The sequence below is a fragment of the Podarcis liolepis genome (assembly GCF_965112155.1).
Source record: "Podarcis liolepis genome assembly, chromosome: 7".
NCBI classification, from domain to species: domain Eukaryota; kingdom Metazoa; phylum Chordata; class Lepidosauria; order Squamata; family Lacertidae; genus Podarcis; species Podarcis liolepis.
Window position 1 is genome coordinate 18,076,781 of NC_139561.1, and position 72,089 is coordinate 18,148,869.

At 44.9% G+C, this 72,089-nt stretch overlaps 3 long non-coding RNA genes across 5 annotated transcripts in view; 2 read left to right on the plus strand and 1 right to left on the minus strand.

Annotated features, from left to right (window-relative positions):
• LOC310710546 overlaps window positions 1-7,771 on the plus strand; it is a 12,832-nt gene extending 5,061 nt beyond the window's left edge. The window contains exons 2-4 of the long non-coding RNA XR_014528122.1: window positions 6,435-6,563; window positions 6,695-6,761; window positions 7,584-7,771. This is a non-coding gene — a long non-coding RNA (uncharacterized lncRNA). The remainder of the gene's footprint in view (window positions 1-6,434; window positions 6,564-6,694; window positions 6,762-7,583) is intronic.
• A 15,921-nt stretch (window positions 7,772-23,692) lies between these two features.
• On the minus strand, window positions 23,693-59,619 carry LOC310711456. Of its 3 annotated transcripts, XR_014528452.1 has the most exons (5): window positions 59,528-59,619; window positions 58,567-58,837; window positions 26,122-26,245; window positions 25,122-25,192; window positions 23,693-23,952 (listed from the first exon to the last, which is right to left on the minus strand). It is a non-coding gene; the product is annotated as an uncharacterized lncRNA (long non-coding RNA). The 3 variants fall into 3 exon arrangements; XR_014528453.1 differs by lacking the exons at window positions 58,567-58,837; window positions 59,528-59,619 and adding an exon at window positions 28,573-28,757 and having other exon boundaries at window positions 23,701-23,952; XR_014528454.1 differs by lacking the exons at window positions 58,567-58,837; window positions 59,528-59,619 and adding an exon at window positions 27,429-27,537 and having other exon boundaries at window positions 23,701-23,952.
• Window positions 59,620-70,423: 10,804 nt separating this feature from the next.
• LOC310711472 overlaps window positions 70,424-72,089 on the plus strand; it is a 3,134-nt gene continuing 1,468 nt past the window's right edge. Inside the window, exon 1 of the long non-coding RNA XR_014528475.1 lies at window positions 70,424-71,458. This is a non-coding gene — a long non-coding RNA (uncharacterized lncRNA). The remainder of the gene's footprint in view (window positions 71,459-72,089) is intronic.

Sequence of the window (72,089 nt, forward strand, 5' to 3'; positions counted from 1 at the left end):
GATTCAAGACGAGAGGGGGTGTTATTGGTTTCAGAACTCACAGGGTTAAAGAGTTCTGTGTGACGTCTCTTTCCTGAGGCGTGGTTAGAAACACTTACGGGAGTGGCTTGACGCTAAGTGTTTCAGTCTGTCTGTGTACGGAGGAGAGAATGGGCGAGGTTTCGCCAGGTCTGAATTTATGGTGTTATTCTACATGATTAAAGGCTAAGAAGATAAGAAGGCCTTTGTGTCTGCTCTGAATTTATTACCCCACTGTTTGCAATTGCTTCTCACCGCTGTGTTCGCTGTGCTACCGGCAAGAGAAAGAGGCAGAGGAGGACTTTTAGATCGGACACGGACAGGCAGCGGAGCTGCGCAAGGGAAGTGTGCCAGGCTCCATGTTTGTTTTACTTGGCACTCATGGCACTTTTGGCCTCTCGGCTGCCATACCAACAACCAATGAATGTGCCCAAACCAGATTCTCCAAGAGCCGCAATTGCCATTGAGGTGGTGCTTGAACTCCCAAATGGGCACCCAGTGAAGGTTCAGGGTATGCTGGACTCAGGAAGCTCATGCAACTTTTTTAGCAGGGACTTTGCCTTAGAGCATCAGCTTCACCTGCTACCTTTGGATGCACCTCTGCAAGTCACCACCATTGTTGGGAGGGAACTGATTGGGGGGGGGAGTTACACACCAGACCCCACCAATGAGAATGAGAGTGTCTAGGCACTCAGAGACAATTGCCTTCCACGTTGCCTCATTAGCGGGCCCCCCAATAATATTAGGGATGAGCTGGCTAGCGCAACATGATCCGGTGGTGGCATGGCATCAGAGGACCATCAGCTTTGGGTCTGACTACTGCCTGCAGCACTGCTTAGGCGGGGAAATGCCAAGGATGAGCGTAGCCAGAGTGGCTAGCACTGCAGTGGAGGGTAAAGGGAAGGTGCCACCACAATATGCTGATCTGAAGGAGGTTTTTAGTGAAAAGGAGGCCGATAGACTGCCACCCCACAGGCCGTTTGATTGCCAGATCAATTTGCTCCCTGGGGCGCAGCTGCCTGTGGGTAAGCTGTATGCCATGTCAGACAGGGAGATGAAGGAGTTACGGGACTTCATCGACAAGAACCTAAAGAGAGGGTTTATAAGAGAGTCAAGGCAGTGGGGGGTAGTCCAGTATTTTTTGTGGACAAAAAGGGCACGGATAAACCGAGGCTTGTAGTGGACTTCAGGGGGGTAAATTTGGTGTCAGAACCTGTGACTTTCCCTATGCCCAGAATTAACGACATTCTGACGAGAGTGAGGAAGGGAAAGATTTTCACCAAGCTAGACCTTAGGGGGGCTTACAACTTAATCCGAATGAGAGAGGGAGATGAATGGAAGACCACCATGTTCACACCCCTGGGGGCCTTTGAATATCTCGTTATGCCTTTCGGATTACAGTCAGGCTCCACCTGTTTTCAAGCGTTCATGCACCACGTGTTGGGGTTTCTGCTTTACAAGAACTGTGTAGCATTTCTGAACGATGTCTTGATATATTCAGAAAATGAGGAGCAACATGTGAGAGATGTCAGGGAAGTGCTACAACGATTGCAGAAACACCAGTTGTGGGTCAAGCTAGAGAAATGTCAGTTTCATGCCCGAGAGGTGGAGTTCCTGGGGTACAAGTTATCTGACAAAGGCTTAGCAATGGACCCAAGCAAGGTGCAAGCAGTATTGGAGTGGAAAACCTCTAAGACACGAAAGGATGTGCAGAGGTTCCTAGGTTTTGGCAATTTCTACAGGAAGTTCATCAAGAACTTTGCTCACTTGACAGCCCCAATCACGGACTGTCTCAGTAGTAAAAAAAGGTTTGTGTGGACGGAGGAAGCCCAGCGATCCTTTGAAAGATTGAAGAAGGCGTTCGCGTCGGAAGAACAATTACTACATGTGGATTTGGAGAAACCACTGCGGTTGGAGACAGACGCGTCAGACAGAGCTATTGGGGCGGTTCTGTTGCAGCCAGGACTGAACAAGCAAGAATGGAAACCGTGTGCCTTTTTCTCGAGGAAGCTGAGCAAGTCGGAACAAAACTACACCGTGTACAACCGAGAACTGCTAGCAATTTACGCCGCCTTTCGTCGGTGGCGCCATTTTTTGATAGGGGCGCAGCGCAAGATCCAGGTCTGTACAAATCATAAGAACTTGGAATATTGGCAGACAGCACGGGTGCTCAACCAGAGACAGATTTGCTGGGCGCAGGAGTTTTCCAAGTTTTCTTTCGAAATCCAGTATGTGCCAGGCGAGCAAAACGTGAGAGCAGACGCTCTCTCGCGGAAACCAGAGTACTTCGAAGGAGAGGGGCCGCCGGAGACCCGACATGTCATACCTGAGGACCGATGGGTGTGTGGGGGAACTCTAGTGGGCACGAGAGAACTGGCAGGACTCACAAGGGACTATGAATTCGCACAAACAAAAATCAGGGAACTCCAAGTGGGGAGGGGAGCACCAGAGGGGTTCGAAGAGATGGAAGGGGTGTTGTACTAGAGGGGGGCGATGTACGTACCAGGGGAGGCTCTAAGAAGAAGGGTACTCAAACAACTACATGACACCCCCACAGCGGGGCACTTTGGGCAACACAAAACCATGATGCTGGTGACCCGGCAATTTTGGTGGCCACGGGTGAGGGAGGATATATGCGAATATGTAAGAGGGTGTGACTGCTGCCAGAGGGCCAAAGGGGAACGCACGGTACCAGCGGGTTTTCTGGAACCCTTACCCACACCAAACAAACCCTGGGAGGTGGTGTCAATTGATTTCATGACTGATTTGCCCAAATCGAGGGGGAAAACAGCAGTGATGGTAGTAGTCGACTTGCTAACCAAAATATGCCATTTTATCGCCTGCTCACATGCGGTGACGGCGGAAGAAACGGCACAGTTGTTTGTAGAACACATTTTCAGGCTGCATGGCGCCCCCTTGAGGGTTCTCTCAGACCGCGGAAAACAATTTACTTCCCGGTTCTGGAGGAAGCTCATGAGCCTACTGCAAGTCGAGGTCAGCTTCTCGACAGCGAGACACCCAGAAACCAATGGGCAAGCGGAAAGGGCAAACAGCGTACTCCAGCAATACTTACGCTGCTACGTAAGCGAGAGGCAGAATGATTGGGTAGAGAAACTAGCGTTAGCAGAATTTGTGTACAATAACGCTGAACATGTGTCCACAGGAATGAGTCCATTTTTGGCCAATTATGGGTGTCATCCCAGGGCATTCCCGGGTAATGAGGAACAGAGCTGGAGTGTGCCCGCAGCTGAACAGTTTGTGGAAGAAATGGAAGCGTTACATCAACAGCTCAAGATGAACCTAGAAAGGGCCAAGGCCAATTACAAGAAGCAAGCAGATAAACACCACAGGGAAAGGGAAACCATAAGGGTGGGGGATCGCGTGTGGCTGTCCACTCAAGGGTTACCCTTTAAGGGAGGGTGCAAGAAGCTGCAGCCCAGACGACTGGGGCCATTTGAAGTTATACAACAGATAAACCCCGTGGCGTTCAAGCTCAGGTTGCCCAACAACATGAAAATACATCCCGTGTTCCACAGGTCCTTACTCTCACCACACAGAGAGGGGCGGGAATTCGAGGGGCGGAAGGTAGAAGTCATGCCACAACCACAGGTAGAAGAAAGGGAACACCAGAGTTCGGCCGCAGAGATAGTTGATTCAAGGTGGCGAGGTCAGCAAGTGGAGTACTTGGTGGCGTGGGAAGGAGAGCCCTGGTCGGAAAACACGTGGGTGCCAGCAGAGGCAGTTGGCGACGAGCATATGGTGGAAGTGTTCCACCGACGGTTCCCAGATAAACCCCAGCCCTTAGAGCGATTCTGGGAGGAACAATTTGGTACCACAGAGGAGGAAGAGAGTTTCGAAGGGTTTTCAGAATCCGAAGAAGAATTGGATTGGGAGGGTCATTCCTTGGGTGGGAACCTTAGCAGGTGGGAAGAGGTTTTCGCACCCACAGATGAGGAGGACAGCTCATTCCGGGGTTTCCTTGGCTCACCGACCAGAGAAGAGGCTACAATAGAGCCCCCAGGTCGGAGGGGGAGTGAAGGGGGCCCTGGGAGGGAGGTGGATGTCAGGGAACTGACATCAGAGGCACAGGAGAAGGAGAGGGTCTCTGATTCTGCAGGAGAAGGTCCCAGCGCTAGGGGGAGACTCAGCTGGGAAGAAGGGGAAGAGAATGAGTGTAACACCAGGGATCCAGGAGAGCAACGGGACAGGGAGGTGCAGGGGCTCCAGGACTCTTTGTTGCAAGTTAGTGAGGAGAGACCAAGCACCCCACTGCCCACGCCCACCCTGCGCAGGAGACTCCCGCGCAGTGAGAGGCGGAGACGATTAGGCGTCAAACAACTCTTATGTTGGCAACGCTTTAAGAAACGCCCACAGACAGATTCTACGAGTGACTAAGGGCAGCAACGCTGAGATGGGCTGTGCAGTCCGGATGGTTTAACCAGGCAATCTAATGCTCAAACGGAGCAGGATTACGCACGAGTAACTCCCAACCACTACAATAATTTTAAGATCTTTATAATTTAAGATCTTTAAATGAGATCTTTAAATGTTATATTTCTATTTAAATATATGCAAGTATCTTTTTAAAGTTTGCTTTTCTTGATCCTTTTTAACGAATGGTTTTAGATGGTCCATTATTAACAGCTTCCATGTGTTCTGTGGAGTCAATGGTATCTAAATCAAAGTGGTGGTCTGCACTCTGCAGCCTTTTCGTTTTCCTTTACTTCCTCCAATCTCCTGCCTTACATTCCCCTTGTAAGCAGGACAAGGTGGGGGTGGGCAGTCACTTGGGGACTGTTCATCACTTAATTCTTTCAGTGAAGAAACTATGTTCCTGAGAACAAGGCAGAAACAAAGAGAACCCTCTTTCTCAGGGAGGTGGGGAGATGTTCCTATTTGGGTTTGGAGGGACAGCTTAGAGACAGCATCAAGGACACTTGCCAGCACACCAGGAAGAGGGGTCAAGACAACTACAGGTGAATAAATTGGTAATATTTAATAAACGTAACTTGAGGATCTGCAAAACAAACTAGTTAGTCAGATTCAACCAATGTAAACAAATCTAATAAAGTCCGGGCAGATGTCCATTAATAGATGGGGGTCACACAGCACATACTGCCTCTCCCACGGAGGACCTTAAGGTCCATAAATAGCAACACCCTAGAGGTCCCAAGGAAGTTAAATTAGCCTCAACCAGAGCCAGGGCCTTCCCAACACTGGCTCCAGCCTGGTGAAACGCTCTGTCTCATGAGACCAGGGCCCTGCAGGATCTGATTTCTTTCCGCAGGGCCTGTAAGGCAGAGTTGTTCCACCTAGCCTTTGGATTGGAGTCAATTTGATTCCCTTCCCCTCTTTCTTTTTTCCTTTCTCCTCCTTTGATGAGACTGCATTTTAATGTTTCAATGTTGTATTTTAATCTTGTTTTTAAGTTGTATTCATTCAACTTGTTTTTATTATTGCTTATTAGCCGCCCTGAACCCGGCCTTGGCTGGGGAAGGCGGGGGTATAAATAAAAATTATTATTATTATTATTATTATTATTATTATTATTATTATTATTATTATTATATTGTGCATGCAGTGAGGTTTCCTGTGATTCCTTCCTTCGTGCTACAAGGACCTTTGGTTTAAAAACCAAAGAGTCATACCATGGCCCCATTGGGCAACTTACAACCCAATGTGTCCATCAAGCCAAAGGGCACCGGCAGCACCCACAGACCATGTCTGACAACAGTGCCTAAAGGATGCCCACAACCCAACACTGTCTCAAGTAAGTGTTTCTTTCTTTCTGAAATCTTCTCACCTGCCCAGACTTCATGCCAATTAGCCCACATTCTGCCCATATATAAGGAATAATAATAATAATAATAATAATAATAATAATAATAATAATAATAATAATAATTTCCCCAGCCACTCTGTGCAGCTCCTAACAGAATATTAAAAACATGATAAAACATCAGACATTAAAAACTTCCTTAAACAGGGCTGCTTTCAGATGCCTTCTAAAAGTCAGATAGTTGTTCATTTCCTTGACAACTGATGGGAGGGCATTCCACAGGGCGGGCGCCACTATCAAGAAGGCCCTCTGCCTGGTTCCCTGGTACTTTGCTTCTCACAGTGAGGGAACCACCAGAAATCCCTTGGAGCTGGACCTCAGAGTCTGGGCTGAATGATGGGGGTGGAGATGCTCCTTCAGGTATATGGGGTTGAGGCCTTTTAGGGCATATGCTCTAAGTTTTATTCTAAATCACTTCCTCATATGTTCTGTGACATTAACCTTTTGTGATATGACTCTAAATGTTGTTGTAGATATTGCTCTCATTGCCTCTGTTCTCCCGTGCTTATTGCATGTTTTCTAAAGGTCAGAAAAAATATAATCATGGTCCCCCCTTTTCCTTTCTGTCTATCCAAAGCGAGCACCAGTTCCAGCTCCATCCATCATGAAGCATCTTCTGATCTTGCTGTCTCTTCTGGCTCTCATGAGCTGCACAAGGGCCCATAGCGTGGAGTGCACGGGCCCAACTACCTGTTCTGAGAGTTTTGTAAGTATCCTGCTGTTCAAACAACCATTCCCAGGATTCAGAGGCAATAGGAGTGGAGAGAGTGGAATAGCTGTTCAATTGTTTTTAAAAATGTACTGGAGAGGTTAAACTGCATCCCTTTTTACTTCTAGGGCAGAAAAATATTTCGTTGTCCGAGCTCGGTTGGCTTCATAGATACCGTCAGCAAGGGTAAAAGAGGTTGGTATGGACTTTTCTGTTCATCCCAAGTGCTCCTGTTCTTTTAACTGTGGTGCAGTGGACAAGAATTGAGCAGCTGTAGCTTCCCTAGCAAGGAAGTATCCATGATGGGACGTTAATGACCTGCTAGCTGTCTTTTGCTCAGATATTAGAGAGTTGTTGTTCTAGGAAGATGAGAAGGCAATCAGTAGAGAACCCGGAAGGGTTTTGGAGGAGGGCAATGAGGATGAGCAGAGACCTCAGAAACACGCCCTAGGAGGAAGGAAAGGTTATAGCAATGAAAGGTTATGTTCAAGGAAGTTCTACTCTGAGCCATTGGAATTAATGGACCTAACTTAGGCATGTTCTTTAATTTCAATGGGCCGACTTGAAATAAGTCTAACATTGGATACACCACAGAGTTGGTTTAGGCTGGAGAAGGGACGACTGAAGGGAGAGAGGAGAGCACTCTTTACATCCATGGAGGGCTGTCAATTGGAAGATGGCAAAGAATCATCCTTTGCTGCCCCAGAAGGGAGGAGTGGGTCTTGAAGCTTAAGTTGCACTAGGGTAGATTTGGATAGAACACTGGGAGGCAATTCCTGATGGCAAAAACAGGGGGAGAATGGACCCAATCCCAACAGAGTGGTATTTTGGAGTGAGAGAAAGTCTGCCCCTTTAGATAGCCACATGCTGGGGACACTTTAGTTTCAAGTTGCTGGACTAAATGACTTCCAGTCTCTCTCAGCTCTCAAATTCTGTGATTCCTGCCTTCTTCATAAAGAAGATCATAGCTGGCCTCTCAGAGGAATGAATCCCCTGCCCTTTTCTTTCTCCTCACAGATGTAGAGGCAGCTACTATGGCCGATGAAAACTGAGATGCAGATTGGGATCAACCCAGATGCTCGGCAAGGTCACCAAATGATCTCAGTGGCATATCTTCACTGCTTGATACCTCCACTCTGCTTCTGTAGTCCTTAAGCCCTGAATCCAGATTTCATGGGCAGCCCAGAATTCAGGAAGAATTCAGCAACTGCAAATAAATCTTATCATTCTAGCCTCTTGTTTGGTCTCTTGAATGTGAACCTACAAGATATCTGTCCAGGAGTGTAACAGAACATTCTGGGTCCAGTTTGTGGGTGGGGTCCTCCAGTACACTCTCAGAAGAGGACACAGATCTGCAGAGAATTTGCATTTGCTTCCTGTGATATTCAAAGTTGTATCCTATTTTTCAGGTGAAGTAGCAGATCCTGAACTAAATCCACGACTGTCCATACTGATAGTATAATACTTGGCGAAAAAATATTTTCACATTCCCCCCCCCAAAAAAAAACCCAAACCAAAACTCAAGCCTTTTTACTGGCTATAGTATGGGATTAGATACCAAAGATGGCATATAATGTATTTCCCTATTCATTCACCTTTTACCTTTACCTGGAATGTCATGGAGTGATAGGTTGGGAAGTTTTCATAGAAATAATGTATGATGAAAAATGTATGATGTGTAAATAGAATTTGGAAAATGCATAAATAAAAAACAAAATAAAAGTATAATACTTGGCAGACAGATTGAGAACAGGTGAAGCTTTCCCCCAGAATTGTATTTCCAGAGAAGGAAAAGCCTAACCTGTTGAATTTCTGCCAGACACACGCAACTCTTAAAGCCACAAGAAACCTCTATTTCCCCAGTTCCAGTGCAAGCCTATATCCCCAGACCTGGGAGGAAGCCCCATTATCCACAAAGAGACCTACTTTCTAACTATACTGTGAGTTCTCATTGAGTGCCCAGTCCTTAGCTCCTGTATAGCAGGAGGCTTGTCTAAGCCTCATTGCAAAGTTATTACATTTTGCATTTGTTATTTGGGCGCAGGGATCCTCTTACACCCACCCACACTTATTGGAAAAGATCACTTCTAGGGAGTACCTGATTGCAGACAAACCCATCCCTGGAAAGATGTGTACTTCTTGCTGGTAAAAAACAGAAGGCCAACGTGAAGCGATTCAAAGAGCTACACTGTGAGGAAGTGTAAGAAAAGGTGTATTAATGGAGAGGGGTTTTGCTTCATAACTTTGTTTCCAGTGAGGACACAGATAGGCTTTTTAAAGAAAGAACTTGGAAGCTCAAAATCTGAGTACCCTGTTGGCTTGGGCCCAGGACATCAGAACCCACCCACCCACCCTTTCTGCCTCTTGGAGGCGCTGTGTCTTTTTCAACAACACAAGCATTAAAAGAGCCCTTCTGAGCTCACACAGAGTACATTTCCCTCACCACTGCACTGGGTGAGATCTTATGGTCAGAAATACTGAAAGAGAAGGGAGTCCAAGATGGATGTTACTGTAAGTGCCACACTTTTAACATTTGAAAACAAAAGGTATTGTGTTCCCATGACTACCCACAGATGCAAAGCACTGCTTCTGGCCCTTTTCTGAAGCAACACCTTCCATGTCTCAGCTAGCAGGGCCCACTGGGAGATATCCAGCACCCATGCTTTCCCTAGCCTTACCAACCTCTCGCAATTGCTCCCACCTCTTGGCTGAGTGCCAAGCCACAACAGAGTGGTGATTCAAAGAGCTACTCTGTGAGGTGGTGTAAGAAAAGGTTTATGAATTGATAGGGGTTTTCGCTTCATAACTTTGTTTCCAGTGTAAGGACAGATGGGCTTTTAAAAGTAATACTGTATTTTACGCTCTATAAGACGCACCAGACCATAAGAAGCACCTAGTTTTTGGAGGAGGAAAACAAGAAAAAAAAATATTCTGAATCCCTCTTGCTGTTCTGGCTTCTGGGATAGCTGCGCAGCCTGCATTCTCTCCATAAGACGCCCACACATTTCCCCTTACTTTTTAGGAGCGAAAATGTGAGTCTTATAGAGCAAAAAATACGATAACATAAAAGCTCAAATCTGGGTACTCTGTTGGCTGTGGGTCCAGGACATTAGTATCGCCCATATCTGTCTCTTGGAGGCACCGTGTCTTTTGCAGGAACATAGACATTAAAAGTGCCCTTCTGAGCTCACACAGGGTGCATTTCCCTCACCACTGCACTGGGTGAGATATTATGGTCAGAAATATTCAAAGAGAAGGGAGTCCAAGACGGATGGTAGTTTCTTAAAGGTAAACTATTGAAGGCACAGATGCGGTTTCACAGGGTGGTGAATGCTTCTCTCTGTGAGGGAGCCTTCCCAGACCTGCTGAAAGAGGCAGTTATCAAACCGCTTCTTTAAAAACCATCTTTAGATGCGGCCAATATGGGCAACTATAGCCCAGTCTCAGATCTTCCATAATTGGGCAAGGTGACTGAGCAAGTGGTTGCTGAACAACTCCAGGCATGCCTGGAAGAAGCGGACCATTTGGATCCCTTCCAATCTGGATTCAGGCCTCATCATGGGACTGAAACTCCCTTGGTCGCACTGGTCGATAATCTCCAGCAGGCTAGGGACAAAGGTGAGAGCTGTTTCCTAGTTCTGCTGGATCTCTCAGTGGCTTTTGACACCTTCGACCATAACATCCTTCTGGACGGTCTAGAGAGGCTGGGAGCTGGGGGCACTGTTATACAGTGTTTCTGCTCCTTCCTCCTGGGCCATGTCCAGAAAGTGGGGGGGGGGGGGAATGAGTGTTCAGACCCCTGGGCTCTCACTTGTGTGGTACCTCAGGGTTCCATCCTCTCCCACATGCTTTTCAACATCTACATGCAGCTGCTGGGAGAGATCGTCAAGGGGTTTGGGGTGGGTGCTCATCAATATGTGGATGATACCCAGCTCTACCTCTCTTTCAAATCAGAACCAATGAAGGTGATGAAGGTCCTGTGTGAGTGTGTGGAGGCGGTTGGAGGATGGATGGCAGCTAACAGATTGAGGTTGAATCCTGACAAGACAGAAGTACTGTTTTGGGGGAACAGGAGACAGGCAGGTGTGGAGGATTCCTTGGTCCAGATTGAGGTAACTGTGCCCCTGAAGAACATTTTGGACTCACAGCTGCCCATGGAGGCGCAGGTCAATTCTGTGTCCAGGGCAGCTGTTTATCAGCTTCATCTGGTATGCAGGCTGAAACCCTACCTGCCTATGCACTGTCTTGCCAGAGAGATTCATGCTCTAGTTATCTCTCGCTTGGACTACTGCAATGCGCTCTGTGTGGGGCTACCTTTGAAGGTGACCTGGAAACTACAACTATTGCGGCAGCTAGACTGGTGACTGGGAGTGGCCCATGAGACCACATAACACTGGTCTTGAAAGACCTACATTGGCTCCCAGTACGTTTCTGAGCAGAATTCAAAGAGTTGCTGCTGACATTTAAAGCCCTAAACAGCCTTGGTCCAGTATACCTGGAGCGTCTCCACCCCCATTGTTCTACTCGGACACTGAAGTCCAGCACGGAGGGCCTTCTGGCAGCTCCCTCACTGTGAGAAATCAAGTTACAGGGAACAAGGCAGAGGGCCTTCTAGGTAGTGGCAGCCACCCTGTGGAACGCCCGCCCACCAGATGTCAAAGAAAAAAACAACTACCGTATCAGACTCTTAGAAGACATCTGAAGGCAGCCCTGTTTAGGGAAGCTTTTAATGTTTAATAGACTACTGTATTTTAATATTTTGTTGGAAGCCTCCCAGAGTGGCTGGGGAAACCCAGCAAGATGGGCGGTGTATAGATAATAAATTATTATTATTATTATTATTATTATTATTATTATTATTATTATTATTATTATTATTTGGTCATTCTTAAGCCATGAGTTGCATTGGGCAGGGAGACACGCAACCAAACATACAATACAGTGGAAAACCTCCCTTAGAGGTAAGCAGCCAAGCAGACGAGGTGCTACCTCCCTGAAGATCATCCCTGGTTTGTTTCCTTTTTTTATTCAACAAAATTTATATACCTCTTGATTGTAGTAAAACCTCTAAGGGCTCTCTCTCTCTCTCTCTCTCTCTCTCTCTCTCTCTCTCTCTGTGTGTGTGTGTGTGTGTGTGTGTGTGTGTGTATTCGTTAGAAACCAGTTGAAAATAAGTTAATTTTTTTAAAAGAATAATAAGGTTAACAGGAAAAGACATTCAGACACATCAGTAGCTACATGTATGGCTAGGCTGGCCTAAGGAATGCAATGCCTCCACCATCACCATCTCAGTTTGCTGACTTTACTCATAACAGAGTTAACCCTTAAATTACACACTGAATGAACTCTGCTGCAAACCTCTGACATTTTCCGCAATCACACATCTCTCTGCCAGGCGAGCAGGAGGCATGTTCACAATTCAAGGACAGAAATGACACATTTAAGAAAAAATACACAAAGGAGCAAAGTGCCGTGCAATGCCCTCTTTATTAATTATGTGAAAACAAAACATCAATTGAAGTTTTTTAAAAGCTTTTCTCCTCTTGCCACAATTGATTGCTTATACTTTAGAAATTAAAACGAAGAATGTTTCGTTATTTGAAGTTATATTAAGGATAATTTCCTAAATAGGATTGTACAGTAAAAAGTGTGTAGATTGTGTGATGTCACACAGATTCTGTTAAGCTCCTCTTTCCACCACTATTGTAATGTGTAGGTTCATGTTATGTGGTTATGGCTATGCATGTTCTTTCCCTGAAATGGGCTCCAATTCCACCCCTTCCAGAGCCTTTTGGGATGGGGGGCAGAGTGGACTTGTACATGAAATCAGGACTTCCTGCCCAACCCCCAACCCCCCTCCCTAAAAACCTGGAGCTGAACCGAATCCATAAGCATCAAGGTCCTCAGATATGTGGGTGGGTGGGGTCCAAAGGAACTGATCTTCAGATCAATCTGGGATCCTACATTCTGGGTTGTGGTGCCAAGGAGGAAGATCCGCAATGAGGACTACTCTGTTGCACTGGCTCCTTGTCTTATGTGGCTTCACTGAACGATGACACGTTTTCCTTAATACCCGTCTGAAGCAGCAGACCCTATTTCTAGAAAGAAGAGAGGTTAAGGCCTCACTGCTGCAGAAGTGGCTTTCTACCCTCCCTACATTGATTTGCTTATCAGTAACTTTCCTCCCCTGAACATCTTTTCGATTTGCATCAGGAAGGTCAGTGTAGTAGATGGGGGGGGGGGACTGCTCATCGTTCTCTTTGGGCTGTATCCAATGCCATGGGCAGGAATGGGCTAAAGCCTCAGGACAAATGAGGCACAGGGCCCCATAACTTCAATCAACCTTCCCCTGACCTGGCAGCTTTTTAATTACAACAGACCCAAGGGGTAGCACTGCCAGTCAGCTCCCTTCCTCTGATCTTTTGCCCTTGCAGAACTCATCTGTGTAGAGGAAGGTTGATTAGCTCTGGAGTTACTTATCCATGGCCAGGGGTCCAACAAATGAAATGGGCACCACCCACCCACCCACACCCCACACATCATATGCTGTTAAAATGTTCATGGAATCATAGAACTATACAGTTGGGACCCAGATCCCTCCCCACTGAAACAGGTCACAATGCCACCCTTAAGAAGCCAAAAGTTTTTGCATGACACCAAAAAACAGGTAACGACAGCCAGACATGCCTCCTGGGGAGAGCATTCCACACATGGGGGTGGGGGAGAGACACTCCTGAGAAAACCCAAGCAAGATATCTCAAATTTTTTTAAGAAAAAGACAAACTGATTTTCACCAGGACCCTGGATAATTTATTGGGTGTTCCAAAAAATAATACATGTGGAGCCATACATGACTCCTGTTATTCCAACTTAGAACATGTCCATTGGGTTGCATCCAATGATAGTCAAAACCACAGCTAACCCTGTGCAGGTGTGGCCTTAGAGCATTGAGCATGCTCAGAAGAGCTGCCTGGCCAATCTGGAAGTAAACCCGTTTAACCCAAATAGTTGGTTGAATAATGGCCATTTGCCCTGATAAAATAAAAATAAGATTACACACACACACACACACACACACACACACAGAGAGAGAGAGAGAGAGAGAGAGAGAGAGAGAGACAGACAGACAGACAGACAGACAGACACACAACATTTAGTGTTACACCTACTAATTTCTACAAGAGGGCTGTCTACTTCCTCAAGCATGTTGGGCTCATCTGCACCCATGCTGTCTGCACTGTTGGCTCCAGAGCCTCTCGATCCGCCCTTGTTGCTGCTGCCCTTGTACCTACCGGAGGACGTATGGCGCTTGAAGATGTGCTGGACATTGGCCTGGTAAAATTTAAAAATAGTTTACTTGTTTTCCCGTCTAGAGATTCTTCATCCCCTCCTCCATGTCCTTTGTTTTCTGCCCCTCGAATACCTTTTGAGGGGGGTCAGAGTCTGAATGCAGTTAAAAATAAATAAATGCTGGGCATTTCTCTTGGTAGGGCTAAGCCCTGGCTGCCCTCTTGGACCAGCCTCCACAGAAAGCACCATTACTCAAGACATGGTGGTAGCTTCCAAGTGTCAAGACCTTCTCCCACCCACTGCTTTCAGTGTTAATTCTACTCACATCATCTAGGACGCCAGCCTGGTCCTCAATGTGGCTCTCCTCGTTAGCCAAAATTCTTGTAGCACAAACCAGGATCATTACAGCTAGCAGGATAGACCATTTCATGATGGCTCAGAATCAGGGTTTTCTCCCTTTTGTCAGCAGAAAGGAATAGAGGTGAGGAAGAGTTGCCCCTTGTCTTGGCTCTGCCCGAGATGGTGCTCTCCGCTTTCTTTATATAACCCTTTTTAGGCTCTGTTGGGTGATAAGATCTATCTCTGGACTAATAAAAAGAAGAGCAATTAGCCATTTCCTGATGGCATGGAGGACACTAAGCTCCTTGCCAGGGCTGTGTGGACTTCCTTCATTCTCCTTCCTTGACTGTTCTGCTGGTTCATTCCGCTCTGGTCTCACCCTTCCCGAATTTGACCATTCCTGATCCCACTGCTGAAATGGAATCATGCACCATTAAGAACATAAGACGAACTCTGCAGCAGCAGGCCAGAATCCCACCTAGTCCAACATCCTGTTATCAAAACCAAAGAGCAGGATTTGAGCACAAGAGCCCCCTGTCCTCCTGTGCTTTCCAGTAACCAGTATTGCTGCCTCCAACTGAGGTGGCAGAGCATAGCCACAATGGCTGATAGCCATCTCCTCCATGAATTTGTCTAAGCCTCTTTTATATCAATCTAGGTTGGTGGGCGTCATTGTCTCTTACTGGAGCAAGTCCCATAGTTTCACTATGTGCTGCATGGTGAAATACTTTCTTTTATTGGTCCCAAATCTTTCAACTTGCCCAAGTTTGTGTTCCTTACTGCTCTCTACCTTTGGACCCTGGTTTGCTGTATAAACACAAGTTGAGCATCTAATATTGTATCTTTAAACAACTCCCAAGCATTTTGGAGTTATTTGACCCTCTTGAATTTGCCTTTCTGCCCTTTTCCCCAACCTCCTCATTTTAAGGAACTTTCCCCTTTTTAAATCAGATGAAATCTGGTGATGGTGGTGGTGACCTGGCTTGCCAGTGCAACATGTGAAAAGGATCTAGGGGTCTTGGTAGACAATAAGCTAAACATGAGCCAAGAGTGTGACAAAACAGCAAAAAAGAAGCTAATGCTATCATAGGCTGCATCAACAGAAGTATAGTGTGCAGTTGAAGGGAAGTAATAGTACCATTTTATTCTGCCTTGGTCAGACCACACTTGAAGTATTGTGTCTTATTAAGGGTACCACAGTTTAAGAAGAATATTGATGAGCTGGAATGTGTGCAGAGGAGGGTGACCAAGATAATCAAAGGTCTGGAAACCAAGCCTTATGAGGAACTGTTGGGGGAGTTGGTATGTTTAGCCTGGATAAGAGAATGACAGGAGATATGCTAGCCATCTTTAAATATCTAAATGGCGGTCACATGAAGGATGGTGTAAGCTTGTTTTCACCAGCTCTGGCGGGTAAGTCCAGAAGCGATTGGGATTGTGCTCTCTGTGCAGTGATCAGGGAGATGAACATGGAGGTGAGTGGGAGGAGTGCCCAGTGCAGACAAGGGACACATGAGTCACCTGTACAAGGTGTGTCAGGTAGTGCTGAGCCTCTGCGTGCAATGATGGGATCTTGGAAAGGGACTGGAAAAGAGCCCCAATGCAGGGCTTTGACACTCCAACCATCAGTTTATGACCTTCTGATATGCAGTAGTACCTTGCATTACATATGCTTCCGGTTACATATGCTTCAGGTTACAGACTCCGCTAACCCAGAAATAGTACCTCGGGTACTTAACTTTGCTTCAGGATGAGAACAGAAATTGTGTGGTGGCACGGCAGCAGCGGGAGGCCCCATTAGCCAAAGTAGTATCTCAGGTTAAGAACAGTTTCAGGTTAAGAACGGACCTCCAGAACAAATTAAGTTCTTAACCCGAGGTAACACTGTAAGTTGATTGACAGGTGGGCAGACACACCACTTATTACATTTGGCCCACTGAGGAATGTGGAGAAAAATATCTGACCTTCTTTCCCCACCCATTTCATGAGGGAAACAGACCCCTTTAATCCACATTGATTGCAGAAAACCTAAATTTCCTAGGATGTGCTGGAATCCATCCCACAAAACACTCTTCAACTCAGTCCGGAGAAGTACTGCCTCTGAATGGAGGGATGGAATTGGATGGGGATGTGGGAGACTCTGTCCCTGCCCGTGTTTGCAAGTGTGGGACAGCAGGTTGTAGGGGGTATAGGGGTGTTTTTAGTGGGTGAGGCAATTCGGTGGTTATTGAGCGAGAAGAATCTTGTTCTATGGTTGTTGATGTTTCATGTCTTCTATATACTGTAGTATTTGATTTATTTATTTGCCAGTCTTTGTAAACCGCATCAGAATCCTTCCTGATACAAAAAGTGGTATAAAAGTTCGGGGGGGGGGGGGAATCATACCCACAAATCCTCACTGATCTGGCAGTTCAGATTGCAGGGGCAGGGAGCACTCTTGCTGCATTTCAAATATAACAAGTCAGGGGGGAAATGAATTAGCAACCCTCACCCTGCACTTAAGGATACAGTTGCATGACCAACGTCTCATGCTGTTGGAGAACCAATGAGGTGGGAAACGTTAGGTACCATGGGGAAGTAACCCCCTGTGCCCGGAAGTCTTAGGAATGAAGTTGAATTGTTTGTACCTACGAATGAGGCATGGAATCTGCTGAGGTGGTCCTGTTCTAAAAAGCATTGCAATTTAACAGATGAACCATAACGCAGGTAAAATTAATGGTCAGGGTGAGCTTGGCCAGATGGGGATGATCTGGAGCATTGATTACGAAAGTCATCGCCGCCTCATTAGGCCAAGAATGGTGCATGTTCCTTGTCATGTGGTGCTTAAATGAACTGGAAAGCGTGTCTGCTTTGTAGCAAAGAGAGGACATTCAGCAGAGCTCAGAACATATTTTTTTCTTCCTTATCATGAGACAGAGGAGCAGAGGCCATATTGAATGTGAGCATGTAGACAGTGGATGGGTAAGGACCCTGGAGTGAAGGAGGGCTCCTGCCCTTGACCCTCCCCTTTGCTCCTCTGCCTCTTTTGGGACATATGAAGAAGCCTGCTCAGTCAAAGACTCCACGTGGTGTAATATCAGACAGAGCAGCCTTTATCAGCCTTTATCAGAGGGAGAAGGGAATAACCTTCCTTTCTTTCACACCCCCAGCAGAGAGAACAGTAAATGCAGAAGACTCTCAGTAGGAGGAGGAAATAGAAAGGTCCGAGATAGTTGATAGGGCATTAAACAGAGCTCAGAACACATTTTCTTCTTTCTTATCATGAGACAGAGGAGCAGAGGCTATACTGAATGTTCTCTCTGCTGGGGGTTGCTCTTCTTTTGCTCTTCTTTTTTTTAGTCCAGAGATAGATCTTATCACCCAACAGAGCCTAAAAAGGGTTATATAAAGAAAGCGGAGAGCATCATCTCGGGCAGAGCCAAGACAAGGGGCAACTCTTCCTCACCTCTATTCCTTTCTGCCGACCAAAGGGAGACACCCTGATTCTGAGCCATCATGAAATGGTCTATCCTGCTAGCTGTAATGATCCTGGTTTGTGCTACAAGAATTTTGGCTAACGAGGAGAGCCACATTGAGGACCAGGCTGGCGTCCTAGATGATGTGAGTAGAATTAACACTGAAAGCAGTGGGTGGGAGAAGGTCTTGACACTTGGAAGCTACCACCATGTCTTGAGTAATGGTGCTTTCTGTGGAGGCTGGTCCAAGAGGGCAGCCAGGGCTTAGCCCTACCAAGAGAAATGCCCAGCATTTATTTATTTTTAACTGCATTCAGACTCTGACCCCCCTCAAAAGGTATTCGAGGGGCAGAAAACAAAGGACATGGAGGAAGGGATGAAGAATCTCTAGACGGGAAAACAAGTAAACTATTTTTAAATTTTACCAGGCTAATGTCCAGCACATCTTCAAGCGCCATACGTCCTCCAGTAGGTACAAGGGCAGCAGCAACAGGGGCGGATCGAGAGGCTCTGGAGCCAACAGTGCAGACAGCACTGGTGCAGATGAGCCCAACACAGGTGAGGACGTAGACAGCCCTCTTGTAGAAATTAGTAGGTGTAACACTAAATGTTGTGTGTCTGTCTGTCTCTGTGTGTGTGTGTGTGTGTGTGTGTGTAATCTTATTTTTATTTTATCAGGGCAAATGGCCATTATTCAACCAACTATTTGGGTTAAACGGGTTTACTTCCAGATTGGCCAGGCAGCTCTTCTGAGCATGCTCAATGCTCTAAGGACGCACCTGCACAGGGTTAGCTGTGGTTTTGACTATGATTGGAAACAACCCAACGGACATGCTCTAAGTAGGAATAGCAGGAGTCACATATGGCTCCACATGTTGAACCCCTGTGTATTATTTTTTGGAACTCCCAATAAATAATCCGTAGTCCTGGTGAAAATCAGTTTGGCTTCTTCAATAAATTCTGAGATCTTTGAGCTTTTTCAGGAGTGACTCTCCCCCACCACCGTGTGGAATGCTCTCCCCAGGGAGGCATGTCTGGCATAATCTTTATCTGTTTTTTGGTGCCAGGCAGAAACATTTGGCTTCTTAAGGGTGGCACTGTGACCTGTTTCAGTGGGGAGGGATCTGGGAAGCTGTATTTTTAGTTTACATTGGATCTTCCAGGTTCCTTTTAATGTACTCCACTTTGGGTCACCCTATGAGAAAAGCACACATGATGGTGATAGTTTAATTAATTTTATTCATTGCTTGTTAGGAAAAAAAGAAATCTCCAAGTGACTTGCTACATGCCTGCATTGTAGGAGTTTAGACGAGATGACCCATTGTGTCCCAACTGTACGGTTCTATGATTTCATGATCATTTGAACAGCATATGATTAAGGGGTGGGGGTGGGGGAGCCTATTTCATTTGTTGGACCCATGGCCATGGGTAAGTAGTTCCAGAGCCAATTACAGGCAGAACCCTTCCTCTACACAGATGAGTTCTGTAAGGGCAAAAGATCAGAGGAAGGGAGCTGACTGGCAGTGCCACCCCTTGGGTCTGTTGTAATTAAGAAGCTGGCAGGTGAGGTGAAGGTTGATTGAGGTTATGGAGTCCTGTGCCTCATTCGTCCTGAGACATTAGCCCATTCCCGCCCATAGCATTGGATACAGCCCAAGGAAAACGATGAGCAGTCCCCCTCCTCCCCATCTACTACACTGACCTTCCTGAAGCACATTGAAAAGATGTTCAGGGGAGGAAAGTTACTGATAAGCAAATCAATGTAGGGAGGGTAGAAAGCCACTTCTGCAGCAGTGAGGCCTTAACCTCTCTTCTTTCTATAAATAGGGTCTGCTACTTCAGACGGGTATTAAGGAAACCGTGTCATCGTTCAGTGAAGCCACATAAGACAAGGAGCCAGTGCAACAGAGTAGTCCTCATTGCGGATCTTCCTTCTTGGCACCTCAACCCAGAATGCAGAATCCCAGATTGATCTAAAAATCAGTTCCTTTGGACCCCACCCACCAACATATCTGAGGACCTTGATGCTTATGGATTCGGTTCAGCTCCAGGTTTTTAGGGAGGGGGGTTGGGGGTTGGGCAGGAAGTCCTGATTTCATGCACAAGTCCACTCTGCCCCCCATCCCAAAAGGCTCTGGAAGGGGTGGAATTGGAGCCCATTTCAGGGAAAGAACATGCATAGCCATAACCACATAACATGAACCTACACATTACAATAGTGGTGGAAAGAGGAGCTCAACAGAATCTGTATGGCATCAAGCAATCTACACACTCCTTACTGTACAATCCTACATAGGAAACTATCCTTAATATAACTGCAAATAATGAAACATTCTTTGTTTTAATTTCTCTTGTGTAACCAATGATCAAAGTATTGATTGATTGATTGATTGATTGATTGATTGATTGATTGATTACCAGAATGATGGAAAAGGCTATTAATAACTTTGATGTTTTCATTTCTTTTCGGCTTTGGCACTCTTTGCTATAATCACATATAACACAAATGTAATGCAATTTCTAAAGTATAAGCAATCTATTGTGGCAAGAGGAGAAAATCTGTAAAAAAACTTCAATTGATGTTTTGTTTTCACATAATTAATAAAGAGGGCATTGCACGGCACTTTGCTCCTTTGTATATTTTTTCTTAAATGTGTCATTTCTGTCCTTGAATTGTGATCATGCCTCCTGCTTGCCTGGCAGAGAGATGTGTGATTGCAGACAATGTCAGAGGTTTGCAGCAGAGTTCATTCAGTGTGTAATTTAAGGGTTAACTCTGTTATGAGTAAAGTCAGCAAACCGAGATGGTGGTGGTGGAGGCATTGCATTCCTTAGGCCAGCCTATCCAGACATTTTAAATGCTTTTAAAAAATTCTTTTCAACTGGTTTCTAATGAATACAAACACACACACACACACCCTTAGAGGTTTTACTGCAATCAAGAGCTATTGAAATTTTGTTGAATAAAAAAGGAAACAGACCAGGTATGTTCTTCATGGAGGTAGCACATGGTCTGCTTGGCTGCTTAGTACAAAGGAAATTTTTCCACTGTATGTTTGCTTGCGTGTCTCCCTCCCCAGTGCAAGTGCTGGCTTAAGAATGACCACAACCTCTATGTCTCTGTCTCCTCAAATTAAACACGGCTTTTGTTCTGTTTGCTCAGTAAATTAGGAAATGTTATTTTCCATTGGCAGAGTTTTAATTAATGGTGTGCCAAAACCCACCATCTGATTTCTAGAACCTGTTTCTTCCCCTGAGAAAGAGGCATCAATTCTCCTGCACACGAGAAATTCTTTAGAATTAATTCATAAGGACTTCATTTTTATGAACAACAGCACACCAGCAGATAAGCAATTTTTTATTACATAGTAGGCAGGTACTGCCTTTCCCTGTACTGACAAGGGAAAAACTTAGCTGAGGGTGTGATGAGGGGTTTTGAGGATGAGCAGGAAGTTGGAGAGGCATTAGTTGGCAACACCTCTCTCTCCAGGCGAAAGGATTCCTCTCAGATGACCCGTGAACACCTTTTGCCATGTTAACAGATTTGCTCGTATGGAAGTGAGAGCTGGACCATAAAGAAGGCTGATCGCCGAAGAATTGATGCTTTTGAATTATGGTGCTGGAGGAGACTCTTGAGAGTCCCATGGACTGCAAGAAGATCAAACCGATCCATTCTGAAGGAAATCAGCCCTGAGTGCTCACTGGAAGGACAGATACTGAAGCTGAGGCTCCAATACTTTGGCCACCTCATGAGAAGAGAAGACTCCCTGGAAAAGACCCTGATGTTGGGAAAGATGGAGGGCACAAGGAGAAGGGGATGACAGAGAATGAGATGGCTGGATGGTGTTCTTGAAGCTACCAGCATGAGTTTGATCAAACTGCGGGAGGCAGTGGAGGACAGAAGTGCCTGGCAGTTTGTACTTTCATCCATATCCCAGTTCATCAAAATCCTACCATTCATCAGTTTCTAGGGTTTAGGGGGTTCCCCCCCAAATCTATAGAAATATGTTCCTAAATATGCAGCATCCCCTGAATTGACCTGATGCTTTGCAAGGGTCACCAACCGACCTGAAAATACCTGGCCCAGAAGTATCCTGAGCAGTAAAGTCTAGCTGCTCATTCACCAAGGAATTGGTCCATTCTAGGGAGTCCTCAATCCTGAGGCCCCCTTTCTCCCTGACAGCAAGGGAGCTATCCTTGTGGGAGTGGGACAAAGCTAGAACACTCCCGGAGGCCTCATCCACCAACCTCTCTGCCTCCCATTAGTCACCTTGGCCTCAAGGGAAATGATGCAGAATGATAGCTAAAGGAGCTGAAAGCCAAGACCAAAAAACCAAATGAAGGGATATATGAACCTTTTCCTCAATTTTGCCTTTTAGTCTGCTCTCATTTTAACTCGCTCCTCCCGTTATTTCTCTCCTTCGAATCCTTTCTTTCCCTTTGTCAAATAAAGCATTTTTCTTTCTTCCCTGCACTGCCCATTACTCTATTTCCTGAATTGTCTGCATAGGTGCCAACTATGCAAGGTCCTGGGTGCCTGGGCACCCACAAATTTTAAATAAAGGGGACACCCCCAACGTTCTATTGCATGGTGTGTACATGGTCCACAGGGTGCGCAATTGATGTGAGCACGCTGCGGGACGTGCCGACATCACTCACGCACGGACGCATGCCACAGTAACGTCACCTTGCCCCAGGCACCCACTGTTGTGGGGGCAAGGCGACGCGCCTGATTGTCTCCATTTGTGCCTTTAATACTTCACCTTTAATAAACTCCCTTCTCTTTTAGTATTTCTGACTATCTGATCTCGTCCAGAGCACATTTGAGACAAGCCTAGTTAGCTCAGTTGGCTAGAGCGTGGTGCTGGTAATGCCAAGGTTGCAGGTTCGATCCCCGTATATGAGACAGCTGCATATTCCTGCTTTGCAGTGGGTTGGACAGGATGATCCTCAGGGTTCCTTCCAACTCAACAATTCTGTGATTCTACTCAAGAATACATGGATAGAAATGCTCCCTGCGTGTGCTCAGAAGGGCTCTTTTAAAGCCTGCAAAAGACATGGTGCCTCCAAGAGGCAGGTACAGGGGGTACTGATGTCTGGGGACCACAGCCAGCAAGGAACCCAGACTTGGAGCTTTCATGTTCTTTCTTTCAGAAGCCCATCTGTGTTCCCGCTGGAAATGAAGTTATGAAGCAGAACCCCCACCCCTCTAGTGCATTGTTCTCGTCCTCAAGTTGTAACCCTTTGAATAACCACAATCTGCCTTTTGTTTTTTACTAGCAAGAAGTACAGATCTTTCCTGGGGTGGGTTTGTCTGCAATCAGGGGCTCCCTAGAAATGATCTTCTGCAATAAGTGTGGGTGGGTCTAAGAGGATTCCCTGACCCCAAATAACAAATGCAAAATGTAACAACTGTTCAGTGAGGCTTAGGCAAGAAGAAGAAGAGTTTGAACTTGATATCCCGCCTTTCACTCCCCTTAAGGAGTCTCAAAGCGGCTAACAATGTCCGTTCGCTTCCTCTCCCACAACAAACACTCTGTGAGGTGAGTGAGGCTGAGAGACTTCATAGAAGTGTGACTAGCCCAAGGTCACCCAGCGGCTGCATGTGGAGGAGCGGGGAAGCGAACCCGGTTCACCAGATTACGAGTCCACCACTTTTAACCACTATACCAGAAGCTAAAGACTGGGCACTCCGTGAGAACTCACAGTATATTTAGATTAATGTAAAACTGTATACATGTCTAGTTTGAACTCTCTTTGTGGCTTTAACAGATGTGTGTGTCTGGGAGAAATTCAACAGGTTAGGCTTTTCTTCTAGGAGATTCCATTCTGGAGAAAAGCTTCACTACCAGGTATCAAACTATCAGTGTGTACATAAAAGGGTATATCTTGGGGCCTGACAATGCACCTAAAAAGGGGACACAACTTTGAATATGACATGAGGTATATGCGTTTTTATTTTTTATTTTTTTGCAGAGCTTTTTCCTCTTTTCAGAGTATGTTGGAAGGTGCAGTATGTGGGTGCACCTCTGGATAAACATCTTGTAGGTTCACATCCAAGACACCAAATGACAGGCTTGAAGACCACAATTTATTTGCAATTGCTGAATTTTGACAGGTTCCTTGAGGCAACTGGGGTGCCTGCCCATGAAATCAGGGTTCAGGGCTAATGGAAGACAGGGGTGGAGTGGAGGTATCAAGCAGTGGAGGTGTGCCTTTGAGATCTTTTGGTGAACCTGCTGAGCATCTGGGTTGATTGCAATCTGCTTCTCAGTTTTCTTCAGCCATAGCCGCCTCTGCATCTGTGAGGAGAAAGTAGAGGGCATGTGATTCATTACTCTGAAAGATCAGCCCTCAGGAAGGCAGGAACCACACAATTAGAGAACTGAGAGGGACTTTGGAAGTCATTGAGTCCAGTCCCTTTCATTACAAGCATCCCCAACTTGTGGCTTTCTAAAAAAAGTAGGGGCATTCTTGCTCTCTCAATCCCAAACACAAATCTGTTGGGATTGGGTCCATTGTCCCCCTTTTTTTACCATCAGGAATTGCCTCCTAACGTTCTACCAAAATCTACTTTCCTGCAACTTAAGCCACAAGACCCACTCCTCTCCCCTGGGGCAGCAAAGGATGATTCTTTGCCATCTTCCAATTGAGAGCCTTCCATGGATGTAAAGAGTGTTCTCCTCTCCTCTCCCCCTTCACTCTTCTATTCTCTAGGCTGAACCAACTATGTGTTGTATCCAGTGTTAGTGCCAGTCCAAGTAGGCCCATTGAAATTAAAGAGCATGCCTAACATAGGTCCATTAATTCCAATGGCTCTAATCGGAATATAAATCAGTTGGATATGACTATAACCTTTCCTCTGAGGGCATGCTTCTTGGGTCTCTGCTCATCCTTATTGCCCTCCCCCCAACTCATCCTGAATCCTCTATTGATTGCCTTCTCATCTTCCTAGAGCAGCATTCACCTTGTTTAATACTTGAGCAAATGGTAGACATTCAGCAAGTCAGTAACTTCCCATCATGGATACTTCTTTGTTAGCAAAGTTACACCTGCTGAATTCTTGTCTGCTAGAATTAAAGGAACAGGAGCATCTGGCATGAACAGAACAGCCAAAACAGAAAGCCATCTTAACCAGGAAGTTGCCAGCCTAGGTGTTCTCTCTCACTGCCCAAATCACGTTTGAAAGGACAATTCTGCTGAAGCCCATAGAAAGGGTTGAAGCGTGCAGTTGGCCTTAGTTTATGTTTAATGCCTGAAAAACTTTCCCCTGTACTCCAATGTGCCCTCAAGACAAGATGTTAGCGAACCATGATCAAGACCATAAATGGTGCGGATCTCATTTCTCAGAGAGGAAGGACTTTTAAATAATTCATTGGAGGAAAAGGGAAAGCTGCCAAAGCATAGAGACTATCCAAAAGGTTCATCATCCTTTTTCCCCATCCCCCAGAATCTTCCGGTCCATACCAACCTCTTTTGCTTACATAACTTCCTATGGGTTTCCAATTTTCGTCATAGCAAATACATTCCATTTTCCCCGCACTAGAAATAGAAAGAGATGCAGCTTAAGATCTGACTATGCATCTCCAATACATATTAAAAATGACTGAACAGCTTCCTCCACCGCAACAACCATGCCTCTGAATCCTGGAATGATTGTTTGGATATCAGCTGAAATAGCTATCCTTAAAAGTTATTTAGGGGAATTCAAGGCACTCAGAAAACAATAATGCACTGTATCCCATCTTAGTCCTCCTCAGAGTAGACTGAATTTGAATCAATGGATATGACTAAATAGATTCCATGAATCTAAGCCCACTATTTATAGTGTGTGTCCTTTGAGGTAGACATAAGCTTACAGTGAAGACGTCGTAGACCATTGATGAGCAGAAAATTGACATCCATCAATTTAGTTGGTTTGCAGGTGCTTTAGCCACAATCTTACATGGATGCAGAGTGACTGTGCAATGGCACCAGCCTTCCTGAATGCACCAAGTGCCCTCCAGGTGTTTCACACTACAGCTCCAGCCAACTTGGCCAACAGTCAGATGTGTTGTAGCATCCAAAGAATCTGAAGGGTACCAGGTTAGGGAGCATGGAGCACACTAATAACATTGATCATAATGATAATAATAGAGAATGGAGAATAGCTTCCTGCTTTCAGTACACCTATGTGATGAACACAGAGTGTTCCTGGAGCTTCACAAATCCCCACTATCTACCTTTCCTTAGCTTTTAAACCAGGAGAGCCTCTGTACCCTTTCCCTGCTGAGAAATTTCCAGAAGGCCAACTGGGTGCCCATTCTTGTGTCCCTGAACCTCCACCCTCTTTGAACTGCTCCTTGTGGGACTCTGACCTTCCTTTGTTTAGGATTTTATGATCTGCTACACACCAGTCTGCCATGCCTCTCCAGGTACAAGGATGTCCTCACCAAGCATCTGAAAGGATTTCCTTTCCCTTTCATACTTACGCATTTGTTGAACACCTCTGACGACCGCAGCCTCCGGCCATTGCACAGCTCATGAGTGCCAGAACAGACACCAAGATCACAAGACTCTTCATGATGGATGGCGAGGGAATTGGCTTTGGATCAACTGAAAGGAGAAGCGGGAGGAACTTGCAATTATATTTTTACTGAACTCCAGAAAACATACAATAAGCACAAAGCAATAGAGTCCATGAGAGCAATATCTGCAACAACATTTAGAGTCATATTGCAAAGGATAATATCACAAAACATCTGAGGAAGTGAATCAGAATCATAGAAATGTAGAGCTAGAAGGGACCCCGAGGATCATCCAATCCTCTGCAATGCAGGAATCTCAAAATTATTATTATTATTATTATTATTATTATTATTATTATTATTATTATTATTATTATTTATTTGTACCCTGCCCATTTGTTTCCCCAGCCACTCTGGGCGTTTTCCAACAAAGATGAAAGATACACTAAAATGTCACATATTAAAAACTTCCCTGAACAAGGCTGCCTTCAGATGTCTTCTGAATGTCAGGTAGATATTTATCGCTTTGACATCTGATGGGAGGGCGTTCCACAGGGCGGGTGCCACTACCAAGAAGGCCCTCTGCCTTGTTTCCTGTAATGTGGCCTCTCGCAGTGAGGGAACCGCCAGAAGGCCCTCGGAGCTGGACCTCAGTGTCCGGGCAGAACGATGGGGGAGGCACACTTGACAGAAGATTTAGAGTAAGACTTAGAGCACATCTCTGACATGAGCAAATGTTCTTGAGCAGCATGTAGGCTACTTAGGAATTCCCTCCACTGTGCAGCTGGACCCATTGGAAGTTGTAGACAATGTCCATTCTTGTTCACGTAAGATGACCAACATGCTGTGTCAGATTTGTCTTTAGAAACTTACTGCTCAATCCACCCAATTCGGATAAATTAATCTTTCTGAGAATGCCACGTCCCATGTTTTGTCCGGCCAGCCAACCTTTCATTGAAAATCCAGTTGACTTGCATTGGCTGTCTATCTCTAGTAGCGTCATTGCCCCCCCCCCCAAAAAAAAGCTTTCAGGCCAGAGGGGAAACATTAGGGAACCCACCCACCCCTTCTTATTCTTTTATACTTAGAGAGTTTCTCAGTATACTCCTAAACAGGCAGCATCCCCTGAACAGGCCTGATGCTGTGCAACAGTCACCAACTGACCTTAAAATACCTGGGCTGGATTGCCCCTCTTCATACCTGAGCTCCAGGGAGAGTCAAAGCAACGTCTTATCTGCCAAAGACCTGGCCTGGGTTGCCCGTCTGCTTACCTAAACTCCAGGGAGAGCCAAAGCAACGTCTTATCTGCCAAAGTAACACACTAAGGGGTTGGCAAAAAGGACATCCCTTGTTTCTGGAGAGAATCCCGATCCTAATTGCTGCTGAAAACAGGAAACATTAGGGAACCCACCCCCCTTTTGAATGTTTCTATTAAAGATTGCCTTGGGTTAGTACATACATTGTTTCATAAAGTTTTCTTTAGAGATCAGTGATATTCATTCTGAGACTTTAATGTATAAAGTGTAAGTTTGGAGGAGAAGAGCAGGGGGAGAGATGGGGGGTTAGTGAACTTTCATTCTTTTACATAGTGTATGCACAAGGTTTTGGATCAGCGCCACGTGGGTAGGTTCTCTTCCTTTTCATTTGTTAGTTTTTGTTGGCACTGAGAGGCATTGGGGGCCCTAGGGCTTGGTTGATGGCCCCCTTCTTTAAAGAAGATACAATGGTACCTTGGTTTAAGAACAGCTTAGTTTATGAATAACTTGGATTAAGAACGCTGCAAACCCGGAAGTAGGTGTTTTGGTTTGTGAACTTTCCCTTGGTTTAAGAACATGTTCCACATCCTGTTGAGTGTGTTCCATTTGTAAATTGAGTCCCCCGCTGCTATGGGAAAGCATGCCTTGGTTTAAGAACGCTTTGGTTTAAGAACAGACTTCTGGAAAGGATTAAGTTCATAAACCAAGGTACCACTGTACTCACCCTCTTCTGGTGAATTCTCAGACAGGCATGCAGACAGAAATTGACTTGGCGCTTCCCAAAGCAAAAGGAACCATCTAAAATTATTAACTCAAGGGTATCAATAAAGGCAAACTTTAAAAAAGCATACATAACATATTTAAATAGAAAGATGTTTAAATATACTGTTAACAACTCCTTTAAACACTATTATTTATACATAAAGTTACATGATAAAAACATTTTCAGTATAGAAGAAAGGGCACTAATAAACACACTGAGCATTTGAAAAGTGCCATAAAACCCAGCACTCCACTCAGGAGATTCTGGCCCAAATTTCCTCGTCCCTCAGAGCATTTTTGTCTGCAGTTTCTTTTGTCCAGGTATTTCTGGGGAACAGCCAGGACAGCACTGGGTTGAATCTAACTGCTGCAGGTCAAAAGAAAATGGGATTCTTACCAAGCTAGTGGTCTTTCACTCTTTCTCCAGGGATGGAAAGAAATTCGCTTTCAGAGAAGTCAAGAGATGTGTAGAGCAGAGGAACCCACCTTTGACTGGTTTAAATAGCCAAATGATCAGTATCTTAATCTTAATCTTAATCAAGATTAAGATGCTCATTGACATTTGGAACTCACACACTCGTTCCACCAGGGACAAGCCGTTACAGGGCACAGTGAGTTACTTCCTGAAAGCACTTCACAGTTCTCATCACCTCATTTGTTCTCCAATGAGAAGAAACGTTAAGTCATGTAACTCTGTCCTTAAGTACAAGGTGGGGGTTAATATTCCCCCACCAATTTATGATAGTTCAAATGCGGCATGAGGCACCCTGATCTGAAGTGTGAGATTAGTGGGGAAGTGTGAGGATGTGGGAGCCATGAAGTCATGGCAAAGGCTTGTAGCGCCACCTGGTGCCTTGCTGACCTCGGTGACCAGCACTCTGAGCTTACAATGTATTAGAATGTATTGACCTTAAAGGGAGTTGCAATTCCTCTGAGCTGTGATTGACCAATGGGGCGAGGGGGGGGGGGAGCCATGACCGGGTGAGGTAACGTGAGACATCTCCCGTGCAAGAGATCAACTTCATCTCCCTCCTCTGCACACATTCCAGCTTATCAATATTTTTCCTGAACTTCTTGAACTAAACACAGTAATCTAAGTGTGGTATGAACAAGGAAAAATAGAGCTGTAGCACAAGATACTCTAGGATCAATCATGCATGTGTGTGTGTGTGTGTGTGTGTGTGTGTGTCCCCAAATAGAAGCAAATAGATAATATCAACATAAAACATCTCCTCTCATAACAGAACAGGAGAGCAGGAGCATTAGCACCATATATACGGAAATCATACATGAATGAAAGGCAAAAATAAATGCACAAAGGAATAAATGTCTGATTCAGATATCTGAAGATGCACATCAATGAGCAGCTGTTCAGAACCTTTGATTCTCCAGCTGATCAAAAACTCTGGGAGTATAGCCAGAGATAAGAGTGAGTGAATCCGAGAGACAGGGAGTCTGACATGTGGGAGTTAACTTTTCTTGGTGAGGAATGCATTGAGGTTTTCTCCATACGAAATAATGGAAATCACTGGGCAGCTTGTTTTATAAACTGTTTCTCAGGAGCAGATTACATTCACATAGTAGGACTTGCATGTACAAGTACAGAAATAGGAGCTGGACCTCAGCCGAAGACCAGGAGAGGATGATGGAAGCCAAATTGTCTTGGTGGTTTCCAATGGAGATTCTTAGCTATGTGATTCAGAAGTTTCTAAAGTAAAGTCCCACTATATAGCGTTAAAGGATAATGACCTTTCTTCACCCCACAGCAAATAACAGTCTGTGGGTAATCTTTTCTAAGACTGCAATGTTCCTAATGTTCTTATACCATGTTTGCAAGGATAGATTGTCCAAAAGTTCCTATTGTTGTACTACTGTTTGCCTGACAGCAGCCAGTAAGGATGCTAGTTCCTTCGAATGGAAGCCATTGTCTGAGTCCAGAAATAAAGGTAGTATTGATTGATCTAACAGATACCTGGTTATCATGTTACACTGTTATATCAAAGCATCACTGTAAGCCAAAGACAGATTAGTAAATAAGGAGCTGTCCTCTTAAATTAAGATATATAATACATAATTCCCTCCATTGTTTCAAATCCAGGATTGTGATGCAGCACTACAAATCTTCCAATGGCAATGGCTGTCTTAAATTTTTAATATCTATGAGAAGACATAATTCCCTCCATTGTTTCAGCACGTCCAGGAAATGAATATTCCTCTTAAATCCTATGTCAGACAGTGTATCCATGCCAGAGGCATGATTTTTAGTCTTAGCCACATACCCATTGATGAGGCTGTGGATTTTGTGTAGATAAGGACAGGACTGCAGGATGTGTTTCAGGGGCTCTGTGTCTATGCATTCAGGCTATGTGTCAAGGAACTGCCATCGGAGCCAGGGGGAGAGGGAGGGCTCCAGAGGGATTCCGGAGAGCGTCCCGGGAGGGAGAGAAGCAGCACATCTTCTGGGGAAGGAAATCAGCGTAGCACCAGTGGAGAAGGGGGGCAGGTGGGGGAATCGGCGAGGTGGCTCCATGACTCCTCGCTGGGGACCAGCGGGGAGAGCACGGGTCCTCCACTGCCCACACCCTCCCTGCGCAGAAGGCTTCCGCGCAGGGAGAGTAGGCTTCCGCGCAGGGAGAGTAGGCAGAGACTAGGCGTCAAAGAACTTCTTTGCTGGAAGAAGTTCAAGAAACTCCCACTGACGGATTCTGCCAGCGATTGAGACAGCCACGGGCGAGTGGCTGTCTGGACAGAAAGGGTTCACTCAGGCAACCCAGCCAGGTGTGGCGCCGATTTACACACGAGCAACCCCTAGAACCATTACAGCAATCCGTCAGTCCCTGACGCTGCTTGTGCGCAGCCCAGGAGAGGCAGCACGATGAGCCAAACAGGAACAGCCGGAGGGACGGAGCAACCAGCTGCGGTGCGGAGTCTGGTCGAGAGGAACCGAGACTTGGAGACGCATGTAGCTATCCTGACGGTGCGGCTGGAGGAAAGACGGGCTCAGGATGCACAGGTCAGAACCACCCCCATCGCAAGGAAGGTACCGGGGCTGGTACACAAGTTTGGTGGAAAGCCCCAAGACTACAATGCTTTCCGAACGGAAGTGCAGTACGCTTTGGAGCTGCAGAAAGATGACTTTGCTGATGACGGGGAGAGGGTGGCTTACATTGTGGGGCATCTGCAGGATGGGGCGCGCGAATGGATCAGGCCCCTAATGGCGACACCAAATGATGCCTTGAAGGACCTTAAGAAATTCTTTCAGGGAATGGAAGCGAGGTGGAGCAAAGCGTGACACGGCGGGAACTGATGGGGTGCAAGCAGGGGAGCCATTCCGTCAGAAACTACTGGTCGCGTTTTGCGATGTTAGTCCACCGGCTCGGGTGGGATCTGGACTCTGAACCGATACAAATGTTGTTTGAGGCGGGTCTGTCCCCCGAAGTGAAAGATGAGTTGTCCCAAGCGCCCCGCCCACGGTCGATGGACGAGCTCACAAAGCCTGTGCTCGCGATAGGCGTACGCCAAGAAGCGCGGGCGCAGGAGAAGTGGGAAATGAGAGAGGAACGTTTCCATGACTACCGCATTCCAGAGATACCGAGGGAGCCTTCCCAGGCGGCGGAGCCAATGGAAATTGATGGCGCGCGCGCGCACGAGGTTTCAAACTCCGGTGAAGGTCGTAAAAGGGAGGGAAAGGACTGGAAAACTACCAAGAAGTGTTTCCTCTGTCAACGACCAGGACATTTTGCTAAGGTCTGCCCTCAACGAAAGGCCTGGCAAGGGATGGTGGGGGCTGCAGGCCACAAAGAGAAGGGGGAGGAAGGGCAGGCGCAGGGAAATGCCAACACCTTGCTGCCAACCAGCAGGGGCAGCAGCCAGGCCAGCAACCAATAGAAGTGCCCCAGCCTGACCCCCCCAAGGCAGCTATAGCCATAGAAGTGGTGCTAGAACCCCCGAATGGGTACCCTGTCACAGTTAAGGGACTGCTGGATTCGGGCAGCTCATGTAATTTCTTCAGCAGAGACTTCGCTCTGGAGCACCAACCCCACCTGTTGCCTCTAGATTTTCCCTTGCAGGTGACAACCATCGATGGCAGGGAACTTCTGGGAGGGGAAGTGACACACCAGACCCTGCCAATGCGAATGAGGGTTTCCAAGCACACAGAGACCATTGCCTTTCACGTGGCCACACTGGCAGGACCCCCAATAATACTGGGAATGAGCTGGTTGGCACTGCATGATCCCGTAGTGTCATGGCATCAGCGGTCAGTCACCTTTGGGTCAGCTTACTGCTTAGGACACTGTCTGGGAGGGGAGAACCCAAGAATGACGGTGGCCAGAGTGGCTGGGCTGGCCGTGGAACAAAAGGGGGAGGTGCCACCACAATATGCTGACCTGAAGGAGGTCTTCAGAGAGAGGGAGGCAGATAGACTACCCCCCCCACAGGCCCTTTGACTGCCAAATCAACCTACTCCCAGGGGCTCAGTTGCCGGTGGGTAAGCTGTATGCCATGTCCAACCGGGAGATGCAGGAGTTGCAGCAGTTTATTGACAAGAACCTGAAGAGGGGGTTCATAAGGGAATCAAAGGCGGTGGGGGCAGTGTTCTTTGTGGACAAAAAAAGAGACTAATCAGCCTAGATTGGTCATGGATTATAGGGCCCTAAATCTGGTGTCAGAACCCGTGACCTTCCCAATGCCAAGGATTGACGACATTTTAACACGGGTGAGGCAGGGGAAGATTTTTACCAAGCTGGACCTCAGGGGGGCATACAATTTAATCAGGATAAGGGAGGGGGACGAATGGAAAACTACCATGTTCACCCCTCTGGGGGCCTTTGAGTACTTAGTTATGCCATTTGGATTACAATCGGGCTCCGCCTGCTTTCAAGCATTCATGCACCACGTGTTGGGGCCCCTGCTGTACAAGAATTGCGTAGCCTTTTTGGATGACGTCTTAATCTATTCGGACAATGAGAAGCAACACGTCAGAGATGTCAGGGAAGTGCTACAGAGACTGCAGAAGCATCAGTTGTGGGTCAAGCTGGAAAAATGCCAATTTCATGCCAGGGTTGTTGAGTTTCTGGGGTACAAGTTGTCAGACAAGGGCCTAGCTATGGACCCAGGCAAGGTGAAGGCAGTGCTGGAATGGAAAGCCCCCAAAACCCGGAAGGATGTGCAGAGGTTCTTAGGGTTCAGCAACTTCTACAGGAAGTTCATAAAGAACTTCGCTCACTTGAAAGCACCCATAACAGATTGTCTCAGTAGCAAAAAGAAGTTCACGTGGACAGAAAGTGCCCAGCAATCCTTTGAAAGGCTGAAGAAGGTGTTCGCTTTGGAAGAGCAGGTCCTGCACGTTGATCTGGAGAAGCCCATGAGACTGGAGACGGACGCGTCCGACCGAGCTGTTGGAGCGGTCCTTTTGCAGCCCGGGGCCAAGCAGGACTGGAGGCCGGCCGTGTGCCTTTTTCTCAAGGAAGCTGAGCAAGTCAGAGCAAAACTACACAGTGTATGACCGAGAACTGCTTGCGATCTATGTGGCATTTCGGCAATGGAGACATCTGTTGATAGGGGCGCAGCACAAGATCCAGGTTTGTACTGACCACAAGAACTTGGAATACTGGCGGACCGTGCGGGTGCTCAACCAGAGACAGATTCGATGGGCCCAGGAGTTTGCCAAGTTTTCCTTCGAGATCAGATACGTGCCAGGAGAGGAAAAAGTAAGAGCAGATGCTCTCTCCCGGAAACCAGAGTACCTGGAGGGAGAGGGACCACCAGAGATCTGACACGTGTTTCCCGAGGACCGGTGGGTGTGTGGGGGAACGCTGGTTGGGAAACAAGAACTGGCAGGGCTTACTAGAGCCGACACATTCGCTCAAGCAAAAATCAGGGAACTCCGGGACGGAAGGGAAGACCATGGAGGGTTTGAGGAAAAGGAAGGGCTACTGTACTATAAGGGGGCACTGTATGTACCGGGGGAGACCTTGAGGGGGAAGGTACTTAAACAACTCCATGACAACACAACAGCTGGGCACTTTGGACGGCACAAGACCACGCTGCTCGTCCACAGGCAGTTCTAGTGGCCAAAGGTGAGGGAAGACGTACGGGAATATGTACGGGGGTGCGACCGATGCCAGAGGGCAAAGGGAGAGAGGGCTGCCCCCGCAGGGCTACTGGAACCCTTACCTACACCGGGAAGGCCCTGGGAAGTGGTGTCCATTGATTTTATGACAAATTTGCCCAAGTCAAGGGGGAAGACAGCAGTCATGGTAGTAGTCGATCTACTGACAAAAATGTGCCATTTCTGTCTGGACAGAAAGGGTTCACTCAGGCAACCCAGCCAGGTGTGGCGCCGATTTACGCACAAGCAACCCCTAGAACCATTACACTATGCTATCAGATCCTTCAAGGGTCCCAATTTAATCAGGACATCCTGAATTGACAGAAGCTGCTCTGGCTTCTGATCCCAATCCGGGATGCCCTGATTTTCCCAAAGACCGTTCTAAGCTGCGCTGCATCTCAAAATGCAGCATGGGCTGGAGCGATCTTCCTGGAGGCTGCTCTATGCTATGGGAAAGGAAGAGGTCAGCAGCAGGGAGGCGGCGAGCGACGGAGATGGGTGGTGGTGGGGTGCCCGGAATTTTTCTCACAAAATGTTGAAGGGTGTATGCTAACAACAACCAAGAAATACATCAATGGGTCCAATATACATTCCTTTGGGGGGCTTTCTCCAATGTGCACATTCATATTTGTGAGATGGGTGATGGAGAAGAAAATGATTGGGGAGCAGGACTTCCGGTCAGCGCCAGCGTTTAATGGCGGACATCCCTCCGAGCTCCGGAGGGAGTCTGCTCTGCGGGTTCGGGTCCTGCCACCACGGCGAGGCGGGGACCCTAAAAAATCACAGGTGGTGAAGCCTGTGAGCGAAGAGACTTGGCGGGTACCCTTGCGCCCCCCCCCGAAACCGGGAACAAGCCTTTTTAAAGGCTCCGGAACGGCAGCGGGTGAGTGGCGCGGTACTGAGAGTCGTCACCCGGTCCGTGGAGCGAAGCCACATCGCCATTGACGGAGAGTGCTGATTCCTTCCTGAAAATCGGACTCAAAAGCAACTACCCGTGAGTAGGCTTAAAGATTCAATTGGACCTGGAAATAAATTTAAAGAAATTTGGCACCAAAACGGGAAAAGGCATAAAAAGGAAGTCTGCCTTTCCGATCTGCAGACAGACTAAAGCAAAGAGACTGCAAAGCTGTAACTTTGTAACTTTGAAGGGTTGCATTCCGAAAGTGAGCAAATCCAACGTCAAGAGAGTAACCCCCCTCTTGCCTGCAGGAGCAGAGGGGAGTAAAATTTACCTTTTAGACCTGCTTGAGAAGTGGGAGAGAAAATTGATCCGTTGCCTTAATTCCCTGGGGACGGACTGCCTTGACAGGGAAGCCGACAAGGGGACTGCCAATGTGTTAAAGGGATTTGAAGGGACATTTGAAGTAACTTTGCAAAAAGTAAAAATATTGTTGGACTGCTCTGTATCTAGAAAGTAATTGAAACTGTGACTGTTTCCTGGGACATTGGAGATTTTTAAAAGAAACATTTTGTTGCACAAAGTGAGCTGGAATTTATCTCCCCCTAGAGGAGACTGTCATTTGCAGTTAAGCCACTGGAAATTTCCTCTTCAAAACAACTCTACAGGCGTGAGAGTGACCTTGGCTTGCATGAGAGTGTTATGGCAAATGAAAGAACAACTAGATCTGGCAAACAATACAACATAGACACTCCACATCAGCGAAGGGCCTCAGTATCCGGAGGCACAGGAGCAGCTGCAGCCATGCAAACAAAATCAAAAGTCATATCATCTGATGCAGTGACACAAGCACTTTGTAAAATTAATGAATCTTTGGAATTTCTGATGAAACAGGGAGCAGAGACAAAGTTAAAGATAAACAAGTTGCAGAAACCAATAAACAAGTAGCTGAGATCTCAGCAAAAATTGATCTGAACACTAAAAGTATTAATGAGTTGGGAACGAAGGTGAACTCTAATACACAGTCCATCGAAAAATTATTAGGAGAGTCGGCTACAACTCGAAAGATTGCAGAAGAGGCTAAAGATATTGCAATTGCTACCCAGGAAAAGGTATCACCAGTTTATAAGAAACTAGAGGACCATGACTTGACCTTATCTGTGATTGAAATGCAAAGAAAAGAGAGAAATTTAAGAATCAGAGCAGTACCTGAAAGTGAGAAGGATAATTTGGTGGACTTTCTTACTAAAGAATTTCTGGATTTCTGGCAACAGGACTTGGAGAAGGAAGATTTTAAGATAGTGAGTGCATTTAGAACTCGGTATAAGACAAAGCAAGAAGAAGCCAAGAGATTGTCTGATAACTTTAAGATCAAAAGAAGAGAGAGATAAAATTCTGAACTTGCATTATCAAAGAACACTGGAAATTGAAGACTCCTACATGGAGATTTTTAAGGATATACCTAAGTATATCTTGGAAGTAAGAACTTACTAAAAAGACTTGGTTGTTCTACTGAGAAGAAATAGAATACTTTTCAGGTGGGAATTTCCCCAAGGCCTATCCTTTAAATATAAAGGAAGGAAAATAAGAATAAAGACAGTGAGCGATAAAGAGAAGTTTTTGAGAGAACACGAAGAAGATCTTTTGAAAGAAGCAGAATCTGGTGAGGAGCCAAATCCATCAGGAAAAGAAATACTAGACATAGGCAACTTATCATTTGGACTGAAACTACCGACAGGAAAAGAATCACTGACAGAAGAAGAACAACTACTTGGAGCAGTAGGAGGGAAAAACAAATAGCACCACCATGGCTCTGCAACTTCTAAGCTGGAATTGTAACGGTTTGAACCTTCCTCGAAAGAGGAAAAATGTCTTTCACATATTGAAAAAAGAACAATTGGACTTGATTTGTTTACAAGAAACACATGTAATGAGGACTCATAGAAAACTACTTATTAACAAAAGATTAGAACAAGAATTTATTTCATCTGATAAAGTAAAAAAAAAAGAGGAGTGGTGATTTATGCAAAGGAGAAATTGCTACCAAAATTGATTTTTAAAGATGAACAAGGAAGATTCCTGGCAATTGAAATCCAAGTTCAAGGAGAGAAACTTTTGATTGTAGGAATTTATGCACCGAATGAGGGGAAATCCGAATTTTTTAAGAAGTTGCATGAGATTCTAATGGACTATCTGGATTACAACTTAATCTTAATGGGAGACATGAATGGAGTTGTATCTACAAATATGGACAAAGCACAAAGACAGGTAGTCTCTAAAGATGGAAGATTACCAAAGACTTTTTTTGAAATGACCGATAATATGGACTTGATTGATATTTGGAGAACAAGGAACCCTCTCGAGAGAGAGGGAACCTTCTTCTCCGAAGCTAAAATGACATGGACTAGAATTCACCAAATATGGGTTACTAGAGGGATGGCTCCAAAGATAAAGAAAGTGGAAATCTGCCCAAAAACGTGCTCCGACCATAACGCTGTAAAGATGGAGATGAAGCAAACTACAGCTGGTTCCTTCAGATGGAGGATGAATGACACCTTATTTAGAGATGAAGAAGTATACAAAAAGGCCCAAAAAACTTTGAGAGACTATTTTGAAATAAACTTAAAAACCAACGTGGAAAAAAGAGTAATCTGGGACGCAAGTAAAGCTGTTATGCGAGGATTCCTGATACAACAAAATGCAATAAAGAAGAGAAGTCAAAATGAGAAAAAGGATAAGATCTTGGAAAAGATAAAAGAAGGGGAAAGAAAACTAAGATCTAAACCAAAGTCCCAAGAGATTCTGAAAGAAATTAAGATATATGAGACACAATATATGGAGCTAATGAATCAAGAGATAGAATGGAAAATCAAACAAATGAGACAAAAGACATTTGAATCAGCAGATAAATGTGGTAAATTACTGGCTTGGCAAATAAAGAAAAGACAAAAATTGAATACAGTTACAAATTTAGAAGTGGAAGGAAAGAACATCTATAACCCAAATGAGATTAGAAATTGCTTCCAGAGATACTTTAAACAATTGTATTCACAAGGGCTGCAAAAAGAAATGGATATAGATGAATTTCTCAAGAAAAATGGACTACAAAAAATTTCGCAACAAAGTAAAATAGTTCTGAATCAGAAAATAACTGAACAGGAGATAGAAGGTGTCATTCAAAACATGCAACTAGACAAATCTCCGGGACCGGATGGACTGACTTCCAGATATTACAAAGCTTTGAAAGAATGGTTATTACAACCCTTGAAAGAAGTCTGCAATGAAATTCTGGAGGGGAAAGGGGCACCAGAATCGTGGAAAGAAGCTTATATTACACTTATACCGAAAACAGAGACTGGAAAGACTCAGCTTAAGAACTACCGCCCTATATCGTTACTCAATGTGGATTACAAAATCTTTGCTGACATTTTGGCTGAGAGATTGAAAAAAGTGCTGATAGATGAGATTAACAAGGACCAAGCAGGCTTTCTCCCAGGAAGACATTTGTCAGACAATGTGAGGAACATAATAGACATTGTGGAACTGCTGGAAGTGAACATAAACACTAAAGCAGTGTTGATATTTGTGGATGCGGAGAAAGCTTTTGACAATATTTCTTGGAGTTTTATGAAGAAGAATCTACATGGGATGGGGGTAGGCCAAGGCTTTGAGAATGGTATAGGTGCAATATATTCTGAGCAAAAGGCCAAACTAATTGTAAATAATGTGGTCACGGAAGACTTTAAAATAGAAAAAGGGACACGACAGGGGTGCCCAATTTCCCCACTACTTTTTATATCGGTCCTGGAGGTTTTGCTGAATATGATTAGAAAGCACCAGCTGGTTAAAGGGGTACAGGTCGGAGCTAAACAGTACAAACTGAGAGCATTTGCACATGATTTGGTACTTACACTACAAGAGCCAGACTCTAGTACTAAAAGGGTTTTGGAATTAATTCAGGAGTTTGGTCAAGTCGCAGGATTTAAATTGAATAAATCAAAAACTAAGGTCTTAGAGAAAAACTTAACAGCTACTGAAAGGGAGAAGTTCCAGAATGAAACAGGTTTAACTGTGGTCAAGAAAGTGAAATACTTGGGGATAAATATGACAGCTAAAAATGTGAATTTATTTAAAGATAATTATGAGAAATGCTGGGCAGAAGTTAAAAAAGACTTAGAAATTTGGTCAAATTTGAAGCTTTCATTGCTAGGCCGTATTGCTGTGATCAAAATGAATGTATTGCCTAGAATGTTGTTCTTATTTCAAGCACTGCAGATTGTGGACAGGATGGACTGTTTCAAGAAGTGGCAGAGAGACATTTCCAGATTTGTCTGGCAGGGCAAGAAGCCTAGAATTAAATTTAAAATATTAACTGATGCAAAGGAAAGAGGTGGGTTTGCCCTGCCAGACTTTAAACTTTACTATGAATCAGCAGCTTTTTGCTGGTTGAAAGAATGGCTACTTCTTGAAAACACAGACATTTTGGATTTAGAAGGTTTCAACAATGTATTTGGATGGCATGCATATTTATGGTATGATAAGGCCAAAGCACACAAGGTATTTAAAAATCAAATTGTAAGAAAAGCATTGTTTAATGTTTGGATAAGATATAAGGACTTACTGGAAAACAAAACCCCAAGGTGGTTATCACCGATGGAAGCGAAAGCTTTGAAAAGGCTTAATATGGAGGCCAAATGGCCGAGATATTGGGAAATTCTGGAACAAGAAGGAGATAAATTGAAATTGCAGAGTTTCGAAGGATAAAGTGAGAGATTGGCTTCATTATTATCAGATAATGGAGGTTTATAAATTGGACAGGAAAATTGGCTTCCAGGTGGAAAAGTCAAAATTAGAAACAGAGCTGTTGGAATCCAAAACTAAAAATTTATCAAAGATGTATAACTTGCTGTTGAAATGGAATACGCAGGATGAAACAGTTAAATCAGCTATGATTAAATGGGCACAAGATATTGGACATAACATTATGTTTGCTGACTGGGAACAGTTGTGGACCACCGGTATGAAATTCACGGCATGTAATGCCTTAAAAGAAAATATTATGAAAATGATTTATAGGTGGTACATGACCCCAGTCAAGCTTGCAAAGATTTATCATTTGCCTGACAACAAATGTTGGAAATGTAAAGAAACTGAAGGTACTTTTTTTTCACCTTTGGTGGACATGCCCAAAGATTAAAACTTTCTGGGAAATGATTTATAATGAATTGAAAAAGGTATTTAAATATACCTTCTTGAAGAAACCAGAGGCCTTTCTCCTGGGCATCGTCGGCCAATTGGTGTCAAAGAAAGACAGAACATTTTTTATGTATGCCACAACAGCAGCAAGAATTCTCATCACAAAGTATTGGAAGACAGAAGATCTACCCACCCTGGAAGAATGGCAGGTGAAAGTGATAGACTATATGGGACTGGCAGAAATGACTGGCAGAATCCGAGACCAGGGAAAAGAGGCGGCAGAAGAAGATTGGAAGAAATTCAAGAACTATCTTAAGAAACATTGCAAAATTAATTAATGTTAGAATGACGCTGGCTTTAAAAAATTAAGTGGTTTACAGCTGTAAGGGTTAAGTTTAAAGAAAAAAGGAGGTTATAAATTAGATAAAACTAAGAGTAAGGATTTGTTGAAACAAAATTTGAAAATGGAATGCAGAAAGGGGAGGTATGGGGAAGTCGGAGAAATAAGTCATAAGAAAATAAGGATTTGAAATTATACTTGTTATTTGTTTTTGTGTTTGTTTGTGTTGTTGTGTCTGTTTAAAAATTTGTGAAAATTGAATAAAAAAAATTATTAAAAAAAAAGAAGAAAATGATTGGGGAGCTGTGCATTATGCAATTCTGACATGGATATAGGAAACAGTCAGGATATAGGAAACAAAGGAACAGTCAAGAAAGAGAACAGAAGACCACACAGCCTTGGCAAGGTGCGCCCTGTTCTCCACGTCAGCACAAGATGCCTAATTGCCTTCCCTAATGGCACTTTGTCTTAGTCCAGAAAGAGATTGCATCTCCCAACAGAGCTGAAGAAGGGCTATATAAAGAAAGCAGAGAGCACCATCCTGGGCACAGCAGGGACCAAAGGCAACTCTTCCTTGCCTCTATTCTTTTGTGGAGGACACTCCAGTTCTGTCTCATCATGAAGTCGTGTCTCATTCTGCTAGCTGCAATGCTGCTGGTTTCAACGCTGAGCGGTTCAGATGGTGAAGATAAACTGGGCCGCGTAGTAAGTAATGTTAAATGTTTGTGGGTGTCTGTATGTGGGATGGTATGTGGGTGTGAATTGGCTCCTTGCTGTATAGGGCATACAGTAGATGTGTTCAGTTGCTCCTTCTAAAACGAAACTAATAGGGTGTGAGTAGAAGACAAGAGCCTGGGTTGTTTCCTACTCAGAGCAGACCCATTGAAATTAATGGGTGTGACTAACAGGCCCCGGGGGGGGGGGGGAACAACTCAAATTGAGCATGAGTTGAACTTTGTACAAAGTTCTGAAGTAAAAAAGGGGAGGGAGGGGGGGAGAAAATGCATTGTGTCTGATGTTGGTCCTACACATAAGAACATATGAAGAACCAATGACTCATCTAATCTAGCATCCTGTTCTTCCCATAAAGCAGGAGCCAAGCACAAGAGCAGTTTCCTGTTCTGCAGTTTCCATCAATTGGGTTAGGGCTGCCATATTCCCCAAAGTGAAAGCTGCCATGCGGAGTTCCCAGAAATTTTAGTCAATTTGGCGAAATCCACCCGGAGTCGGTCACGACTGGACCTAATGGTCAGGGGTCCCTTTACCTAAAAATGTTTTAACTAACAAGTAACATTGTAGTGGGAAGCGGGTGGTGCTTTGGGTTAAACCACAGAGCCTAGGACTTGCTGATCAGAAGGTCTTTGAATCCCCGTGATGGGGTGAGCTCCCATTGCTCAGTTCCTGCTCCTGCCCACCTAGCAGTTCGAAAGCACGTCAAAGTGCAAGTAGATAAATAGGTACCGCTCCGGCAGGAAGGTAAACGGTGTTTCCGTGTGCCTCTCTGGTTCGCCAGAAGCAGCTTAGTCATGCTGGCCACATGACCCGGAAGCTGTACGCTGGCTCCTTGGCCAATAAAGCGAGATGAGCGTCGCAACCCCAGAGTCGGTCACAACTGGACCTAACAGTCAGGAGTCCCTTTACCTTTACCTAACATTGTAGAATGACATATCTACTATTGTTCTAATAGGCAAAAATAATGTTAAATAGGTCAGTGTAGATCCATCCTTGGATACATTTCTCTTCCTCTCCCTCTCTCTGACCAGGGCAATGACAAAAACATCTTCAAGCGCAAAGTGGTCTATATGAAAGACAGGATGAAGTCTGCGGCCAAAGCAGAAGTCCTAGGAAAAATTATCGCGAGCGGTTTGTTTCCTGAAGACTCCGATGATGATGATGATGGTGAGGACCTAGACAACCTTATTATAGAAGTTAGAAGAAGTAATACTAAATGTACTCTCTCTCTCTCTCTCTGTGTGTGTGTGTGTGTGTGTGTGTGTGTGCGCGCGCGCGCAATCTTATTTTTATTTTATCAGGGCAAATGGCCACTATCCAGCCAAACTATTTGGGTTAAACGGGTTTACTTCCTCATTGGCCAGGCAGCTCTTCTGAGCATGCTCAATGCTCTAAGGCCACACCTGCACACCGTTAGCTATCCTATGGGTATGACTATCAGTGAATACAACCCAACAGACAATCTCTGAGTAGGAATAGCAAGAGACACATATGGCTTCACATGTTTCACCCCCGTGTATTATTTTTTGGAACTCCCAATAAATCATCCGTGGTCCTGGTGAAAATCAGTTTGGCTTTTTCTAATATTTTTTTGAGATCTCTTGCTTGGGCTTTTTCCGGGGTGACTCTCCCCCACCCCCATGTGTGGAGTGCTCTCCCCCAGGGAGGCATGTCTGGCATAATCTTTACCTGTTTTTTTGGTGCCAGGCAAAAACATTTGGCTTCTCAAGGGTGGCATTGTGACCTGTTTCAGTGGGGAGGGATCTGGGAAGCTGTATTTTTTGTTTAAATTGGATCTTCCAGATTGTTTTTAATGTACGCCACTTTGGGTCACCCTGCAAGAAAAACAAATAATACATGACAGTTGTGGTTTAATTAAATTTATTAATTGCTTGTTAGGGGAAAAAAAGAGATCTCCAAGTGACTTGCTACATGCCTGCATTGCAGGAACTTAGACTAGATAACCCATTGGATCCCCACTGTACAACCGTTTCATGAACATTTTAAACAGCATGTGGTTAAGGTGTGTGTGTGTGTCTGTGTGTGTGGTGCCTATTTCATTTGTTGGACCCATGGCCATGAGTAAGTAGCTCCAGAGCCAATTGTAGGCAGAGCCCTTCCTCTACACAGATGCAAGGGCAAAAGATCGGAGGAAGGGAGAGGACTGGCAGTGCCATCCCTTGGGTCAGTTGAAATTAAGAAGCTAGCAGGTGAGGGTAAGGTTGATTGAGGTTATGGGGCACTGTGCCTCATTCGTCCTGAGGCATTAGCCCATTCCTGTCCATAGCTTTGGGTACAGCCCAAAGCAGTCCCTTCCCCCCATCTACTCCTCTGACCTTCGCAATGCAATTCAATTTTTTAAATACTTTTTTGTTATTTTGCACAATACTTAAATTATCATCACATATACCATAAATGCAATCAAATTCTAAATAAAAAGAAAAAGGGAAATGGAAAGGGGGGAAAGGGAAAAAAGGAAAGAAATGGGAAATGGGAAAATGGGAAAAAATGAAAACAAAGCATTTTCATTCCATATTATGTCCATATTTTGGGATTATGCAAATCCCTTGACTTCCTTCCATTCCATCCCCTGGTTCTTTTGTAATTTTTTTATATTATACATGTCTATAATTTTCTTATCATTAATTTTTCTGATTTTATACAAGCGTTTTCTAAAACCCTACTATTGTATTTATTTTGTTACAATGCTTTAGTAAATATGCAATAAACATTTAGTAAATATGCAATAAACATTTTTTATAATTGTTGTCTTCTTGATTTCGTAGTCTTCCAGTTAATCTAGCCACTTCAGCATATTCCATTAATTTACGTTGCCTGTCTTCTTTAGTTGGGGCTTGTTCTTCTTTCCACTGTTGGGCTATCAATGTCCGTGCAGCTGCTGTTGCATACATAAACAAACTTTTGTGTTCTTTTGGTATATCCATTCCAATTATATCTATTAAGAAAGCTTCCGGGGGTTTTACGAAGGTTATTTTAAACATTTTTTTCAACTCATAAATCATTTCCCCCAAGCTTTTCATAATCTTACATTTACACTACATATGGAAGAATGAACCTTCTACTTCTTTACACTTCCAACACTTATTATCTTTTGTTTTGTACATTTTTGATAATTTAACTGGAGTTGAATACCATATATACATCATTTCACCATACATGCAGTAAATTTTATATAATTTTTCCATAGTCTTTTCCAGTCCTCCATTTGTATATTATGTCCCATGTCTTTTGCCCATTTTATCATTACACATTTGACCTCCTCATCCTTTGTTTCCCATTCCAACAAAATAATCTGCATTTTTTATAGTAATTTATATTCACTATCTAGTATTTCTCTGTTGAATCTTGAAATTTTGTATGTAAATCCTTTCTTTTTATCATTTTAAAATATTTAATTTAATTGAAAATATTGTAGCCAGTCTGTTACCTTTTCTTTTAATCATTATATTCTTTTAATTTTAATTTATTGTCCAATTCTGTTAAAAGCTCTCAATATGTTACCCAATTGGATTTTATATTTACTTTTCTCAGTGCTATTGCTTCCAGTGGCAAAAGCCACCATGGTGTTTTTTGTTTTAATAAATCTTTATATTTTCCCCAAACTTTGAAAATCCCCTTTCTCATTATATGATTCTGGAAGCTTCTACGTACCTGGGCCTTCTGACACCACAAGTATGCATGCCAACCAAATCTGTTGTCGTGTCCTTCTAAATCTAATAAGTCTACATTCTTCAATGTTATCCAATCCCGTATCTAGCACAAACAAGAGGCTTCATAGTACAATTTTATATCTGGTAGTGAGAAGCTTCCTCTTTCTTTTAGATGTATTAATAATTTATATTTTATTCTTGGCTTCTTGCCCCTCCAGATAAATCTTGTAATATCTCTCTGCCACTCTTTAAAACAGTTTACATTACTTATTACCAGGATTGATTGAAATAGAAATAACATTTTTGCCAATACATTCATCTTTATTGCTGCTATCCTACCTAATAGGGATAGATTCATAGATTCTAGTTTCTTTTTATTTCTTTCATATTTTTTCATAATTATATTTAAATATATTAATATTTTTGCTGTTAACCATATTCCCAAATATTTCACTTTTATATATATATTTATATATAAAAGTCACCAGCTGTAACTTTTTTTTATCTTGTTCTAGCATATTTTTTTACTAGGAGCTTTGGTTTATTTTTATTTAATTTAAAGTCTGTTATCTGTCCAACGTTTTGTATTTTTTCTATTTCCTTTACTAATGAATTGGTTGGGTCTTCCACCGTAATCACTAAATCATCTGCAAATGCCTTTAATTTATATGACTTATTTCCTACCATTATTCCTCTAATCTCATCATCTGAATTACAAGAGGATCTGTCCTGGAGTGTCAACACAAGGGGGCTTGTGAAGAAGGCGCAGCAGAGACTGTACTTTTTGAGAATAGTAAGGAAAAAACATCTTCCGCAGAAACTGCTGCTTGCCTTCTATCACTGTGCCATTGAGAGCGTGCTCACTTATGGCTTATGTGTGTGGTACGGAAGCTGTACTGCCCAGGACAGGATGGGGTTGTGCAGGGTTGTTAAGGCAGCAGAGAGCATTGTTGGCTGCCCACTCTCCACCTTAGAGCAGATTTATGCCACAAGGTGCCATAGGAAGGCACTGGACATAGTAAAAGATCCATCACATCCTGGTCACTGTCTCTTCGAGCTCCTGCCCTCGGGACGGAGATACAGGACGATGAAGACAAGAACCAGCCGTCTTAAGAACAGCTTCTTCTCCAGAGCGATCTCGGCCCTGAATGGGAAGCCCGGACTTTGAAAGTCATCTAATCTCCCTTGCTGTATTATACTGTATTGTTTAATTAGTGTTTTTATGGAGCAGTCAAGTAATTTCGTTGTCCCCGAAGGGGGCAATGACAATAAATATATTATTATTATTATTATTATTATTATTATTATTATTATTATTATCTACTCTTATCTCACCACTACTTCTAGAACTAAAATAAACAACAGGGGCAGCAAGGGACATCCCTGTCTTGTTCCATTTAGTATTTTTGCACTTTTCTGCAATTACATTATTAATTATTAATCTTGCTTGTTGCTCTGAATATATGACTTCTATTCTTTTAAATGTTTCTCCAAAATCCATTTCTTCCAGAACCTTTAACATAAAGGTACAGGAAATATTATCAAATGCTTTTTCTGCATCTACAAACATCAATGCCACCTGTTTCTCATTCCTTACTTCCAGGTACTCAATAATATCAATTACATTCTGACATAGGAAGAAAAATGGGGTCTCGTCAAGAAATTCAGCTTCTTAGGGAAGACTGGACCTTCGGAAAGAGCACATTTTTGAGGCTCAAACCGGTCGGGAAATAAACAGAGACCAGACCAGGCTATACGGAAAGCAAAGCAGCTATAAGCCTGATCTTTATTTTTAAAAAACAGGACTGTTGGCAACAGTGTTCACACTCACATAACAGGTGACCGAGAGAACCCAGAACAAAAGGTGATTCTTACTATTGTACCCTTTAATTTCTATACAGATTAATCACAAACAGAAGACGTCAGAAGAGGCACAGTGAGGGGATTAGAACAGGTAAGTGGTGTGTCGGAAGGGGGTAGAATCTTGTTAATGGTGGTGCCATTATTTGTGAATGTTGTAAACAAAAGGCTTGGGCTGGTTCCTGCTTCCCAGCAATACTGTTAATGGTCAGGTTTTTCCTTTATTTACAGGAAAACTGCGGAGCTGTCTGGGGCTTCTCAATAAGGAAATTGAAGACAGGGTTTGGGAGTTCCTTATTTGTATGGGTGTGATGCCCTAGTCTACATTTCTTTATTTGAATAAAAACATCTAGACTTGTGTATTTGTGTATGTTCATTGCAGACTCAGTAGATGGCACTGGATGGTAGTCTGACAGTTTGTAAGCGGCAGGAAGCCAATTTTCCAATTCGGGTACAAAGTTTGATACAAAGTTATAAAAAACATAGTACATAACGATACAAATTTATATAAAAACATAAAAATCACCAAGCAGCTTTCACTGCCATCTCATAGGCTTTCATAAGCATCCTATAAGATGTCCTTGAGGCTCCGTCACGAGCACATCACCATTCTCGTTCTAGCCATCTGAGGTCCTGCTTCATTTTCCGGAGCTCCTCAGTAAACCAGGGGCCCCGGTTTTGGTGGGGTCGCAGAGGGTGCTTAGGTGCAATCTCATTGATGGCCACCAAGAGCCGGTTATTCCAGTTCTTGACAAGCTCATCTAGTGAGCCACCAGGGGGAGCAGGGTCCCGCACGGCCTGATGAAATCCATCAGGATCCACCAGCCTTCACAGGCCAGAACAAATAGGCTCGCCACCCAAGCGGGTTGGGGGCGGGAAGTCAATCCTGGCTTTCAGAGCGTAGTGATTAGACCATGGCACTTCCACAAGTGAGGACATGATCACATCTATACCTGCAGCAAAAATCAAATCCAGCGTGTGGCCTGCTTGGTGTGTGGGACCCAAAAGAAACTGGGAGAGCCCTAATGTCACCATGGAAGACACCAGGTCCAGAGCCCGTGAGGAGGGGGGTGGCATCAGTATGGACGATGAAGTCCCCCAAAACCAGTAGGTTAGGGAACTCCAAGGCCCAGCCTGTCACCACATCCAACAGGCCTGACAGGGTGGCTGCTGGTGTGCTAGGTGGTTGGTTCTGCAGCCAGACAGCCAAGCTCTCCTTGGTGCCCCACACTAGGCCAACACATTCAATGCCGGAGATTGATGGTGATGGCAGAGCCCTGAAAGAGCAATCCTTCTGGATTAACAACGCTACCCGTCCCCCCGTCCCCGACCCACAGTCCACGACAGGTGGAGGACGGAGAAACCCAGGGGTGCTATCTCATGCAGTGTGACTACTTTGCCTTCAAGCACCCAGGCCTCCATCACACAAGCCAGGTCAACCCCCAGCGAGATAAAAAAAAGTCTCTCATGGTGGTGGTTTTATTGCCTCTAGACCGGGCATTGCACAACACCAGTGATGGAGGTGGATAATCCCTGCTCACCCTACCATTGTCCCTCGGGATGGGGCATAGATTGGAAGGGGTTTGAGCATCAACACATCTCAAAATCCTTTGCCTGTAGTATCTACCCCCACCACCATACCTCCCTTGCCCTTCAACAGTGGTGATCCCAAACCCCATGTTTGCCTCCTCTATAAAGGAATGATATCCCCTCACTAACAAGTTGTCCCTGAACCAGATCTCCTGAATCAGAAGGGTACAATGTTGAGATACAAAATCCGCAGGACAAACATCCCCAATAGGTGCAGCCCATCCCGCCGCACCCCAGGCAAGGAGGGTGGCCCCACAGTGGCCCATTAACTGTCAATTCCTCCCTCCCTCATGGGATGGCCGAGGGGCTGTTAACTGAAGCTGCAGCAGCTGCAGCTAGCAGCTGCCTCTGTAGCAGAGACCTCCAAATTCCAAAAACAGACAGCAGTGGATGAGTTCGCAAAAAAACAACAACACACAAGCTAGGGGTGCTGAGAGGAGATGAAGGCAGTGCTGAGGGGTTTGTGGAAAAGAGTGGCTCTATGTTCCAGAGGGGGAATTATGAGCCAAGGTCTGAGGTTAGTGCCATGACAACCCCACAGTCTGGCATTTCAGGTTGCATAAGATGCTATACCAGGTGATGAGGCAGTTTTGGTGGCTGAGGGTGAAAGAGGAGACAAAGGAGTATGTACGAGCCTGTTAGTGGGTGAAAAGGCCCAGGGAAGCACCTGCAGGATTTCTCCAACCACTACTGACCCCACATGGACCATGGGAGACAATAGCTATGGATTTCATCACTGATCTACCAGAGTCACAGCGGCAGACAGTGATGTGGCTGGTGGTAGACCTGTTCTCAAAGATGGCACACTTGGTGCCATGCAAGAAGCTGCCAATAGCACAGGAGACAGCACAGCTCTTTGTGGATCATGTGTTCAAACTGCAAGGATTACCCTTGAGGGTAATCTCAGATTGACGAGCTCAGTTTACCTGGCAATTTTGGAAGAAGGTCATTCAGCTGCTCGAGGCAGAGGTGTGCCTCACCTTGGCAAGGCACCCACAGACAAACAGGGAATCAGAAAGGACGAATGCCATGTTGCAGCAGTACTTCAGGTGCTATGTGAATTATCAAAAAGATGACTGGGTGTCCAAGTTACCCGTGGTGGAGTTTGTGTAAAACAATGCCCTTCATGCGTCTTGACAGCAAACTCGCTTTTTGCCAGTCGCAGGTGCCTTTCCATCACAGGTAGACAGTCTTTCAGTGCAAGCTGTGGAAGAGTTCGTTGAAAAGATGGCAGCTATGCAGAGTTGGTTAAAGGAGCAATTGGACTTGATTAAAGATTCATACAAGAAAGGGGCAGATAAGCATAGCAACCAAGTAGAGAGATAAAGGTGTGGTTGTCCACAAGAGATTTGCCCCAGAAAGGTAGATGCAGGCAGTTGGATCCTCAGCATGTGGGGCCCTTTGAAGTAATAGAACAGATCAATCTGGTGACGTTCCAGCTTAGGTTACCAGCTTCCATGAAAATACACCCTGTGTTCCACAGAGCACTGTTATCACCAGAACTTTCTGCACACCTTTACCAGAACCCTAGGGAAGCTGTAGTGGTGGAGGGAGAAGAGGAGTTCAAAGTGGTGCAGATTTTGGACTCTTGCTGGAGGAGGAGGAAGCTTACAGTATCTGATAGAGTGGAAGGGTTATGGACCAGGAGATAGATCCTGGGAATTTGCAGAGCACATCCATGCTCCAGAACTATAGAGGGAATTTCACCACAGCCACCCCAACAAACCTAGACCCAGAGGGTGGATGGGGGGAGAAGAGGAGGAGGAGAGTTATGTAGGGGGTGGTTGTGTCAGGAACATGGCTCAGCCAAGCACAGGGTAACAGGCAGAGTTGAGCCAAGTGAGAGAGAGACCTTTCTGCAGACGAAAGTTGGCTGTTAGAGATGGGAAGGGAGAACTCGACCCCCTCTTTTTTTAAAAAAAATATTTTATTAAATTTTCAAATACAAAGTTAGAAACATATACTGAAGAAAAAAGTAAAAGAACAGAAAAAAGAAGAAAAAAATAAAGAATAAAAACCAACCCTTCAACACATTTTTTTATATAACTAACTGGACTTCCTCACATCTCCCTTACCCTGCATTCTTTATAATAAAAATATCAGCAAATTATTACCTTGTTTCATACCTTATTTTGTACTTTTCAAATACTATACCTCTAAGTTTAGCATACTTTTCATCAATTATTTATATCTTAAATTAAACATAGTATTACCTTAGATTTTAACCTTTTCTTACTTAAAATATAATTTCCTGTTTCCCAGTTTTAATTGCTGAAGCTATAGTTTCCGAATCGTGTAAATTTGCAACATTCATACAACTTATATTGTTTTTGTAAATAGTCCTTAAATTTTTTCCATTCCTCTTCCGTTGTTTCTTCTCCCAAATCTCGGATTCTGCCAGTCATTTCAGCCAGTTCCATGTTGTCCATCAATTGCGTCTGCCACTCTTCCAGTGTGGGCAAATCTTGTGTCTTCCAATATTTTGCAATAAGTATTCTTGCTGCTGTAGTTGCATACATAAAGAAAGTTCTATCCTTCTTTAACACTTTCTGGCCAACAATGCCCAAGAGGAAGGCCTCTGGTTTCTTTAGAAAGGTATACTTAAATACCTTTTTTAACTCATTATAGATCATTTCCCAGAAGGCCTTCACTTTTGGGCAGGTCCACCAGAGGTGAAAGAATGTCCCTTCAGCCTCCTTACATTTCCAACATTTATTATCAGACAGGTGATATATTTTTGCAAGCTTGACTGGGGTCATGTACCACCTATATATCATTTTCATAATATTTTCTTTCAAGGCATTACATGCTGTGAATTTCATTCCGGTGGTCCATAACCTTTCCCAGTCCTCAAACATGATGTTATACCCAATATCCTGAGCCCATTTTATCATGGCTGATTTGACTGTCTCATCCTGAGTGTTCCATTTAAGCAGCAAGTTATACATTCTTGAAAGTACCTTAGTCTTGGGTTCTAACAGTTCTATCTCTAGTTTCGATTTTTCCACCTGGAATCCTGTTTTTTTCGACCCCCTCTTCATGAAGAAGTCACTGACAGAGATAGCTCTTAAGCAGGGGGAGAGTTAGGAGGCAGTCAGAGTGTTACTAGGCAACCAGAAGAGAGGCAGAGGACAGAGACTGTGTCTTGTGGAAGTGGGGAGGGGGATGTCCAACCTCTCACTCCTCATTCTCGGAAACTGGACAAGGACAAAGTGCAATGGAAAGTCAAGAGGTGAAGGGTGGGAATCTGCTGTCCTTCCTTCTGTGAGAGGGGCGGAGATTCAGACTGACCAACTCCTTTAATGAGAGGAGGCTAGAAGCCATGCTCTGGATGTGTTTTTGTAAATAAAAGTACCATAAAACTGCCGGAGTGTCATTAATTTTTATCAATGGTTGTTTGCCTGCCTGAGATCAGTACACCTGTGATTCTCCAGCTGATCAAAAACTATGGAAGTATAGCCAGAGATAAGAGTGAGTTTTTTCTTGGCATGAACTTTCATGTGCATGCATGAAGAAGTGTACATGCACACAAAAGCTCATACCAAGAACAAACTTAGTTGGTCACTAAGCTGCTACAGGACATTTTGTTTATTTATTTATTTATATTTATTTTATATATATTACACATACCCATTGAACTTGATGAGGCTGTGGATTTTATGTAGATAAGCGCAGGACTGCAGGATGTGTTTCAGGGGCTATGTGTCTATTATTGCTGTACTACTGTTTGCCTGACAGCTTCCAGCAAAAATGCCAGGAGTTCCTTAGAATGGAAGCCCTTGTCTGAGCCCTGAAATAAAGGTAGTATGGATTGATCTAATAGAAACCTACTTATCATGTTGCATTGTTATATCAAAGCATCATTGTAAGCCAAAGACAGAATAGCAAATAAGGAGCTGTCCTCTTAAATTAAGATATATAATACATAAGTCCCTCCATTGTTTCAAATCCAGGATTGTGATGCAGCACAACAAATCTTCCAATGGCAATGGCATTGAAGACCTAATTGCCTCCATTGTTTCAGCATGTCCAGGAAACAAATATGCCTCTTAAATCCTATGTCAGACAGTGTATCCATGCCAGAGGTAAAACTTAATTTGCAGTCTTATCCACATACTCATTGAACTCAATGAGAGTGTGGATTTTGTGTAGCTAAGCACAGGACTGCAGGATGTGTTTCAGGGGCTGTGTGTCTAGGCATTCAGGCTATGCTACCAGATCCTTCAAAGGTCCCACTTTAATCAGGATATCCTGAATTGACAGAAGCTGCTCCAGCTTCTGACCCCACTCCGGGATGTCCTGATTTCCCCAGAGGCCACTCTGAGCTGTGCTGCATCTCAAAATGCAGCAGGGGCTGGAGCGATCTTCCTGGAGGCTGCTCTAGGCTGTGGAAAAGGAAGATGTCAGCAGCAGGGAGGCGGCGAGCGATGGAGATGGGTGGTCAATGGGTCCAATATACATTCCTTTGGGGGCTTTCTCCAATGTGCACATTCGTATTTGAGAGTTGGACGAGGAAGAAGAAGATGACTGGGGAGCTGTGCATTATGAAATTCTGACACGGATATAGTAAACAGTCAGGATATAGGAAACAAAGGAACAGTCAAGAAAGAGAACAGAAGACCACACAGCCTTGGCAAGGTGCGCCCTGTTCTCCACGTCAGCACAAGATGCCTAATTGCCTTCCCTAATGGCACTTGGTCTTAGTCCAGAAAGAGGTTGCATCTCCCAACAGAGCTGAAGAAGGGCTATATAAAGAAAGCAGAGAGCACCATCCTGGGCACAGCAGAGACCAAAGGCAACTCTTCCTCACCTCTATTCTTTTGTGGAGGACACTCCAGTTCTGTCTCATCATGAAGTCGTGTCTCATTCTGCTAGCTGCAATGCTGCTGGTTTCGACTCTGAGCGGTTCGGATGGTGAAGATAAACTGGGCCGCGTAGTAAGTAATGTTAAATGTTTGTGGGTGTCTGTATGTGGGATGGTATGTGGGTGTGAATTGGCTCCTTGCTGTATAGGGCGAAGATGTGTTCTGTTTCTTGTTCTAAAAGGAAACAAATAGGGTGTGAGTAGAAGATGAGAGCCTGGGTTGTTTCCAATGGTGGTCCTACTCAGAGCAGATCCATTGTAATTAATGGGTGTGACTAACAGGCCCAGGGGGGGAACAACCCAAATTGTGCATGAGTTGAACTTTGTACAAAATTCCGAAGCAAAAGGGGGGACGGAGAGTGGGGGGGGATGCATTGTGTCTGATGTTGGCCCTACACATAAGAACCTATGAAGAACCATTGACCTAGCATCCTGTTCTAGCATCCTGTTCTTCCCATAAAGCAGGAGCCAAACACAAGAGCAGTCTCCTCTCCTGCAGTTTCCATCAATTGGGTTAGGGCTGCCATATTCCCAAAAGTGAAAGTTGCCATATGGGTTTTCCCAGACATTTTGCCAATTTGTTGAAAACCCACCCAGATGTCATTTTGGCAGTCCAATTCCTGGGAAAACACAGTCATATGGCAGTCCTAACTTGGATGCATTTCTGTCCCTGACTGTGGAAGCAGAGCAGAGTCATCCTAACTAGTACCCATCAGAGTAGACCCACTGCAGTTAATGAGCATGGTTAACATGCTCGTTCTTCCATGTGACATCCTGTCAAGAGGTCCATCCCACACAATGTCAGAATCAGGCCAGCACCCTCCAATTGGCAGGTGTCTCCTCTATTGTCATTTCTGTGCCCACTACAGATGTTCTACTTTTGACAAACCTTCTAAAAGCTTTGTCTCTCTTGGATTTTCCATTGCTTTCATGGGTGTGCTATTGTTCTTTTAAAAATGCTTTTATGTTTAATATATAGATATGGTATTAGACTGTAAGTTACTTTGGGAAGTGCTTCGTTAATAATAGTAGTAGCAACAATGAAAAACAACAACCCACTTTTCCCCAGATTTCTCCTTCGCCTGATCTTCCCAATCCAATGCTAAAGAGGATTGAGGGGATGGCACATCAATATGGGAAAGGTCCAAGAGGCACCTACTCCAGGTGATAAACCTAACCTGCACCTTCTTCCTACAGATCAGGGCTACTTGCAAAACATTGACCCAGCAGATCCCAGTTGGGCACAATCCCCCCAACTCCTGCTGGGACCCTAGTCATCCTCCTTGAAGCAAACATGGAGCATGGGGCATTCCATGATGTCAACTGTCAATCAACTGACAGGAGGTTGTCAGTATGATGGTTGCAGCATCAAAGCCCTGCCTTTGCATGCTTTTCCACTCCCTGCAAGGAAGGAGGCTTCATCACCATTTGAAGGAGTCCATTCCACTGTTAAACAGCTCTAACCATCACAACGTACTTCCTAATGTTGAGTTAGAATCTGCTTCCTTGTAACTTGAAGCCATCAGTTCTGGACCTACCCTCCAGAGCTGGAGAGAACAAGCTTACACCATCCTCCATGTGACAGCCATTTAGTTTAGCCATCTGGCTAGCATATCTCCTGTCATTCTCTTATCCAGGCTAAACATACCCAACTTCCTCAACAGTTCCTCATAAGGCCTGGTTTCCAGACCCTTGATTATCTTGGTCACCCTCCTCTGCTCATCAATATTCTTCTTAAACTGTGGCACCCATAACATGACACAATACTTCAGGTGTGGTCTGACCAAGGCAGAATAAAATGGCACTATTACTTCCCTTAAATGGCACACTATACTTTGGTTGATGCAGCCTAGGATAGCATCAGCTTCTTTTTTTGCTGTTGTGTCACACTCTTGGCTCATGTTTAGCTTGTTGTCTACCAAGACCCCTAGATCCTTTTCACATGTAGTATTGGCAAGCCAGGTCACCACCACCATCACCAAATTTCTTCCAATTTAAAAAGGGGAAAGTTCCCTAAAATGAGGAGGTTGTGGAAAAGGAGACAGAAAGGCAAAGTCAAGAGGGTGAAATAACTCCAAAATGCTTGGGAGTTGTTTAAACTAAGATACAATATTAGAAGCTCAACTTGAGTTTATACCGCAAACCCGGGCAGGTACAATGAGGGCCAAGAGCAAACAGGCATAAGAAGCAACGTGGAAGAAGCTATTAGAGGCAAGGAAGCTTCCTTCAAAAAACTGAAGTCTTGTCCAAAGGAAGAGATCAGTAAGGAATACAAACTCGGGCAAGTTGAAAGATTTGTTACCAATAAAAGAAAGTATTTCACCATGCAGCACATAGTAAGAGAAAATGACGGCCACCAACCTAGATTGCTATAAAAGAGGTTTAGATAAATTTATGGAGGAGGAGAGGGCTATTGATGGCTACTAGACATTGTGGCTATGCTCTACCACCACAGTTGGAGGCAGCAATACTGGTTTCTGGAAAGCACAGTAGGGGATTGGGCTCTTGTGCTCAAATCCTGCTCTTTGGTTTTGAGAACAGGATGTTGGACTAGGTGGGATTCTGGCCTGATGCTGCAGAGTTTGCTGCTTATGTTCTTAATAATGCATGATTCAATTTCAGCAGTGGGATCAGGAATGGTCAAATTCAGGAAGGGTGAGCTCCAGAGCGGAATGAACCAGAAGAACAGTCAAGGAAGGAGAATGAAGGAATTCCACTCAGCCCTGGCAAAGAGCTTAGTGTTCTCCATGCCACCATGAAGCAGCTAGTTGCTCTTCCAAACTTCACTTTGTTTTTGTCCAGAAATAGATAGTATAACCAAACAGAGCTCAAAAAGGGTTATATAAAGAAAGCAAAGAGCACCATCTCAGGCAGAGCTGAGACAAGGGCAACTCTTCCTAGGGAAGGAACTCTGCCTCTATTCCTTTCTGCTGACCAAAGGGAGACACCCTGATTCTGAGCCATCATGAAATGGTCTATCCTGCTAGCTGTAATGATCCTGGTTTGTGCTACAAGAATTTTGGGTAACGAGGAGAGCCACATTGAGGACCAGGCTGACGTCCTAGATAATGTGAGTAGAATTAACACTAAAAGCAGTGGGTGGGAGAAGGTCTTGACACTTGGAAGCTACCACCAGGTCTTGAGTAATGGTGCTTTCTGTTGAGGCTGGTCCAAGAGGGCAGCCAGGGCTTAGCCCTACCAAGAGAAATGCCCAGCATTTATTTATTTTTAACTGCATTCAGACTCCGACCCCCCTCAAAAGGTATTCAAGGGGCAGAAAACAAAGGACATGGAGGAAGGGATGAAGAAAGGGAAGGAGGTATAATTAAAATGTGACACCAGGAGGGAGCAGAGCGACCATTGACCAGCAGCAGGTGGGTGAAACCGTGTTTTGGAAAATAGAGTTGCTGAGTACCACTTACATATAATGGAAATAAACCAAGGCAAAAAATGTTTTAACTAACAGGTAACGTTGTGGAATGACATATCTAATATTGTTCTACTGGGGGGGGGGAATGTTAAATAGGTCAGTGTAGATCCATCCTTGGATACTTTTCTGTTCCTCCTTCCTCTCTCTGGCCACTCAGCTCTCAGCAACACTCAGCAGTATCATTCCAAAAGGATTGCTATTGTCATGAATCTCCAGACAGAAAAAAAACTTTAATATTTATTTTACCAGGGCAATGTCAAGTACGTCTTCAAGCGCAAGGCGGTACCTTTCAAAACCAAGGTCAAGAGGTCGTTCATGGGCCTACTCGTGGGAGCTGCTGTTGTTGACAGTCTGTTGCCTGAGATATCCGACGACGCCATTCAGAGTGAGGCCCTAGACAACCTTACTGGAGAAGTTAGAAGAAGTAACACTGTGCGCTCTCTCTCTCTCTCTCTCTCTCTTCTCTCTCTCTCTCTCTCTCTCTGTGTGTGTGTGTGTATGTGTGATCTTATTTTTATTTTATCAGGGCAAATGGCCATTGCCCAGCAAAACTATTTGGGTTAAACGGGTTTACTTCCTCATTGGCCCAGGCAGCTCTTCTGAGCATGCTCAACGCTCTAAGGCCACACCTGCACACCGTTAGCTATCCTATGGGTATGACTATCAGTGAATACAACCCAACAGACAATCTCTGAGTAGGAATAGCAAGAGACACATATGGCTTCACATGTTTCACCCCCGTGTATTATTTTTTGGAACTCCCAATAAATCATCCGTGGTCCTGGTGAAAATCAGTTTGGCTTTTTCTAATATCTTTTTGAGATCTCTTGCTTGGGCTTTTTCCGGGGTGACTCTCCCCCACCCCCATGTGTGGAGTGCTCTCCCCCAGGGAGGCATGTCTAACATAATCTTTACCTGTTTTTTTGGTGCCAGGCAAAGACGTTTGTCTTTTAAAGGGTGGCGCTGTGACCTGTTTCAGTGGGGGAGGATCTCAGAAGCTGTATTTTTAGTTTACATTGGATCTTCCAGATTGCTTTTAATGTACGGCACTATGGGTCACCCTGTGAGAAAAGCAAATAACACATGGCGGTGATGGTTAAATTTATTCATTGCTTGTTAGAGATCTCCAAGTGACTTGCTACATGTCTGCATTGCAGGAGCTTAGACTAGATGACCCATTGTGTCCCAACTGTATGGTTCTCTATGACTCCCTGAACATTGTAACAGCATATGATTAAGGGGTGGGGGTGCCCATTTCATTTGTTGGACCCATGGCCATGGGTAAGAAGCTCCAGAGCCAATCACCCTTCCTCTACACAGATGAGTTCTGCAAGGGCAAAAGATCAGAGGAAGGGAGCTGACTGGCAGTGCCACCCCTTGGGTCTGTTGTAATTAAGAAGCTGGCAGGTGAGGTGAAGGTTGATTGAGGTTATGGAGTCCTGTGCCTCATTCGTCTTGAGGCTTTAGCCCATTCCTGCCCATGGCATTGGATACAGCCCAAGGAAAACAATGAACAGTTCCCCCCCCATCTACTACACTGACCTTCCCTAGACAAATCTAAAAGCAGTTCAGGGCAAGGAGGCCACTGACAGACAAGTCAATGTAGGGAGGGCTTGAAAGCCACTACTGCAGTAATGAGGGCTTAATCTCTTTTCTTTCTACAAATAGGCTATTTTGAATTTTGATTACGAACCGTACCTCATTCGTCTACCCGATGCCAAAGTTCAGTGAAGCCACGTAAGACGACGAGCCTGTGCAGCAAAGCAGTCCTAATTGCGGATGTTCCTCCTCAGCACCACAAACCCAGAATGTAGAATCCCAGATTGAGCGAAAGATAAGTTCATTTGGACCCCAACCCAGCAATATATCTGAGGAGCATGATACTTATAAATTCGGTTCAGCTCCAGGTTTCTTTTGAGGGAGAGGTGGGCAGTAGTTCTTCATTTCACACTCAAATCCACACAGGAAACTGCAAATAATGAAGCATTCTTTGTTTTAATTTCTGTTGTGCAACCAATGATCAAAGTATTGATTAATTACCACAACAGTAGGAAAGGTTTTTAATAACTTTGATGTTTTCATTTCTTTTCCTCCTTGGCACTCTTTGCTATAACTGCATATAACACAAGTGTAATGCAAGTAATAAAACATGCTTTGTTTTAATTTATAAAGTATAAGCAATCAATTGTGGCAAGAGAAGAAAACTTTAAATAACTTCAATTGTTGTTTTATTTTTACATAATTAATAAAGAGGGCATTGCATCGCACATCGCTCTTTTGTCTATTTTTCCTTTAGTGTGTCATTTCTGTAAATTTTAATGCCCCCAGGAGAGGAGAGGGGATTATTTACAGAGGAAAAAAGTTGATAATGCTTAAATCACAATTAAACTAAAAGGCGAAACAGGACAATTTGAAACTTGTATTCCTGGGGGTGAGCAGAGCCTCACCAGGTCCCCTCTGAAACCCAGAGACAGACTTTGGATTCTGAAGGGACCACAGCCATGGAAATTTGCTACCCACCTCATAAAGAAATAAATATGTAACATCAGCAAAACAAATAAAAAGCATGATAAATCACGTCACTAAGTTTCCCTGGACCTTCAAAGCACTTTTAATAAAACACAACTTATTTCAGTTCTCCTCCAGGATTTTTACTCACAATTTAGCCAGATGTGCAAGGATATCACAATCTAATGATCCCTGGCATGCAAACAGTCTGATAAGCAGTAATGAGTCTCCGTCAGCTGGTTGAATCCTGACAAGACAGAAGTATTGTTTTTGGGGGACAGGGGGCGGGCTGGTGTGGAGGACTCCCTGGTCCTGAATAGGGTAACTGTGCCCCTGAAGGACCAGGTGCGCAGCCTGGGAGTCATTTTGGACTCGCAGCTGTCCATGGAGGTGCAGGTCAATTCTGTATCCAGGGCAGCTGTCTACCAACTCCACCTGGTACGCAGGCTGAGACCCTACCTGCCCGCGGACTGTCTCGTCAGAGTGGTGCATGCTCTAGTTATCGCCCGCTTGGACTACTGCAATGCGCTCTACGTGGGGCTACCTTTGAAGGTGACTCGGAAACTACAATTAATCCAGAATGCGGCAGCTAGACTGGTGACTGGGGGCGGCCGGCCAAGACCACATAACACCGGTCTTGAAAGACCTACATTGGCTCCCAGTACGTTTCCGAGCACAATTCAAAGTGCTGGTGTTGACCTTTAAAGCCCTAAACGGCCTCGGCCCAGTATACCTGAAGGAGCGTCTCCACCCCCATTGTTCTGCCCGGACGCTGAGGTCCAGCGCCGAGGGCCTTCTGGGGGTTCCCTCATTGCGAGAAGCAAAGCTACAGGGAACCAGGCAGAGGGCCTTCTCGGTAGTGGCACCCGCCCTGTGGAATGCCCTCCCATCAGATGTCAAAGCGATAAATAACTACCTGACATTTAGAAGACATCTTAAGGCAGCCCTGTTCAGGGAAGTTTTTAATATATGATATTTTAGTGTTTTTTGGTTTCTTTGGAAGCCGCCCAGAGTGGCTGGGGAAACCCAGCCAGATGGGCGGGGTACAAATAATAAATTATTATTATTATTATTATTGTACATTTAATTACAAGAAAGACACATCCAGGGCTTCCCACCTCCTCTCAGCGAAGGAGTTGCTCAGCCTAAATCAGAATCCCACCCGCAACAGGAAGGATGCCAGAACCCTGCTTTTCTCCTCCTTCCCTTCCACAGTTCTCTGAGCCTCACCCATCTCCTGTGCCAGGACTGATTGGTTGGCCTATCTCTTCCCCAGAAAACACAGACTCCGGCTTATTTGATGGTTGCCTGGCAACGCTTTGGCCGGCTTCCAACTCTTCCACTCCTTGTGAACTAACGACTTCTTCCCTGGGAAAGAGGGGTCCCGGGCTGTCCTGTCTGGAATCTAACAGTTCTCCATCATATGCCAAGTCAACCTCTTGTTCACTCAGCTCAAATTCTGAGTCTGAACCTTCTACTGCACCCTGGAGGGCCAAGTTCCTGACACACAAGATACTCTAGGATTGATCTAGCAGATGTTTTAAAATATAATATCTATCATCATCATCAACAACAACAACAACCTTTTTTACGGTCCAGAGACCCAACAAATCGTTATAAACCAATACACAATTCATACAGCCTACCTCCAGGTTAAACAAGCATTTTGTTCAGAATATAAGGATCATTGGTTCTTGCAACCACCAATAAATACTTTGCCACTGCTAATGTTCTAGCATTTGTCCGGTCTTCCAATAGGAACCCAACATAGTGAGCCTCTGATTTTCCCGGGAAAGGTACTAGAAAGGGTAATATCAGTTCAGCCCTGGCTTGCTCATATTTTGCACAGTACAATAAAATATGTTTTATGGAATCGATGTCTTGAGCACATGAGCAAAGTCTGTCCTGGTAGGGAACTCCTCTCAACTTGCCATCCAACACTGCAGAAGGAAAGATGTTTAGTTTACACAGCTGTATATGAAGCAAACAGAGAATATCAAGTCTGCATAAAACATTTCTCCTCCCCTCATAACAGAACAGGAGAGCAGGAGCATTAGCACCATATATACGGTAATCATACATAAATGAAAGACACACACAAAAATACGCACAGGTCCTGCTATGTGAATGTTCAATACACAAACCATCTGGGATAGCTCAGTCCATGAGACTCTTAACCCAAGGGTCATGGGTTCAAGCCTCACCTTAGGCAAAAAATCCCTGCATTTCAGGGGGTTGGACTTGGACTAGAAGACTGACATGGTTCCTTCCAACTCTACAATTCTATAATTCTAGGAACCTTAAGTCACCCATACACAAAGGGTTTCTACCCTAATGTCACAATAGAAATGCCTGATTCAGATATCCGAACATACCCATCAGCGAGCAGCTGTTCAGCACCTGTTGTCAGGGATGTGGATCAACCCAGCTCAGGAGAACAGGCAGACTCAGAAATTGAGTCAAGTGAGGGAGAGACTGGCTCTGCAGACAAATGCTGTCTGGATGTGTTTTTGTAAATAAAAGTACCATAAAACTGCCGGAGAGTCATTAATTCTAATCAAGGCTTGCTTTCCTGCCTGAGATCATTACAGCTTGGTCAGTCTCCAACTCCTCACATCAAAGGATGGGAAAGGAGGCAAAGATGTCTGAGGAGCAACATGCTGGAACCTGGAACACACAGAGACGCAACTAGTGAGCTACAGGTACTATTTCAACAGAATTCAGTACTAAAGACTCAAATTGACCAGTTAGCAGGGGTGTTAAATCAACAATGGCTAGAACTGTTGGAAGAAAAAGATAGAAGAACCACCAGATCACCTATTGGCCCCCCCCCTCCAAGTTTTCAGGGGGGAACTCTGAATACCTAGTGTTCAAAACCCGTTTGAAATGGTTTCTGGAGCTGAGAGAGAGAGAATTCCAGAGTGAAAGTGATCAGTTCGTGGTCAGTTTGCTGGAAGGGGAGGCCAAGCGATGGGTGACTCCTCTCCTTGTTGACGGACATCAGGGCTTGTCAGATCTGGACTCATTCTTGAAACTAATGGATGCTATTTTCCAGAACCCACAGTGAGACGCCACCACATCCCAACAATTACTGAGTCTAAAGCAAGGGTGTAAAACCATGATGCAGTACACCATGGAATTTAATATGTTATCTCAACAATTGGAATGGGGGAGAGAAGGCACACAAGACGTTATATCGAGCCAGGCTGAACGGGGACCTAATCGAAAAGCTAGCCAGGATGCCCCCCCCCCTCTTCCTTGGAAGGTCTGATACAGACATCACTACAATTGGATCAATAATAATAATAATAATAATAAATTTTATTTATATCCCGCCCTCCCCAGCCGAAGCCGGGCTCAGGGCGGCTAACAGCACTAAAATAGTGCAACATTATAAAAACATCATAAGAATTAATTAAAATCAAAATTGATGGCAACCATAAACTAAAGTATTGTAGAGATTGCCAAAGGAGGGAGTCAGGCTGTGCCCTAACCAAAGGCCTGGTGGAACAGCTCTGTCTTGCAGGCCCTGCGGAAGGATGTCAAGTCCTGCAGGGCCCTTGTCTCTTGTGACAGAGCGTTCCACCAGGTTGGAGCCGCAGCTGAAAAGGCCCTGGCTCTAGTTGAGGCCAGCCTAACCTCTCTGTGGCCTGGGACCTTCAAGATGTTTTTATTTGAGGACCGTAAGTTCCTCTGTGGGGCATACCAGGAGAGGCGGTCCCGTAGATACGAGGGTCCTAGGCCGTGTAGGGCTTTGAAGGTTAAAACCAGCACCTTAAACCTGATCCTGTACTCCACCGGGAGCCAGTGCAGCTGGTATAGCACCGGATGAATGTGATCCCGCAGTGAAGACCCCGTAAGGAGTCTCGCTGCGGCATTCTGCACCCGCTGGAGTTTCTGGGTCAGTCTCAAGGGCAGCCCCACGTAGAGCGAGTTACAATAATCCAGTCTGGAGGTGACCGTCGCGTGGATCACAGTGGCTAGGTCAGGGCGAGAGAGGTAAGGAGCCAACTGCTTAGCTTGGCGGAGATGAAAAAATGCCGCCTTTGTTATAGCTGCAATCTGCGCCTCCATGGAGAGGGAGGTATCGAAGATTACACCCAAACTCTTAACGGACGGTGCTGGCACTAATTGCACCCCCGCAAGAGATGGGAGTTGACCCCCTCAATCCCATATCGTCCCGTCCCAGCCAGAGGACCTCTGTCTTCGAAGGATTTAGCTTCAACCGGCTCCCACGTAACCATCCAGCCACAGCTTCCAAACATCTGGTCAGTGTGTCTGGGGCCGAGTCAGGATGGCCATCCATCAACAGATAGAGTTGGGTGTCATCAGCATACTGATGGCAGCCCAGCCCAAAACTCCGGACAAGCTGGGCGAGGGGGCGCATAAAGATGTTAAAAAGCATCGGGGAGAGAATTGCACCCTGAGGCACTCCACACACCAAGGAGTGGCGGGATGACAGTTCCCCCCCAAGCGCCACCCTCTGTCCCCGACCAGAGAGAAACGAGCGCAGCCATTGAAGGACTGTGCCCTGGATCCCCATGTCGGTGAGGCGGTGGTCCAGAAGTTCGTGATCGACCATGTCGAAAGCTGCTGACAGATCTAGAAGAATCAGCAGCCCCGACCCGCCTCGATCCAGCTGTCTACGAAGATCATCTGTTAGGGCGACCAGGGCCGTCTCGGTCCCATGACCAGCGCGGAAGCCGGACTGGAATGGATCCAGAGCCGATGTTTCATCCAGAAACCTTCAATGAGCGCTTGAAAGCAAGGCGGAGAGGAGCAGGCTGGGCAAGCAGTCATTCAAGATGGCCAACATTCCTTTAAAAACAAATAAAAAATATTAAGTACAAATTAGAAAACATACATATTTACAACAAAAGAAAATACAAAAGGAAAATACATATAACCAAAAAATTAATAATAATTAGAGAATACTTTGTCTCTTTTCATATTACAGTTATTTATACCTCTATAAAATGCTATTCACAATAAAGGAGGGAAATGAAAGGTAAGATATCAGAAAAAAGAAGAACAAAAAAATATAAAGAGGTAAAAGAAAAAGATCATAAGTGAAAATTTTTAAAAGTAGATAAGTATTCACTATACATAGCCATTTCCCATCTATATTTATATTTGATTGTATAATTTCATCTTATCCTTATCTACCTTAAATAAAATGTTTTTTAAAAGACTTCCACTGTTTGCCTCATGCGTTTTTAATAATCCATTCATCAGACCCTCCGTTCTTTATTTTTTCCCTTTGGATTTCCTTGATGTCTCACTTTGTATTTTTTTATATTACACACAAGATTATTCTAAACACAAGCAGATTTTTGCCGTCGAGCCCTGGATTTGTAAATAATCATTTAAGAACTCCCATTGCTTCATAACCATAGTTTTGGATTTTCTCCTTATTATAGCCGTCAGTTTTGCTAGTTCCAGGTACTCACAAAGTTTCCCCAACCATTCTCTTTTTGTTGGGATGCTGTCCTCTTTGATGGCCGACATTCCTGACATCCCTGTGCAAAGGTTTGGCAGTATGCCCAGAGAGGACCTGGGCGAGGAACTCATGCAATTCGGCTCAGTGGGAGGCAGACTCCAGACAGTTCCATCTGAGAGAGGGCGGAGGAGAAGAGAGAGGCTGTGCTTCATCTGTGGCAAAGCAAATCACATAGTGAGGCAGTGCTCTAGCAGAGTGGTGTTGGGTTCACTTTCAGGAGCAAGCGTGGGGGAGAAGCCTGACCCTAAGGAGAAGCAGGTGGGAAAGGAAAGTTTCCAGTCCCTCTAGGAGGCCCAGGACTGGGAGTAAAGTTAGCCAAAGGGTCTCAACTGGGTCCAGTGATTCTGCCCCACCAGGCCCCCGCCTCTTAAACGGACTTTGCAAGGGGGGTAGGGAAAAGAGTGCATGAAAATCCAAAGCCTGGGAGCAGAGGAAGAATGCCTCTTAAAGTGGCAGGCAGCTCTTTAGAACGCCAGGGGTGTGAGTGTGAAAAGCAACTTAAATACTCCCAGGATGTTGCAAGAAGGCGCCCTCTAATTCACTCTAAGAAGGACGTTGCTCTCTAAGCTCACCAAATGCTGCCCAATCCCTGTTCGATACAGAGGCGATTAGAAAACAACGATGAGGGGTAGAGCACCGAAGGGGGGGCGGATACCGCAGCTCAGAAGCCCCTGTTTCCACCCAAGAGAAGGCTGTGAATGAGGACGCGAGGATCACTCACAGCCCCACTGAAACAGTGCAAAGCCACAATGCTGAATAAATAAACTATGTCACTCAACTCTGCCTGCTCCCCCGCAGAAAACCACAAACCTTGGCAATGTCCTGCAAACACCTACCACCCACTGCTTCACTTGCGCGCACACACGCAGCCCCCCAACTCCCACGCTACAAGAGAAACCTTTTGCAATCAGCGCGGCAATGCATGCTCTTGCCATCTTTATTGCCCTTTTTTATAATATTTTTTATTAATTTTTAACATACTAAAATTTTAGGCATACCGCACAAATTATTTTACATATATCCTTATTTGGACTTCCTTCAGCATCTCTGATAGCCTTTCGTCTTAATTATTTCTCCTGCAGTTCTTAACATAATATTGCCTTTACATTTTCTAACAAATTATTTCTTCCTTTCGATTTTTACAATATTTCATAATTACTCCTCACAGAGCACCTACCACCCACTGCTTCACTTGCGCACACACACGCAGCCCCCCCAACTCCCACACTACAAGAGTAACCTTTTGCAATCAGCGCAGCAATGCACGATCTTGCCGTCTTTATTGCCCTTGAGGAAGCAGCGCCCGGAGATCCTGATGCAAGGGCTGGAGCCGCATGGAGGGAGGCGAGGAGCAGGTGATTAAGCAGCAGTAGGAGCTGCTGAAACGACTGAGAGATGCGTGACGTGAGGCTGAAAGGTAATCCTCAGATTTGCGCCAAGGCTTAAATCAGCCCCGGCCACGCCCCCAAGCTACCTGATTGGCTGCCTGGCAACGTGGCATGGCTGGGGTCTCCACCAGCATGACGTGAGATGCTGTCCCACCCCCACGCTGTGAAGGGAGTCTAGGCAGCCTGTCCGCAACCCAGCCCCACTCAGAAGTGGAGCAGATTTCCTGGACTCACATTGCTTGCCGTGCTACTGTTCCCAGACGAGAGTAGGATGCAGTTTAGAGCCCTCATAGATTCGGGGGCTTCTACCGACTTTATAGATCAGGACTTTGTAGAGGAATACGGTCTACAAACACAGAGACTGGCGCCGCCCCTCAAGTGCAAACCATAGATGGGAGGCCTCTGGTGTCAGGGACAGTCTCTTTTTTAAAAAAATAAAATAATTTTTATTAACAAACCAATCAAATCACATTAGTTCCAAATTACAAAACCAAATTTTAAATTTTTGTTGGGGGTACCCATGCTTCGAGCTCAGAAAGGGTCCAGTCCTCTCATATTTCTGCTGCTTTGATGTTCACAGTTCTGTCCATTCATCTCTTTGTTGTTTTCCTTTACAAATCATCTTTCAATTTTCTTGTTTATCGTATTTTTTTCCTTTCTTTATAACCTCTGAAAGTCTCCACAAGCGAGTTGAAACGAAAGTTGTTGTAATTCTGTGTGGATTTTCACATTAATCCAAAAGTCATATTCACACGGCAGGTGCCATTACAGCATTTCCATAAAATACAGTCTCAGCGTCTGCTCATTAACTTTCTCAGACCTGTTGCTTCGACATCAATCTTTTTCAGGGGAGTTCAGCCAGATCAAACGCAGAGTCAAATATGATAACAAAGCCGTGGCTTCCTCCCCCTCTTGACTGTCAATCCTGCAACAGAGCCTGTCTTGTCCTGGCGATTCTCTTTTAGAACTACGTCATCCCAAAAGCCTTCCATTTCCTTTCTAGATCTTCCACAAAGCAAAGCCTTTAGTTAATGAATTTATTTCCACATAGTTCATTATTCCGTCTCACTTGTTATCGGTCATTGCAACGGTTCTTCTTAGGGGGGGGCTTGTTAGGTAATCACATAGAGAGAAAAAGAAAAGTTCCCCCCCTTTCCGCCCCGTTCCGACATACCGACATCTTTGATGTTGATATAATTTCTTGTTCAGTCCAACCCGTCGCTCAGCATCACAGAGGTTGCTTCAGTTAGCAATCAATACTTCCTTTATTCACTCGAAACTTATGCATTTGCTGTTCTCTAATTATTTATCTTGAGCTCCTGCAACCAGGTTGCGCGATCAGCAGTAGCGTCCGGGAGAGCGAAAAACACACACAAGGGCTTTACGTCTAGTGCCCTCACCCCCTCCTTCTTTCAAACTCGGGGGTGATTTATGTGCATCCGCAGACGAGGCAGTGTTTTCCCATTCCCCCTGGGAAAACTCGGGAGGCTAATTTACTCCCATATTAGCCTCTTAATTACCTCGTGTGTGCCGGAGAGATGGTACTGTTGGCCATCTTCCAATGCGCCCCTAGCGGCCCCCCTGGTGTTGGGACAGTCTCACATGCAAGTGTGCCACTGGTTTTGGAAGTGCCTGGCCACAGGGAACAAGCCACATTTCACATCACGAAATTAGCCACCTACCCTCTTGTGTTGGGAATGATGTGGTTATCCAAACATGATCCAGTGATGGCCTGGGGGCAGCGATCCATAAAAATTGCTTCAGCTTATTGCCACCTGCATTGTTTATGTATTGAGGGCCCAGTAGTGGCGGCTGCAAGGGGGCGGAGGCATTGGGACCCCTAACTGGAGAGGAAGGGCAGTTGCCTCCCCAGTACAAGCTCTACCAGGATGTTCTCTGTGAGAAGGACGCAGACTGGTTGTCCCCCACCCCCAGGCCTTATGACTATAAAGTAGACCTCCTGCCAGGGGCTCAGATGAGCACAAGTCAACTCTATTCTATCTCTGAGACAGAGCTGGTTGCTTTGAGGGAGTTTCTAGAGAGGAATCTGGCATGGACCTTCATCAGGCCATCCAAGGTGCCTGGAGGCTCCCCTGTGCTCTTTGTGAAGAAAAGGGGGACCTCTGAACTTAGACTTTGTGTTGATTACAGAAAGATAAACAGCATAATGGAGCCAAACTGCTACCCCTTACCATGCATTGGGGATTTGCTGGAGCGTCTGAGGTCTGTGGAGATTTTCACAAAGCGGGATTTAAGGAGGGCTTACAACTTGATACGTGTGAGAGAGGCAGATGAGCAGAAGACAACATTTTGCATCAGGTATGGCAGCTTTGAATACTTGGTCTTGCCTTTTTGGTTGGAGTCAGGGACAGTGACTTTCCAAGCATTCATCAACCACGTTTTAGGAGGGTTGGTGGACCAGTTTGTGATCAGTTACTTGGATGACTTGCTGATCTACTCTGAGAGCATGGAGCATCACATGCGGCAAGTGACGGAGGTGCAACAGATGCTGAGAGAGCTCTATGTGAAGTTGGAGACATGCCAATTCCATGTCACAGAAGTAGAGTTCCCGGGGTGCCGCATAACGCCAGAGGAAAAGCACGTGGATCCAGCCACAGTGCAGAGTGTGGTGTCATGGCAGGACCCCCAAACTAAGAAGTACTTGAAGAGGTTTTGGGGGTTCATGAACTACTACCCCAAGTTTATGTCAGGCTACTCCAGGCTCACAGCTCCTCTCTCAGATTGCTTGAGAAGGAAAAGGCCTTCCTCTGGACAGTAGAGGCCCAGCAGGCATTCAAACAAGGAGCTGCTTGCTATCAGAGACTCGTTTGAAGTGTGGAGACATTTTCGACAGGGTGCACAACACCAAGTAGAAGTATGCACTGATCACTGAAATCTAGAGTATTGGGAAACAGTGAGATGCCTCAATCAAAGGCAGATTTGGTGGGCAAAGTTCTTTGCCAGATTTGACTTTAGAGTACAGTATGTGGCCGGCAGTCAGAATCAGAGGGTGGATGCCATTTCCAGGAAGCTGGAGTATCAGGAATAAGAGTCAGCATATCCTGAAGCTGCAGCAACTGCAGTTAGCAGCTGACTCTGTAGCATAGACCCCTGAATTCCAACAGAAGACAGCAGAGAATGAATGCATTGGGATTTTCTCCATATGTAATAATGGAAATCACTGGGCAGTGTCAGGCTGGAGCCAGCAAGCGAACAACAGCAGCTGCCAGACTTGGACGGCAGCCCAGGGGACAAAGGGAGGTTTGTTAAGGGAAGATCAGAGGAGTGAAGAGGGAGGAATTCACAGCCCAGAGAAACACAGGACTTAGCAGACGATAGCTTGTCTGAGTCAGTTTGCAAACCTCTCAGCGTGCAAGAATGCAGAAGAGGAGGGCTACAAGAAAAGGGGAAATTGACATCACAGAAGCGACGGAAGAGATTCGTTTTCAAGCGTTGTTTCCGGAGGAAGAGGAACAACGCTGAGGATTTAATTGAGTCATCATCAGGGTAGCCATAAGTCACGCCGGCAGAGAGCTCCGGACGAGTGGCATGCTTTTTCCAGAATAAAGCCAACTTTTAATTGACTGTACGTGTACAAGTCTTGCTGCCACTACAGGCAGCTTGACTTATGAACCATTTCTCAGGAGCAGATTCCATTCGCATAGTAGGACTTGCATGTACAAGTAAAGAAATAGAAGCTGGACCTTTGCAGAAGACCAGGAGAGGATGATGGAAGCCAAATTGTCTTCGTGGTTTCCAACAGAGATTCTTATCTAGGTGATTCAGAAGTCTTTTCCAAGACTGCAATGTTCCTAATGTTCTTATACTGTGCTTGCAAGAATAGATTGTTCAAGAGTTCCCATTGCTGTACTACTGTTTGCCTGACAGCTGCCAGTAAAAATGCCAGAAGTTCCTTAGAACGGAAGCCCTTGTCTTCAGCCCTGAAATAAAGGTAGTATTGATTGATCTAATAGATACTGTACCTAATTATCATGTTGCACTGTTATATCAAAGCATCATTGTAAGCCAAAGACAGAATAGCAAATAAGGAGCTGTCCTCTTAAATTAAGATATATAATACATAAGTCCCTCCATTGTTTCAAATCCAGGATTGTGATGCAGCACAACAAATCTTCCAATGGCAATGGCTGTCTTAAATTTTTACCATATATAAGAAGACCTAATTGCCTCCATTGTTTCAGTATGTCCAGGGAACAAATATGCCTCTTAAATCCTATGTCAGACAGTGTATCCTTGCCAGAGGTAAAACTTCATTTGCAGTCTTATCCACATACTCATTGAACTCGATGTGAGTGTGGATTTTGTGTAGCTAAGCACAGGACTGCAGGATGTGTTTCAGGGGCTGTGTGTCTAGGCATTCAGGCTATGCTATCAGATCCTTCAAGGGTCCCAATTTAATCAGGACTTCTTGTATTGGCAGAAGCTGCTCCAGCTTCTGATCCCAATCCGGGATGCCCTGATTTTCCCAGAGGCCACTCTAAGCTGTGCTGCATCTCAAAATGCGTCATGGGCTGGAGCGATCTGGGAAAGGAAGATGTCAGCAGCAGGTAAGGGGCAAGCGACGAAGATGGGGGGTGGACGGTGCCCCAATTTTTTTCGCGAAATGTTGGAGGGTGTGCGCTAACAGCAACCAAGAAATAAGTCAATGGATCCAATATACATTCCTTTGGGGTCCTTCTTCCAATGCGCACATTCATATTTGTGAGATGGATGATGGAAAAGAAAATGACTGGGGAGCTGTGCATTAGGCAATTCTGACATGGATATCAGAAATGGTGAACTTCAGGAAGCATAGGACACAGAATGGAATGAAGAAGAGAAACAGTCAAGAAAGAGAACAGAAGACCACACAGCCTTGGCAAGGTGCACCCTGTTCTCCACATCAACACAAGATGACTAATTGCCTTCCCCAATGGCACTTGGCCATAGTCCAGAAGGAGGTTGCATTGCCCAACAGAGCTGAAGAAGGGCTATATAAAGAAAGCAGAGAGCACCATCCTGAGCACAGCAGAGACCAAAGGCAACTCTATTCTTGCCTCTATTCTTTTTTGCCAACTCAAGGAGGATACTCCAATTCTGACGCACCATGAAGTCGTGTCTCATCCTGCTAGCTGCAATGCTGTTGGTTTCAATGCTTAGCAGTTCAAATGGTGAAGACAAACCGGGCCGCGTAGTAAGTAATGTTAAATGTTTGTGGGTGTCTCTATGCGGGATGGTATGTGGGTGTGAATTGGCTCCTTGCTGTATATGGCAAAGATGTGTTCTGTTGCTTGTTCTAAAATGAAACAAATGGGTTGTGAGTAGAAGATGAGAGCCTGGGTTGTTTCCAATGGTGGTCCTCCTCAGAGCAGACCCATTGAAATGAATGGGCACAACTAACAGGCCCAGGGGGGAAACATCCCCAATTGAGCATGAGTTGAACTTTGTACAAAGTTCCGAAGCAAAAAGGGGTACGGGGGGGGGAGAGAGAAAATGCATTGTGTCTGATGTTGGTCCTACACATAAGAACATATGAAGAACCAATGCCCCATCTGGTCTAGCATCTTGTTCTTCCCAAAAAGTAGGAGCCAAGCACAAGAGCAGTCTCCTCTCCTGCAGTTTCCATCAATTGGGTTGGGGCTCCCATATTCCCAAAAGTGAAAGTTGACATATGGGTTTTCCCAGACATTTTGCCAATTTGACGGAAACCCACCCGGATGTCATTTTGGCAGTCTGATCCCCAGGAAAACATGGACATATGGCAGTCCTAACTTGGATGCATTTCTGTCTCTGACTGCGGAAGCAGAGCAGAATCATCCTGACTA